At 36.5% G+C, this 64,502-nt stretch overlaps 1 protein-coding gene, 1 long non-coding RNA gene and 4 other non-coding genes across 6 annotated transcripts; 3 read left to right on the top strand and 3 right to left on the bottom strand.

The window, feature by feature from the left end:
* Positions 1-16,381: 16,381 nt before the first annotated feature.
* kif7 (kinesin family member 7) lies at positions 16,382-34,197 on the top strand. Its single transcript, XM_060884576.1, has 19 exons — positions 16,382-16,477; positions 17,241-17,642; positions 18,900-19,100; positions 20,335-20,722; positions 21,728-22,268; positions 22,993-23,133; positions 23,239-23,433; positions 24,054-24,184; positions 24,853-24,980; positions 25,835-25,996; positions 26,153-26,355; positions 29,797-29,994; positions 30,133-30,258; positions 30,576-30,752; positions 31,007-31,222; positions 31,532-31,738; positions 31,919-32,117; positions 33,147-33,296; positions 33,486-34,197. Exons 2-19 carry the CDS (start codon positions 17,312-17,314, stop codon positions 33,860-33,862), a joined length of 4,071 nt encoding a protein of 1,356 aa, XP_060740559.1. The 5' UTR covers positions 16,382-16,477; positions 17,241-17,311; the 3' UTR covers positions 33,863-34,197.
* trnar-acg (transfer RNA arginine (anticodon ACG)) lies at positions 34,191-34,263 on the bottom strand. The gene has a single exon. It is a non-coding gene; the product is annotated as a tRNA-Arg (tRNA).
* Positions 34,264-34,524: 261 nt separating this feature from the next.
* Positions 34,525-34,597, bottom strand: trnar-acg (transfer RNA arginine (anticodon ACG)). The gene has a single exon. It is a non-coding gene; the product is annotated as a tRNA-Arg (tRNA).
* A 1,965-nt stretch (positions 34,598-36,562) lies between these two features.
* trnar-ucg (transfer RNA arginine (anticodon UCG)) lies at positions 36,563-36,635 on the top strand. Its single transcript has one exon. It is a non-coding gene; the product is annotated as a tRNA-Arg (tRNA).
* Positions 36,636-37,164: 529 nt separating this feature from the next.
* trnar-acg (transfer RNA arginine (anticodon ACG)) lies at positions 37,165-37,237 on the bottom strand. The gene has a single exon. It is a non-coding gene; the product is annotated as a tRNA-Arg (tRNA).
* Positions 37,238-42,144: 4,907 nt separating this feature from the next.
* Positions 42,145-57,414, top strand: LOC132842473 (uncharacterized). Its single transcript, XR_009648032.1, has 5 exons — positions 42,145-42,198; positions 43,847-44,050; positions 46,055-46,119; positions 47,700-47,945; positions 56,662-57,414. It is a non-coding gene; the product is annotated as an uncharacterized LOC132842473 (long non-coding RNA).
* The last annotated feature ends 7,088 nt before the right edge of the window (positions 57,415-64,502 follow it).

Raw genomic sequence — 64,502 nt, 5'->3', positions numbered from 1 at the left:
ACTATTTAGTATACAAAAACATTATTTGAACATATTTATAGCCTACAAATCCTACATCTAGCATTAGTTCCACCCATTGCTGGCAGAATATCAGTATTGTTATTAAGCAGAAGGCAGTTATGTTCTGCTGCTCATGAAGCATTCGACACTTAATGTCACTGTATTCTTCATTGTGATTCATTGTAAGCAGAAGTGTATCAGCACAGCTGCTATGTCCTCATCCTCATAATTACAGCTTTCAAACACACACGCACACACACACACACACACACACACACACACACACACACTAGTCTCTTTTTCACGCAACATGTAATGACCTTTTTTGCTCTTAAAAAATCCTCACTTCTCAGCAGAACGCTACATGACCTTATAATGTTTCACGCTTTCACATCAGTGCAGAGTGAAAATCACAAAAGTCAATTTATGAAAATTTATTATATATTAGTTGTGCTTGTTGGATCTATGATTGAGACGTCTGGGATAAGACTTTTGAATTTGAGCACAGTTTGGGGTAAAAATTGATATAATAATGCTCTTGGATAAGTAGGGAGAGATTGATCACAGAGTATGCAGCATCCTGGTGTTCTGGAAAGGGAAATCAGTGCAGACAATACTATTTCAGTGTATTTCAGATTATCTTTTAGAATATACACAGTGATTACTAAATAAGTCATTAAGTCATTCATAGTAACCATGACGACAATGACAGAAAATATATATTCAGAATGGAGGCAGAAAAGCTGCACGAACAATGTGCTGCTGGTTCCATGCATTCTAGCACAAAGAAATTAAATTAATTAATGAGAATTACCCAGGAGGAAAACCTTCTCCAAACTAAATTTCAGGCTGATGGGGTCACTGATTCCCAGTCACTGTTCTAAGGTCAGACTCTTTATAACCTCGTCTATTCGGTCAGAAAAAACAGAGCCGCTGTTCGATCAGCATCCAGGAGCATTGAGTGTTTCACCCAGATGGCCAGGCATCTCGAATGTCCTCAGTTAGCCTTTTACATGCAGAGGCAGAATACAAGAGGAACCTGAGAATACCTGCTGGGGTTTTGTGCTCTGTTTGATTAGAAAAATCCTTAAAAATAGACCCAAAAGACTGAAAGTAAACTTTCATTTATAAGTCCATGCTTTTGATAGATAGAAACTGACCTCAGTACGGTATATGTTCATATTATCTATGATCATATGAATTTATGAAATAATGCTTTGAGTGCTTTCTCAGTTCTTTTTCTATATGCTATACCCTTCTTGGTGATACATGTAAAATTGATTACCAATAAACCAATGTAAGAAAAAAATAATTTATATGTAATGGCTTGAGGTAGAAAACAAATTTAAAATGCTGAGAAAGACAATTCTGAAAATGGCAGAAACTTTTTGAAAGGCTATTTATGTAATTACAACTCAAATTCTACTTTCCTGTTGAAATTCTGTGTGCACTGTGTCTTGAGCAAGGAAAAAAGAAAATTTATGTGTAATGGCTTGAGGTAGAAAAACAAATTTAAAATGTTGAGAAAGACAATTCTGAAAATGGCATAAACTTTTTGAAAGGCTATTTATGTAATTACAACTCAAATTCTACTTTCCTGTTGAAATTCTGTGTGCACTGTGTCTTGAGCAAGGAAAAAAGGCTTAAGTGCACTGAAATTATAACTTTTTCAGCCTTTTATTTCATTTTTGACATATTTAGTGGAATGGGTAAATCAATGTGACTAAGATGTTATTTATCCAGATGTCCAGATTTCATGCAAACATGCCAGATTGTTTTCCCGTCAAATGATCAGTACACATCAGTACAACACACATAATCATTCCACATCTTGTTTTCTTTTCATTTTGGAACCATGCAGTGTGACATTTCATTACAGGTTCACGGCCCTGTGTCTGGGCTCATGCTTGTCGTTCTTGATGGCTTGCTGGAGAAGTCAAGGTTCCAAATGATTGCTGTAAATAGTACCGTTGCTCTGACTCTGGTAAGGACATCGAAACATGTTTTGACCTCAGACCTCAGTAATCCTTGGAGATATAATGAGAGGTGTTCAGGAATCCATTTGCACTATTATAATCAAACATATTCATACCACTAAGTGCACCCTGCAGTGTTGAATATGGATTTTGCAACCATTATGAGCATTTTCTGTTTAATTGCATCTGCTTACTTGAAGGAGGTCATCATATGGAAGGCACATATTTTACCCCCAAACAAAATTCAGAATTGCAAGTAATTCTTTAAGCAATTATGTGTTCTGTTTCTTCCCCGTTATGACATTTTGTTATTAATGCCACATCCTTGTTCTCTGGTTCAGCTGAGTTTGTGTAGTGGTGAGGCAGAGGGCAGGGAAGGGGGGGATCCGACTGATTGGTGTTTCTCTCATGAGACATGCTGCATGTTCTGGAAAAGCCTAAATGAAACTAACAAGCAATGATTGAGAGGTGGCTTTGGGGTGGCTGGAGCTGTTTCTGTAGCCTTTTTGCACATCATATGGGTTCTTTTTTTTGTTTTGTTTTGTTTTTTGTTTTTTTACAGCAAGCATGTTTTTTTTTCCTTTAAATCTAAAAAATAAAGGTAAAGAGCACAGAACTAACACATTAAAAGCAGGAAAGAAAGCTCTATGTTTGGCCATGAGTGCTGGATAATGGCCTTCCAATTATCCCTGTTCGAAGAATCTAGACTTAGTTGTAATTTACTGTAATAGCAGGCTTGGAACATGGACGGGGTGCTGTAGTTTTACAAAAATGTGTGAGAAGACTAACAGTTGTGCTAAGTGGATTCAGAAAATGTTTTCTGGTTGTTGGTTTTTGAGCAGCAGCTGCTTGGTCCTTAATGCGCTATCCTTTTGAAATCTGCCTATACCTGTCTCAACCAGGAGGATCCTAAAGACAACAGCTTTATCTTTTTTTTTGTTGCCTAATATTCCTCCTACTCCACTCCCAAGCTTTTAGCAGCTGCCCACGATGGTACATTTTTAAAATGTAATGGGGCAGAGATAGACAGACCAAGGGAGAGAATGAATGGAGAGGTTTGAATGCTCATTGGCTATTCAGTCAAGAAGGCCAGAACCCACTTGAGCTCCATTTGGGTGCTCTTAACTGCCCTAGTGCATTCAATAGTACCTTTGTTCTAAACTAAGAGAAACTGGAAGGACTCGGTTCTGCATTGGCCAGCATGCCCGAGGGTTTTGAAATACAGTATAAGATGTTCAGAAGGCATACAATGGCTTTATTAAACCCAGGAGAATAGACTGCAAATTGGTCGTGCCCTTAGCTTGGCATTACTGGGCACTTTGTTTACCTGCATACTCTTAGTTCACAATGAATCAGATTCAGGTTTTGATATATGCTCTAGTCATTGATAGCTGTCTAAAACATTTTTGATTTTTTTTCATTTTCATTTTTTTTTTCATTTTTGATTTTATTCCAGTGAATATTCCCTGAGATTTATAATAATTGCTAAGACTTTTAATCAATTCATAATATTAATAAGAATTATTAACCGATTTGGAAACATATTTTACGGGGTTCTTGGGCTGTAGCTGAGTTGATAATCGGAGATTGGGTGTTGAGTATTGTTTGTTTGTTTATTTGGGGTTTTTTTTTTGACATTGTTAATTTCTTATATCCAGTGATAATGTGACGCTCGATGGCATGACAGATAGTGCTCTGTTATATATTTGATGACAGGTACTTGATAACAGATTGGGCTTTAAATATGTGACACTGTAAATGTACTAGCATCATGACAGCTATATTTTGTCATACCAATGACCTGAAACTGTTACATGACATTGTTATTTCACTGGATATGGATAGTACTGACTGCTTACGGTCACATCTGACACAGATACAACAAAGAGTTCTGTTGTCAATTTTTAGAGGAACTCTGATGTTTCATGAATCATCACAAAACCTCTTTTTTTAAAAAACAAAACACATAGAAAAAGAGACGCAACATGCGTCACCTAATATGCGGAGAATCCTGGGTATGAAAGACATGGACAGAAACAAACAAACCTCTCTACAGAGGCATTTGCTTTGACTAAAAAGTCCAACAAGGGATTGCTTGGATGATTAGCTGTCAATGTGACAGGCCTCTGTTGCTTAGGAACATGACTATTCTGCCTTAATTGTCGCTTCACTTGGTCTGCACTGCACGGCTTCAAATTGACAGCAGTTGTAATTTCCTTCTAAATATGAACGTTTAACACGCCTCATCTTCTGTTGTCTCAGATTTCATACCTGCAGTAATGTTAACCATGGACTAATAAATGTTTGCTGTTTGTTTCATTTTCTTTAATTTTCTGTTTTTTAGGACACAGCTCGCATCACTGGTTGCTTTCACGGGATATCCTGACAGCCTTAGACAAAACATTTCTCTGTACTTATGGCTCCCTGATACTCGTTGTCATGGTTACCGCACACTGCCAAAGGAGAGGAAGAAACAGGAAGTGGGGTGGGGGTGGGTGGTTCGAGGGGTGGCAGACGCCCACATCAAGCAGGTGATTGTGTGTGCTAGCTGTGTGTAATTTAGTTAGTGAGTCAATGTAAATAGGGGGTTTTAGTCAAGGCTGGTATATATGTGTGTGTGGGAGGGGGTGACGGGTGGTTGGGGTTGTGTGTGCGCTATGAGTGTGAGTTGTGTGAGGCCAAAGCGGTTAGGACACAGGTTAGAGCTACACACAATGCATAAATGTAATGTATTTTGGGTCCACAAGAGGGCAACAATTTGCCCCCAGCTGTGTACCACCCTCCATCAGTAACAAAGGGCATTAAATAGCTCTGCTCCAGTCCCTGATTAAACTTGGCAAAAACCTTTTGCACTTCAAATGCTGTTTCCTCAAGATTATGACCTATGAGGATAACTACTATAGTGGGCAGTGGTGGCTCCATGCTTAAATGATCCTTTTATCTAAAGGGATGGGTTTCATGCCCCAGTCCTGCCATAGCTTTTAATGTTCTCTGCTCCAGGGGTTTTATGTCATGGCTGACCCTGTGCTCTGACCCCTGCTTCCTAGCAAGCTGGGAAATTCTAAGAAAAGAATTTTACTGTGCTGTAATGTGCATGTGACAAACAAAGGCTTCTTCTTTTACTATTACATAATCAGATGCACATGAAAATAATTATTCAGGCACCTACTGCTCTACCTCTTATGTCTTAACTGGTAGAGAAATGTATTACCAAAAAGTCACAGGTTGAATTATGAAACCTGTTTGTTTAGAAGAGTGTTTATATTTCTGCCGAAGTGTAGTACTCAGTTTTGTATGACCTTTAGAATATAAGCCGTTCATTACGTGCCACTGTGTTTTCCTGAATGATACAGTAAATCGGGTTTTTGGGGCTATACATTTTTTAACATAAAATTAACTGCTGTACATTTACAGTATGTCTGTAACATTTTGAGGAGGGGTGAGAATTTTAAAAACATCTTTTTTTGTGCACAAATCTTCTGTGCTTTTAGAATTAAAAAAACATAGTAACATTAAGCATTGAGTTTTCATTTAGTGGCAGATAAAGTTAAAGGGAAGTCAGAGTGGCTCCGGGATTAAGGTTCTGAGCAATAATTTAACAAGTTTTGAGTTAAAATCCCAGTGTCGCTGAGCTGCCAGGGTCTGTGAGCAACACCCTTAAACTTCAATTGCTCACTTGTATTCTGTCTCAGTTGTTAGTCACTTTGGGTAAAATCTTCAGCCAAATGTAATGGGAAAATGTTTTTATTATTATTTTATTTATTTATTTTTTCTACAGTATATTACAGTATTACAGTATATTTTACAGTAATATTATATAATTTACAGTTTATGACTGGACACATGCAGAGATACATTTAAAAAGTACAGTAATTATCTCTAAATATGTTACTCAGATCAATGAAGTACTCTCTCATTACAGCAAATAATTATAAAACATATATGTTAATATGTTTTATAATTTTTTGCTGTAATGAGAGAGTACTTCATTGATCTGCCAATAAAATACTGTAAATTGTACATAAATATTTTAACAGTGAAGGTTTTGGAAGATTTCACTTAAAATTCAGTGAAGGACAGAGAGTCACTGCATTGCCACATGTTTTCATTTCAGTTCAAATTGTTTGGCAGATTTACAAGACATTGTCACAAAACACCTTTGAAGAAATATGATCATTTTGATTTATACACATAAACGAGTGGTAGTGGAAAGGAAAATGTACCTCATATAACAGGTTGAATAAACATTGAGAGGAACCAATCTCAACAGAGACTGAATCTGCTTTTCTTAAAGATGTTGAATGGGTGTTTATCATAATTGTTACGATTACAGAAGCAGTCCTAAGGTACAGGTTTTATTTGCAGATGTAGGAAAGGGTGAGACTTGGGTATAAACTGTGTTTATTATTATTTTATTTATATATATATATATATATATATATATATATATATATATATATATATATATATATATATATATATATATTTTTTTTTTTTTTTTTTTTTTTTTTTCTTTTTTTTATTTGTGTTTGGGGAGTAAAAACAGTACAGTTTTTAAGCAGTGGTGAAATCATATTGTCTTTTATGAATTGTGACTGGGTTTAAGTTTGAATCCCGTGAGAGATTTTAATGAACCCCTTATCCCTTTTTCCTGTCTTTCAAACTTGCAAACCCCAGGCCCCCACCTCCACCCTGCAGGGTCTCTTGTTATGAAGGTGCGCGAAGGTTTTATTTCATTTATTTGTTTATTTTAATGGCGCTTGCGTCGTGATGACGTCACGCGGGGTGAAATTGCCGGGCCTTTAAGAAGCGGCGCTGGCGTGAAAGCCGGAGCGTTTTCATCTCACATGGTGCAGAAGGAGCGGCTTGTGCAAACGCAAGCGAGATTATCACTGCTATCAGATATGGCCGATATGCGAAGAGCAAAAAAAAAAGATTTTGCCTTTTAATTCAGCGAATATACATAAGATGACGTGTGAACACCAGGAAAGGCAAATACCTGGGAAAATGGGACCTCGATCAGACGTGTGTATCCCACCTTCTTCCTTCCTACATGACGGGTTTGCTGACGGTTCCTTGTGTGGTTCTGTGCTCGTGTGTGTGTGTGTGTGTGTGTGTGTGTGTGTGTGTGTGTGTGTGTGTGTGTGTGTGTGTGTGTGTGCGCTTCAGCGGCATCGATGCAACAGGTAGATTTTTCTTTTTCAAGCACGTTTTCAACCGAATATCCGCGATATTATTTAATATTTTTGGTACGCTAATATTATTATTACTACTACTACTACTACTACTACTACTACTACTATTATTATTATTATTATTATTATTATTATTATTATTATTATTATTATTATATTCCCCTATAAAGCGATTCTGAACATTAATCTTCATATAGACAGTTTTTCGAATGTGCTCAACGCTATGTATTTCTTTTTAAGGATATTTTTATGACTCTTTTAATCTCACATTCACATGGATTGTTGTTGTTTTGGTATTGTTTGCTCTTCCTTTTTCTGCGTGCATTATTTTATATAATTTATGTGATTTATGTTTATATTCTTTATAACATCTTTTATCTATTTATCTCCCTTAGCTTAGAGGTGATCTATGTATATAAAATACAACACTTTAGGCCAATGGAACAAATTCTATTTTAAATATCATGCGTGTATTTTACAGGGAAATTTCCGTTCCTCCACCAGAATTCATTTAGTCAGATCCTTTTGTGCATTTATCATTATTGGTTTAGGGTTATGTGGGGGTCAAAAATGCAGCCCTTCATGGAAGACCCACAGTCTAAGGGAGTTTCAGCACCGAGCGATGGACAGCTCCCATAACCAAAATTCATGCACTCTATAGGATCTCCTAGTAAATCTACTAATGCTGATTAGGTTTACTTTATTTTATTGTCGCTAATTTATGTAAGTGATGGTTTACAGTTCATCTGACCTGCAGAATGTACAGTAAATTGTCTGGTTTACAGATATTTACAAATATTCCCTTTAAATATTTCAGTTGATGAACTAGTGAATTAATCCCTAATTGACAAATTATGATGTGCACTATTTATGCATGCAATAGTTTTGGAAATGTTTGCTGTATTCCAAACCACCTAACCACAGCTGCACAAAAAAAAAACCCTGCAGGTTGTGAAAGGTCAGGGTAAGGAGCAGATTCACCTGATTAAATCAAATCGGCAGTAAATAAGCCAGAAATTCTTGCTTGATTTGTGCGTGTGCTAACCTTTACTTTGAAAGGTTACATTAACAAATTGCATTAAATTAACAGATTGTGATTTGGTAATTGTACAGTTTAATCCAGTTGTAAGCTACTGAAATATTCTTTCAAGTCTCCCCTTGAGAATATACAGTATTGTACACATCATGCACAGACAATATTAAAGAGACTTACCTAGGATTTATTTAGGTTTATTTAGTGCTGTCTCTTGCATACATTGTATTGAACCCACTGCTGTATGTTTATTTTTGGGTATTTCCTGGTATACTGTAATTATACATGCATGACACACAGTCATACACCACTTATAGATTCAGCCTGCTGCCAAAGTGCACAATGAACATAGCTTGTGAGGATGGATGACTTTAGACATGGAAACGTTACAGTTTTGCAGCCATCTTTGAAGAGGCCTATGGGCTTTTGAAGGAGATGACTGGCTCTTTTGAAGCACCAGGACACTGGGGAAAAACTGAGATCAAAACATGAGAGAATGTGTGCAAAGGGACTCCATTTAAGAACACATTTAATGCACTATTACAGTCTGTGGTGGAGCACTAGACCGGCAGGGCTTGTGGTCCCTAGAGGCTGTGGGGGTCACAGACTGTTTTTGATGTGGTATTATAAGGGAAGGGGGTGGGGTAGCTCTACAGAGATCTATATAAAGACACCTCATGAGAAAATATAAATGTGACAGAATCAGGAAAAACTGAGAATGTTAGGAAGAAATATGATCACTAAAATGAGAGGACACCAAAAGACTCTATCCACACTGGCTTTGTGCCCTGAGTGGGAGGCCAGCTCCTCTCCTTGCTTTGAGTCAAGGTCTCACTCAATTTGATTCAATACAACCGAACAAAATATAGTGCTGTGTTTAAGGTGAATGAAAGCTATTGGAAACAAGCTAGCATGGCCTAGACTTCCTGGCTTTCAGTCATTACTAATAAGAAAAGAAAATACAAAAATAATGTCTTAAACTGCATTGTTGGGATGCAGCACTTACATTTATTTTGCTATTCGAAAAAATCAGCAATTAATCTTCAAGGAATTTTCTTAAATAAACATTTGTGTTGTGTTTTTCTCTGCTTTAATGATTATTGATTTTCACTGCAAATTGACATGGGTGTCCAACTAATCCAGTTTTCAGATGAAGCTCTGTGTAATTTGTAGACAGAAAGTCTATGCAAAAATATATTTTGTGTGTTTGTGTTTGATTGTGTTTGTAGTTATCAAAACCATTAAGAAGCTTTGATCGGAAACCTATACAGATACACCAGCCAGGCACCACATTACCCTTAACAAATGGTTCCATGGCACCAGCTAAACTGATAAGAAATGTCACCATTATTTTTTATTGTCATCTTTTATTAGAGTTAATATGGACCCTGCTTGGTGCATCTGATGCTGTCCGCATGGTGCTGCATCTTTCTCTTTCTGCCCATACACACACACAGAGGGAAGGAATGCTGCGGGTTGTCTGGGCTGATTGGTTTCTTCTAAACCTAATCTACCTCCTGTGTGTGAGGGGAAGCATTCAGAGGGAGAACAAGAGAGAGAAAGCGAGGTCAAAAGAGAAACAGATTGAGTGAGGTGCCATTGCTTATTTCCATAAATCCATCTGCACACCAGAAACAAGAATGAAAAAAAGAATGAAAGATGCATTGAATAAAAAAAGTAGTGTAAAATATTTCTGTCACATTCTCCGAATAGCAGGCTTGTTTGATATGTCAGCATAATCAAATCATGGCATAAAGGGAGGATAATGTTCTGCCTTAAAGGCACAATTTTTCAAAGTAAATGCTATTACATTATTTTGCCTTTCCACCAAAATATTAATTTCACTTCATTATGTGTACTGTTATCAATCTGAACCATATGTCTTTTTTGCATTGTATTAACATTCCAATAACACTTCAATTTATATGATGCATAATTAGAGCTAAGTGTAGAATTTTGGACACATTTGCATGGAATGCAGTGTGTAATAATATTACACAATTTAGGAAATTTTTTTGCCATATTGTTAATCAGGATTATTAATGCTGTAAATTAAACCTGTATGAGAACTGAGTTTACTAATCAGGTTCCATTAAAACATGCATGCCATAAGTTTGTTAGGTATCTGTTCACATATTTATATTTATTGCTGAATACTGTATATGAATATTTGCCTGCATCTAAGACAATGTCGGCATTGTCATTTTAATATAAGCCTCTGACGCAGGTTAATCCATGTTTACTGAATGAATATGAAAACTTGAAAATAATAAATCTCTTTTGGTTTTCTTCTTTTGAGGAAAGATTGTGATTAAAAAACACCTATGACATTGCCACTCATCTTGACATTTCATTTCATTCAAATCCCTTGTGGCCCAATTGCTTTTCTTAAAATAATTTCTTTCAATTTTAGCTTTTGGATTTTTTTTTTCTTTCAGTGCTCTGTAGCTTGCATTGTACTTCCCCTCTTATGAGAAGTGGTCATATGAAAGATTGCCTGTGCTTTATAAGTCATACGTCGGCTAAACTGCATGGGCACTTATCGTGATCATTAGTTTCCATTCAGATGCTGGAGGGATGGAAGTACGTGCTGCTGTGCTTGGCCGTCTCTCCTTGCTGAGCCACATCAGCAGTCAAGCAGAATGTAAGGCTTTCATCGCAACCAGGGATATAATTTCTCAGCTTTTAATAATGCAGTACTGTTCAGCATGGTAGTCATTATATTCCCCTAGGACCTTGGTTGTATAGTCTCAAGAGAACTATAGTTTAAATCAGCAAGGCATATACCAGGATTTGAAGGTGAAATAAATTTCAAAGCTGCCTTACTTTGGCATGGTGTTTTTCATTCCCTAGACTTTGAACACTTCAGTCATTCTTATAAGTTCTCAATTGTGTACATTTTTTCTTTTCACAGGGCTCTTAAGAGTTCATGTAAATGATATTCATACAGCTGAATAGCTGTGGATGAACACATGCCCAGAAGGCCACAAGGATCCAAGAAAAATGAGGTAAGCAATGAGACAAAGAGACATCCATCCTTCTGAATTTGATTACAATTGTTCTGTGCTCTTATCATGTTGTTTGCCGAGCCACAGACATAATTACACAGTTGCTGGAATTAGAAAGGCTTGACACAAACCAATAAATGCATTTCATACACAATAATTACCTTTAGCAAAATGAGTCAGTGGGCTGAAAAATGCATAACAGATGAGGGACAGAGACGGAACATTGACATAAAGGCGAATATGGGACTGGACTATATGGTCTGTGGAAAGGGCATGTGGCTCAGTAGCATGACATTATTAACTGGGGCTATTTTCACAGGGCTACATAAGTCACTTTATATTACAAAAGGCTTCCTCAGATCATTCGTTTAAAGGTCTTTCAATTCTGGGAAACATTGCAAGGAGCACGTGACTGGTATTGCCCTGAATATAAATCCATGTGTAATTGTGGAAATATATAAATATATTGTCATATAAAATGTATGCAGTTTTACAGTTTTTTGGGAATTCTATGAAAAATTAATGGCATGCCTCCTGAACTTCAGTATGGGACTATTTTCAAAAGACAATAAAATATAGTTTTTATACTCAGGAGCCATGCAAGGATTCATATATTTGCTTTAGGGATTTTTTTAAACAGACAGTTTATTCAGTAGTTATCAGTGTGTGTCACATTTCAAGTGATATATTGGACGAGGAAATATATTTGTGATGTCAATATCTAGAGTGGTATAGATATTCCATACCACACTTGATGATAGTTATTTCATGTATAATTATCGTGCTTCAACACTAATAAATACTAATACATAAACTAATATATAATCACACCACTAGTTATTGGTAGTAATTTTCTTCAAAATTGTTTTAATTCTCCCCCAGTCTAGGAGGTCAAAGCCTTCAAGACACTGCAAACCTTTGCATAATTTCAAACTGTTGCTTATGTAATGTCAAAGGACTGCTGGATGAATGTGAAGGAGATGGTAACTGCACAATTCTGTATGCCCGAGCTAACATATTTTAACTTTGATCGATAATTTCTCTCATCGATAATAGGTAGACAGAGGCTGTTCTTTCCACACAGTGAGCAGACCAATTATTTATAATGATTAAAAATTACTTGTCACTTGATATTTTGTTTCCAGCAAATATGCACAATACATCAGGATATGCATATAAATGTGATCTACGTAATGATTGAATTTAGTTCTGGATATTGTGGAAGACTAGTGATTTTGTTGTTGAAAGTATATCATTGGCAACAACAAGTCATAGTCTACCTCAGTGTCCAGGACACACTCACATGATAGTGTTGCATTCACAACGAGTATTACCACTTCATATATTTTGATTTCATTCTTAACTCGTATAAAGGTTCATTAGCAAGACCTGTCAGAACTAAAAAATTTGAAATATTCTTTATAGCATGCTGTTACGAGACAATGAAATACTTGACTTTTTCCCTGTCATTATAGGTAATTATTCTTTCCTCCTTTTTTTCATTGGCAACTTCTTTTATGTGCAAGCTGAAAATGCTTTTTCCTCAACCTGTCCAATAAAGACAATTCACTGAGGTTTCTGTCTCATTCTTGACCAAACAAATAAGGAGTGATTATAAATCAAAATAATTTCACACACAATAGAACGGATCGTATAATTTCCTTTGTCAACCGCTATCACAATTCAAGCACAAAGCCTTCAAGACATTAAAACATAAATGTCTCTTGCATGGCTGTAACAATGCTTGATAGGATGGCTGCACACAATACAATATCAGTCAGCATCCATCAGCTTTAAGATTGGCCATAAAATGGCAGTGTAGTTTTATAAAGATGAAGCATTTATCATGAGAAAAAAGGAGAGGTTATAAAACATATTCACATCACGTATAGTAATGGCTACCACTCTGACTGGTTTGGTGTACAAAGAAACACGAGCGTGTCGTTGGGAATTTTTGAGAATCCGTTAATTTTTTACACTTGATGTTAGTAGGCTACAGTTTAAATAATATTAACAGTGATGAAGGGGGCACGGTGGCTTAGTGGTTAGCACGTTCGCCTCACACCTCCAGGGTCGGGGTTCGATTCCCGCCTCCGCCTTGTGTGTGTGTGTGTGGAGTTTGCATGTTCTCCCCGTGCCTCTGGGTACTCCGGTTTCCTCCCCTGGTCCAAAGACATGCATGGTAGGTTGTTGATTGGCATCTCTGGAAAATGGTCTGTAGTGCGTGAGTGAATGAGAGTGTGTGTTTGTGTGTGCCCTGCGATGGGTTGGCATTCCTTCCAAGGTATATCCTGCCTTGATGCCCAATCACGCCTGAGATAGGCACAGGCTCCCCATGACCCAAGAGTAGTTTGGATAAGCGGTAGAAGATGAATGAATGAATGAACAGTGATGAAGATAAGGCAAGGTGCCTATACATGCCATATCGGAAAAATCAACAAACTAAACTTTTCAAGTTTAAATAAAAAATAAGGAACATTTCATATGCATTTCATTTACATTTTATAATTACACCAGGTTCAGCAAGTTCATTGTTGACAAATAACAAAAAAGTTATTGTTTCATTTCATGGTGTTAGACAATTACATTTCTGCCTCTAGTTTTTAAGTATGATGATAAGACTCACAATGAGAAAAGTGTGTATACAGTCCAAGGCCTTGCTCTATACAAATAATCATGTGTGAGGTTAGCGTATTAAAATCGGACATTCTTCCATTGTGAAAGAGATTATTTTTTTTAAACATTTTAAATGTTTAATTAAGTTGGGCAAACAGATTCAGAAACATTCAGGAGATGGGGCTATATTATTATTGTTTCAGCATTTATACATCAGTTGAAAATTGAAATTTAAAATTTCGATACCTGCATTGACATCAGCTTTGTCTGTTCAGTACATTTCATTAACATTCCTAGAATATTAATGTTATATCTTTTTCATTTTTATTTAATGGTGTATATTGGGGTCACATAGCAACAGTATAACCATTACAATTGGCCCAAATGTGTATTGAAGTAATGATGATCTGGCAACCAGGTCTTTGCATATTGCTTTGGTTAATATCTGTTTTCAAACTCTCTGTACATCTCCCCATCACTAAAATGTGACTGTTACATTTTATTTTGAAGTTGGAACTTACAAAGCACATACCTATTTCTTGTGCATATGTGTCTGTTAAAGCTGCATCATTCTCACTTTCTTCCATTACTGCTCCACTCTTCACTAAACTGTGGTCTAATACATCTGTAGCAATAGCCAATGCCTCTTTATGGCCAACACATAGCCCATTTATGCGTCCATGTTTTAAATTAAATAAATTTTACATTATGCTAAATATGAAAGCCGATAATACATACACTGAATGAGAAATATGTACATTTACAAAGACTGTAAAAGCAATTATAGTCTTATGACATTCATGTGAAAGCAGGTTATGTAAAAAATACAGTTTAATAACAATTTTAAAACAATAAAACAAAATATGACAAAATATGTATATATTATCTAATAATAATTTTAGATAATATTTAATGACAAATTACTCATGAGTAACAGAAATTTGCAGAAATTTTATATGGGTGGCTCAAAAGATGTTCATCATGCAAAAGATGAATACTGTTTCAATGTCATGTCTTCATTGAAGTACATAATTGGTACAACTGGAGCCCACCTACTATAAACAGCTGAATCAAAAGACAAATAAATGGTAAATTGCTGTATGGCAACAACATGCAGTAGATATACAGTATATAGAGTACGTACTTTGGTCGGTGTATTTTGTCTGATTTTGTGTATTGTCCATTGTGTAATGTCTTTTATTGTTCTGTCTTTTGTCTTGCACTGTTTGCACTAGGTTGCACAGATGCACTTAATGTGGCTAGGACTAACTTACTTTCAGTCCTTAGCTCTGTGTTGTTCTATGTAGCTGTCTTTGTTCTATGTAGCACCATGGTCTTTGAGAAACGTTGTCTCATTTCACTATGTACTGCGTCAGCTATATATGGTTGAAATGACAGTAAAAGCTTCTTCACTTGACTTCTAGATAATTCAACTAATACTAAATACTATTATATAACATGTTATTTTATTTCATTCAGATTCATTTGTTTATGAGCAAAAAGGGGTCTTTGAAATATAGTCAAAGAGTACATACAGTATAATCTTTTAGTAAAATAATTGTTGTGTGTTACCCTGTATAATGGGGCTCTCAGCAAACTGAAAGAAAATACACCTGGAATAATATAAGACATTGGGTTGAAGATGACATAATTGGTTATTTGTGATAAATACTATTGTCATATAGTCATCTCCCCTTTTATCTTCTCACCTCATAAACATCAGACCACCATTTGGATCTACAGTTTGAGCTACAGATATCGTCACGTCCAAAGCCGATGATAGACGTCTATAAAATCCTCTCTTCTCTTCTCCCGCATTGTGTGTATTTTTTTTATTTATTTATTTTTACATTTCTTCAGCCTGTTCTGGGGAGCTCTACTGATTCAAGGCTTAATGTATCTATTGACAAGTAGAAATATGTTCTTATTTCTAAGGTTAGAACTGAAACTTTAAGGTTATAATCGTAACTTTAAGGAATAAAATACAATGTTAAGGATATAATTGTAACTGTAAGGTTATAAATGCAACTATAAAGTAGAAAAGAAACTATAGGGTTATAACACTAACTGTAAGGTTATAAAAGAAAGGCTACACCTGCCAGTATACAATATACAGTTTTGTGTGTGTGTATTTATTTATTGTTGTATATATAATTTATATATATAAATTATTACAAAAAACAACGACAAAAAAACAACACGCTTTTTTTTTTTTTACCCTTTTTGCATCCAAGGTAACATTTACTTGGCTCACACTTTTATTATTCAAATTCCATCACGAAGGCTGTTTTATTTAATTCAACAGGTCACTAACCTTATCCCTGTTTGCCACAAATGAAATTCTTGATGAAAATGATCATGTTATATGGAAACCACAGATAATTCTGTCTAGCAGAAACGCCTGACACAGATTTCGGAAATTCACAAAGGAACCAAAATACCGTATGTTATTTCCCCCACTCGTATTCTATTTACTCTCGTGTCCTGGGCTAGGATTGGCTAATAAATCATAGATTATAGGCATTCCACCAATAGTAGAAAAGAACTCTGGAAACTATCCAATTATATCATAGGAGGCGGGATTTTTAGAATACGGGTGTGAAGAAAACGCGTTTGTTCCTTTTAGGAAAAAACATGGAGTCGGAAACAGTAAGTTTATAAATTTATGATAGATTATCAGAAGTAACAGTTTGCCACAATTTACGATTTATTAGGTAAATTGTAACTCCAGTTATCAGGCAGTCAGAATTGTGTTTGTATTAAAAACTGAATGTTTTAAACAAACAGTAAAAATGATTTACAGTTAACTTTTAGGTTTTGTGTCTAACTTAGCTGGCTAGCGGGTCGTTTTTGTTTCTAGCTAACGCTTGTAGCATCAGAGCTAAAGTTATACGTTACACTGCAAGTCGACAAAACTTAAAAACAGCAAACCTTTTTATTGTTACTCGTCCATAAGTCAAAAAAATCTCTCATTGCTGTGCTGTTCTAGTGCTTCTAAATGTAAACATGTTGCAATGTTTTCTTACAACGTAAAACATCAATAAAAATAAACTTAGCAGAAAATATTCTAGATAACAGCAAACAGACTTAAAAGCTGCAGCATGCCAACTACAACAGCATTTCTTATAACATACTACTACTACTAATAATAATCAATAAGTCTACTGTTAGGGCTTTACAAAATACCCAAAGCACAAAACTGGTTTTATAGCCAAAAATAGACATAAAATGTTGATCAAATGATCAAAATGGTCAGACAAATGTTTTCAGTTGAACATACCTTTATTTTGTTCAGTGTTTAATGTTGTACTGATGAATCAATGTCTCATGTGTAATGAAAAAATAACCAATTATTAGCTTCTAAAGAAATGTATTTGCTGTGAATGTGATCGCTTAAGTTTTTGTCTTTCAGTGATATTTTGGAGGAGAAGCAAAACGGATGCAGGATCTTGAGCACTGTTGTGCCATAGCTTTACAGAGGTCATGTCTCCCAAAGTGGCACATCAGCAGGGCAGGGCCGAGGACACAGCGGTGCAGGTGGCAGTGCGAGTACGTCCTCTGCTCCCTAAAGAAATACTGCACAACCATGAGAGCTGCATTACTGCACTGCCTGAGGATAAAAGGGTTACTCTCGGTCATGATCGCCACTTTCACTTTGACTTTGTTTTTGAGGAAAGTGCTGTCCAAGAGGATGTATATGCAGCCTGCGTCCAACCACTTATTGAAGCCTTTTTTCAGGGTTTTAATGCCACAGTCTTTGCTTACGGTCAGACAGGCTCAGGCAAAACCTACACAATTGGAGAGGCTAATATATGTAAGTACTTTTTTCTACATTTCCTCTGTGGTGTATCTTAGTGTCTCATAATGTCAGTATTCGGTAGATTTAGATGATGCATAATCTAACATATCACATGCTGCATGGCCTGTTTTAAGTCTTGCAACATACTGTGACTGTGTTGAACTCTTTGATTCTGACTGATGAAAGTGTTGTTTAATTTTCTATAACACCTAGGCTTGAATAGTAGGCAGAACTCAGGTTTATATTCATTTTGTGGAAGGAGTCTCCAGAGTCAGTGTTTCCAAATATTCAGAGATAAAGCTGTTCTGACATGGCCTTTCTGGGCAACACGATGGGCTCTTGATAGCTTCAAGAAAGGAAAATAAGTCTGGTGAAGAAAAGTCTCTTTATAACTTATGCGTGCCTTTTCCTGTTTTTGTTACTTAATATCTAATATAAATATATATATATCTGCTTCACTAGTTATCACATAGGTGCAAATTTAGGCTTTTACAATTTGCAGCCTGTCCAGTAGCTCCGCTTGAATTTCCTCTTCGAACAATAAAGTATCTAGCTAGCTAGCTTTACATTTACTGTCTGTAGATAGGTCACCAATCTAAAAAGACCACTATTGTATAGAGTAGAATAATTCTTAGGGTGGTGAATTATTCTTAGCACAGTCCAGTCTGTCCACTTTGTCACACCTTCCATGTACATTCTAGGAGTCCAAAAACCCAGTTCTTAACTGTTGTTGGGAGGATAATTCGGTTGATTATTCTCAGCACAGGATTGAAACTGGTTGAGAATCTTTGGTTAATAGTGGTCCTGTAGGAGTCCCTTTTACTGATGGATTAGATCCAGGTGGACTGATGCACTATATATTAAGATCAGTTACAGTACTACCTATGACTGTACGTATATTTTTGGTGCACTTGATCAAATGGCAAGCCTGTATACTTACAAATATAAAATGTAATTTTACCATTTCATATTTCCTGAAAGAATTCATGACACACTGATATGTTACTGTTTTAGTTGGATATTAAAAAGTGTTTCTCATGACTATAGAGTTTTTGTGTTCTATCAAGGCCAGCGATTTTCTGTGTTTGAAGATGCTTACTTCTTGTTAAAATCTTCTTATGAGTTCACACACATTTGGGATGCCAACAACACTTCCCCCGGCGCAGCTGTCACTGCTCGAAAGCACAGCCCCTCTTGCCATCTGAGATCTTGATTTTTGGCATTTGGCTGTGAAGAGCGATTACGAACCCACTGCTGTTTTTTTGGCTGCAGCTTCCTTCGGTGATGACGAGCAAGGAATCATTCCCAGAGCAGTAGCTGAGATCTTCAAGCTCCTGGATGAGAATGACCTCAGCGACTTCTCTGTCAGAGTGTCCTACCTTGAGGTTTACAAGGAAATCTTCAGAGACCTTTTGGAGGTGGAGACAGCTAGCAAGGACATTCATATCCGGGAAGATGACAAGGGCAGTATAGGTGAGAAGCTTAAGTTAGCTCAGGGTTTGCTGTGGACTTTGTGAAATGCTAAGCGAAATGTCATGTTCTTCAATGCCATGTTGCACAGCTATTCAAATATCAGTTTATCTGCAGTTAATTCTTGTATTTAAGTATCTACTTAATAAATATAAAACCAGGCAGACATTCTAGTTGATAAATAAACAATATTGACATTACAAGTTTAAACCTTTATTGTTCCATTTCTTAGCAACTGTATTTTAGTTTGTATAAAATGTTAAATTTTGAAATTGGTAGTAACAGATGTCAGTCACTCAGAAGCAGTGGATAAACATCCTTAATGCTGAAATTCTAATAGATTTGCCTAGATACTTATGTTTAGTTCAAGAGGAGAGTTCAAAAGCTCTTGGAATAAATGAAGCTTAAATAGACAGTTTACGGATGCATTTGTGGGCTTGTTTGTGAATACAGTGTGCCCACGGTTGTCGCTGAGAACTCTGCAGGCAGTTCCTATTTCTTGATGTATGTCCAATAAATGGATCTCAAATTAGCCTGCCTCTTTAGATAGGAAAAGGCAGCACTGAATACATTTTACTCATGATTTCATGTGATTTAAAAGCCTTTTATTTGTCTTATTGTATATTAGAGGAAGTCACTTATGCCTATTATGTCCTCCATAAAATATAAATGCTCAGTCATGAAAAATATTATGCTAGACATATAATTAGCAGTGTATTAGTAGCACCCTGTTTTTCCAGTTTACCATGTCATACAGTTGAAGGTGGGTTAATCTGAAATAATTTTAGTCATGCTGTGGCCCCATTAATAACATTTTCAACGCATGTCACAGGTCTGAGTGACAAAATGTGTTTGTAGAAGAGTAAGTGCTTGTTTATTGCTGTGTATGAGTGGCTATATAATTAATACTTAGGCCCACATGACATTATTCTTATTTCATTGAAATATATTTGTAGGAGAATACTAAATACTATTAGAATAATTTATTGCTCTGGTTGAAAGAATCTTGTGCAGATCAATGCAATTCTGCAACAAAGAGCAAAAAAACGATTATATGTAACCCATATTACATTTACACATTTAAAGTAATTACAACAACTTGTGTGAATTTATTAGTGGCCAGTGGTGGTATTCTGTGACTCTCCCATGTAGATGCAGGCAATTTTATTCCCTCTAGATTTCTAATCACAAGTCTGCATTGAAGTTACAAGAGTTTTTTTTCTGCTGTTTTCCACAGTTCTTTGTGGAGTAAAAGAATGTGAAGTGGAGGGGATTGATGAGGTCTTGAGTCTTTTAGAATCTGGAAACACGGCCCGCCACACAGGAGCCACTCAGATGAACCCTCACTCCAGCCGCTCTCACACTATCTTCACCATGTTGATGGAGCAGAGGCGTGGTGGCTCTCGGGCTGCTAGCAAGAATTCACAGATTCTGTCCTCTAAATTTCACTTTGTGGATCTGGCTGGATCCGAGCGAATTCTTAAGACTGGCAATACTGGCGAGCGACTCAAGGAGAGTATTCAGATCAACAGTGGACTTCTTGCTCTGGGAAATGTGATTGGGGCACTAGGGGACCCAAAAAGGAAAGGCAGTCATATTCCTTACAGGGACTCCAAAATCACAAGGTATGAAGCTTAGCTTAAATCTTAGTTTAAATTTCAGTACACCCCAGAGAATAATTACTTTTACAGCCTTTTTTATATTGACAATTACTTTTTGGATTTGTAACATAAAGTAATTCTAAAATAAAAAGTGATTGTGAAAGAATGACATTAGGGATCACTGGTGGTGGAATATATTATATGGCCAAAGGTTTGTGGACACCTGTCCATCAAACTTGTGTTTTTTCTCCAACATTTGAATTAAGAGGCCCAGACCTGTTACAGCATTATTATGCCCCTGTACACATAATGATGTCCGTAAAGAAATGGTTTGCCAAGATTTGAGCGGAAGAACTCAAGGGGCCTGCACAGAGACCTGAACTCAACTCCACTGAACACCTGTGGGATGAACTGGAGCTGACTGCAGCCTAACATCAGTGCCTGACCCCAATGAAGCTCTCGTGGCTGAATGGACAATCATCACAGCCGTTCTCCGAGATTTAGTGAAAAGCCTTCCTTAGAAGACTTGAGGTTAATATAATTATTAAGGGGAACTAAATCTAGAATTGGATCAGAAAGCAAATATGGGTGTGATGATCAGGTGTTCACAAACCTTTGGCCTTATTTTGTATATGCTGCTTAACAAAGTTTCAATATTTATGATGTAAAAATGGTTAGTGTAGATAGTATTGATTGATCTGTAGCATGTACATGAATACATTTTATAATTAAGGGAGAAATAAAAATAATTATGGATGCAAATGTATATATTAACATCCAGTGATCTACTTGTTAACTGACTATCATTCAAGTAATATATTGAATATAAGTGTTACAACAGTATTGAAGATACTTGCAGTACTGTAATAAAATTGTACTGTGATATTTTGATATTGTTATTATATTGTCATATTGGACCAGTTAGCATGATTTATTTGCTACTTAGTAACACATTCTATTGTTAGTTTTTTTGGTGTTCCTTAAAAGAATGATGAAATACAGAATTGTATATTTTTCCCTTTTCCTCAGAATCTTAAAAGACTCTCTTGGAGGCAATGCCAAAACACTTATGATTGCATGCATCAGTCCCTCATCCTCTGACTTTGACGAAAGTCTTAACACCCTCAATTATGCTAAACGAGCTCGCAACATTCAAAACAGAGCCATGGTGAACTGTCATGGGGAGCCAGATCGAGTGGAAAGCCTGGAATTCCAGATCAAAGCTTTAAAGCGAGCACTAGAGAACCGGCAGCGCTCTGAGACCCGTATCCTTGCTCGCTCAGAGCCCGAACGCCGGATGCGTTCACTGGAACCAGATGTAAGCAAGTTGCAGGCGGAGAGCACCCACTATAGGACATGCACAGACTCAGCCTACAGGCTGCTGATGGAGCTGCAGGGGGAGGGAACCCTAAACCCGAGCCAGCTGTTGCGTGTGAAGGAGTGGCTTTGTGCGGTGGAGGAGGAGCGCAGCGGGTTGAGCACAGCCTCAGGGCTGGACAGTGGCATTGAAAGCAGTTCCACTGAGGACTCCGCTGCATTGAAAAAGGGACGGGAGATTCTAAAATGTCAGGTGGGCAGTCTGTCAGTACACTTTTATTCGTATATTGATCATAAATACACCCAGAGGCCTAAATTCAGTACTGTACCTGCTCTAGTAATTTGGGGAATAAGTTTAATTTAGGTGTCATTCATTTTATGTCTGACACTAAGCAAAGTGTGGAGCAATGCTAATCTTCTTGGTTGTTTTAAGGGGTTTTCACATGGAAAGTGACAATCACCATGTATTCAGTTCCTGTGATAGACAACAGACAGGCAAAGCGACACAGACGGAGTGGCAGGCGGTGTGGCTTGCATGTTAGACCCTGAGAAATCATTGCGCATGTGGTGCCTGTCAGAATCTCAAGTTCAAGTCATGGTGCACAAATCATACCACCGTTGGCCAACAATTTCAGTTTGTCTAGCAAACCTAAGATGTTAATCTTTTTCAGATTATAATGAATCACCATGAAGGATGTACAGTAAAATGATATCTAGAATGCATGAGTGATATAATTTCTGTATAAATCAAGTAGCGAGTCATTTATCTCTCTAAAAATCTTCATCCAAATAGACATGTTTATATTTTGCTAACTATGGTTATCAGTTAATATATGCAAGCAATTTTTCTTTTCCATCTTTGGGACGTACTATGAGGCAAACAGAGATGTGACCAGTTTGTTGCCTTGAGCTTCCATTTCAATTAACTCTTATTCCATACCTTATGTTGTAATTTGTTTAAATGTTTTGTTGCCCAGGAGCCAGATATGAAAGGAGAGTGGAACAGAGAAAAGGAGAACTATATTTCCCAGCTGCAAGCACAGACCCAGCGATTAGAGCAGGAAAACACAGACTTCCTTGCTGCATTGGAAGATGCAATGGAACAATACAAACAGCAGGTTAGAGAATTCATGTAAATTTGTCACCTTCATCAGAGGTGAAATATATTTTTATGTTTTTATGTCAATAGAGCTCAAATTTGTGCCTTGTATTTTGCCTCCCAGAGTGATAAGCTTCAGGAGCAGCAAGACCTCATAGAGGAGCTGCACTGTCTTCTGGCTCATCCAGGGATGGGAGTGTTGCAGCTGACACAGAGACCCCACACTGCACCTATTAACTCATCACAGCAAGCAAATCTTGGCCCAAGCCATTTAACACCTTTTTGCAATGGAGAGGCCGGAGGAACCCCTGCACAACAAGTAAATACTTTTTCCCTTCTTTGTAAGTTAAAAACAGGAAAGACAGCAAAAACGTCTTACTTGGCACAGATGGTGCACTTATATACTGTACCTTAGTGTTTGTCTGTGGCTCTAGTGTATGTGTGGCTCCATATTGCTGTTTATAATATGCAATTGTCATCTATTTGGGTCTCTAATATATTGTGCATTTGTGCAAAAAAGTTAAAGTTTTCAGTATCTCACAATATGAACACCATGCAAACACAGAGGAGTATGTTAGATAACAAGTGAGGACAATATTGCATATGAATTACATTTCACTATGCTGCCTACATATTACATTTACTCTTCATACTAATTTGCTGCCTCCTTTTTTCCTCCTGAGTTCAAACTGACAGCGATTTTATTTATTTTTTTTGTATTGTTGTTTATACTGTAACACAATGTTAAAGGTGAAGAATCTATGTTATATTCCCACATCATTGTATAGCATCTTGTCGGAATATGCTCCTGCACCCACTTAGTTTTGAATGCAATATCAATTATGCAAAGATGCACCATGATAATCTTATCTAAATGTCTGCCTTATCTAAGTGTCTTTTGCAATGAAATTAATGTTCTCTTTTTTTCTGTTCTTTCAGACGGGTTTGAGTGTTTCTATAGACAGTCATTACTTTTCTGAACAGGCCCAGTGGGACAAGGAGTGTGAGTCTTGTGGAGACGATGGAGAAGGCGATAATTCTCCCAACAGAGGAGTCAAAGACAAACACAAGTATGGATAGTAAGATTTATCTTGCGACTTTTTGCAGATAAGCAGGGTCACTCAGAAGGAGGAGTAATGTTTACCCTCTGTGAAATATAGCACATTAGAGCTTGCTCCTAATCAGGGTGGCATTGTAACATTGTGTCTAATATAAGTGCACAGCAACAGAACGTATGCAAGTCCTTCTTTTTCGAGGTACGGCCAACTGAATTGAGTGGAGTTTAACTTTTTGGAAAGTAACTAGTAATGAGGGATAGTGATAACACGATTATGGCCATGTTCCACTACCAGGGGCAAACACAGAAACCATAACAACTGGCAGAATATCAAGATAGGACTGCCCACATAAAAGCGTTCAGTGACTTGAGTGAAGTGAGGCGAATGATCACTGCTAGTGTGAACGCAGGGGGAAAAAAGGAGGAGGCAGCAAATTAGCATGAAGAGTGCCCTGAACCGAAATATAATATGTAGGCAGTGTAGTGAAATGTTGTTCTAGAGTTGTTATTTAGAGTTGGTGGGTGTGAAAAACACTTGCACACACTCCACTCCAATCTAACGATCGCTTGAACGATTACAAGATATATTATTTGCTTTGCCAAATAGTGCAGTTGCTGATCTAAATATAACTTTGGTTCTTTGTAAGTAGTTCCATTCTGTATTCATGCCTTTTTCTACAGATGTATGAATATTACCTGGTCAAAGAGGTTTGTACCATTTCAAGGATCACCCAGAAGAACTAGGGGAACTCTGTCTCAGGTCTTGGGGCTTTGCCACCCTCCAGGATTTCACTACAGCAGACGTACTTGTGAGTTCAGAAATGAAATAGTTTACAGTACCATCAAATAAGTTAATTCGCTCAAGCTCTTACTGAAAATATAAGACAAGAAATGAATACATTTTATACTTAACGAAATTATTTTTACCTTTGTCGCATTTATTTCCACTCTTAGAAATTCTTACGAACAATCTCTAACTGTACTGTTTTTTAAAGCAGTCATCCATTATGAGGGGATACAGAAGCCACATTTCTAGAATACACAATTAAATTGAGCCAAAAACATGCTGACCTTCATAAATCAGACCTCTATTGGGTCTAAAAATCAGACCACAGAATGCAGATTCTCTAGCATTTCTAATTACAGATATGTCCAGTTGAAAAGGCTACTCTATAATCTCAGATTTCATTACCTTAATGAACAAAAAAATGACATTTTCATCTTTATTAACTGCTTTATCTTGGTTACCCATTCATACACACAGTTCATACAGTTATTTTTTTTGCCTACACTTTGACGTGTCAGCTAATTACAGCAGTAATGACAGTGACTGAGTATAAAAAAAAAACCCTTGGAAGTAATTATTACTGTGCAAAATAAGTAAATATCCTGCATTGCTGTAAATAAACTGTATTTATAGCATTGTGATGTGTAAATTATTTTGCATCCTATGATGAAACCGTGTCTGAATGGTCCATTTTTTCCATAAAACATGCTCCATGTATGTCCTTGTATCACTGTTATGCTTCCCTAAACATTTCTTTAAAATTTCCACAAAATTGCAAAATGGTACAGTACAATTTTATGGTGAAGTATGAAGTTTCAATACAGTATAGTCAGTGAACAGATAGTCTAAATATGTTGTCTTTTTTTTTTTCTATAGCAAACAGCAGTATAGGGGAGAGCTCAGTGCCAGAAAGTCTAAGAGGCTGCAGGTGGGAGATGGGCTCAGAGAACGGGTTGCTCCTGGCCCAGCAGAAGATCAGAGAGCTCTCTGTAACCATTCGGATGAAGGAGGATCTCATCAAGGAGCTGGTCAAGACAGGTAATTTTGATCATCCAGATATAAGGGTGGGTGATATTTAAATTCTAGACAACAAAGCTGAATCATAATCCCCTGGAATGAAGTAAAAGATGTATAGTTTTAGAAGGAATAAAATAGTACATTTCTGTGGCATAAGCATTAATTGTGTGTTTACAGGGAAAGATGCCCAAGCCATGAACAGGCAGTACAGCAGAAAGGTAGCCGAGCTGGAGCAGGAGGCTGAGCAGGCACGAGCTGAGCTCACCGAGGCTCACAAACAGCTGCAGGAGCTGGAGGTGCAAGGCAGCCGTGATGCCGCTGACCGCTCGAAAGCACAGGAGTGCAGGAGAAAGATTGCAGCTGCACAAAGCAAAGTGCAGGTCAGCCTGTTACATGCATATTTGTGTTGTAAAACTAGCATGTTGTGTGTAAGTGAATGTTAAACAGGAATTCTTGCTTAAATGGTTTTTAATCACATTTGTCATGTTAATTACATGTATTACGTCTAATTTATACCTGCTTTAAATGGGCTTCTGACACCTACAGTAAACATTATGTGGTCATTAAAATACTATAACCCAGTGCTGTTGAAACCTTGATAGTGATTGTTCAGAAATTGTGAGGGAACTGGATGTTCCACATCATTACATGTTACTATAAACAGATAAAAACTACAATGTTTTATTGTTTAATAATTACTTACTTTTATTCAGTGGAAAACGGCTGTAGAATAAGAAGAATGAAATGCTTTGGGCAAGGTGTTGGAGGAAAATCAGTCAGCTTGTGTTTTCCTCTAACAGCCGAACATCAGAATATCTTTCCTTGCTTTCCAAATTGATTTGGTGGAGCAGTCTTTCCATTTCAGGTTCTTTCCATTTTCTAACACAAAGTGAAGCTTGTGAGTGAAGATTCTGATTATATTCTTGTCGTTGTTAAACAACACATTTTATAGTGTTTGTCACTAGCTTTTTTCTAGCGTGTGTGTTGTTACTACAGAAATTATTATGCATTTGAACAAGTGCATTAATATAAGCATGTCATTTTAGTCGTGTTTAAAGTACTGTCAGATCTGTGATGTCATAGAAATAAATAATAATAATAATAATAATAATAATAATAATACATTTATTTTGTATAGCGCCTTTAAAAGTAGCTTCTCAAAGCGCTTGACATAAAAGATTAAATTAAAAGATACACATAACAGTACAGACACTAAAACTAACCATACAAAAAATAAAAAGCCAATAAATAACAAACAAAGAAATCACATAAAAGCTACCCTAAAAAAGTAAGTTTTAAGGTGGGATTTAAAAACACCTAGGGATTCAGCATTCCTAATCTCTGAGGGCAGGAAATTCCACAATTTGGGAGCCAAAGAAAAAAAGCCCGATCACCCATAGATTTTAGCCGTGTTGTTTGTACAGTCAAAAGACCAGCTTCAGAAGAGCCTAGAGCATGTGTAGGCATGTAGGGGGTTAACAGCTCACACAAATAAATGAACGAAATTAATTAAGATCAAGACACATTTTTCTATTAAATGAATAATGTTAAAAGCCACATGGCTTAATGGCTTAAAATTTCAGCAGATCCATTGCAGAACAATCCGTTTTTTTTTTTTGTAGAAACAAAACTTTCCTCCGTTTCTTGGTTTAGTGACTTTTTTTAAATAGATTAATTTATATAATAAAAGGCAACTACATTTTAATTTAGACTTTTTTTTTTAAATAGACTTCAAAAAAATTATGTTGAATGTTAAAATGTTTAAATTAAATGTTTCTGTTAGGCTGTGCAAGCCTTTTTTTTTTGTTGTGCAAGCCTTTTTTTGTGTGAGGCTACAGAACAAATAGCAGTAACATTAATTCATCTTATTTGAAATTTTCCTGCAAGTTACTAGAAGTTTACAAAAGATGTTTCCATAGTGTTGCTTTCAGCACATGCTGGATTTATTCAATGAAATCATACTGTAATTTTATCCCTGACTCTTAATTTGTGGGCTTTGTCACCCATGTAATCTATTTACCAACATAACAGCATGTAATGCTGAACAAAAGATCACATGGTTTTTATCTTGGTAATTAGATTTGAAGGGAGCAGAGGCTCTATGCTTTTTACTAGAGGGTTGAAGAGTTGATTTCCCAGTAGAGCTTTAAGACACTGGTACAAAGCATGTTGGCCTGCAGCTATAACCATTCTTTTACCATTGTTCTTTTCCTGAGGCACTTGAAATAGGAGTGTACCTTCAGGAACACTAATATCACATGGAAAAATAAATCCTGTTAGTTTGTTATTAATTAGTTTGTTAATAATTTGTTTATATGCATACATCATATGTAATTTATTGATTGCATCATTTATTGTGATCTGGCGTGGAAGTGTCCTGTCTTGGGGGATCATGGAACTAAAAAGTTCTGAAATTTTCTTATTTATTCAGCTTAATTTAACACCCTTGATGAGGTCTTCATGGGGTGAATCTGGTGGGCTGGGATGTTATTTTGACATACCGGCTATAGTACAGATTTTACAGTATTAAGACACACAATGTATGTAGATACATTATGTTGTACACTTTGTTTTCATTGTTATTAACTCTATTCCTTAATTTCTTTTTTACTTGATTTATTCCACCTTAATAGGTCGCTCAGGATGAGTGTCTGTGAAATGGCAGAAATCTAACATTTTTTTGTCTACATGAATATGTCTATCAATCCTCAATCCCTGAAAGCTAATACTTACTGATCGATTACAAGTAAATAATTTGTTGTTGTATTGCATCATATTACACTGGACCCAATATAAACCATGATAACTATAAACCATTGGCAGATTTAAAGGTCTGTCATAGAATATATCATATTGTTCTGACTGGAAAACACAATGATAGCGGATGGAGACAAAAGTTTTTTTTTCTTTTTGTTTTTTTTTTCTGTAAAGTTTTTGCAGAAGTCTTAACATCTACCCATAGCATTTTTTAAAACTTATGCAGTAGGCAGACAAATTAAATGTGAATTTTTAAATGGCAGCTCTCTGAAAGGAAGTGGTACAACAGCCAAAAAGAATTCTCTTGGGCTAGTTTAAAAAACAAGCCATTATTTATTAAGAAGCAAGCACACCAGATTTTTTGCTTAGTTATTTATTTACTGTTGCTTGGAGTATATCTAGGGGGTCGGGATTAATTAGCTAACCAACATCCTCTCCAACATCCCACCCTTTTAGAAGACCATTTCTATAGCAACAGGCAGGTTCAACAATTAAAACCGCAATGTGGAATGTGCTGTACATTGGAATAAAGTATTCTCTTTCATTACATGCATGATTTTTGGATAATAGCATGTCCTGTTGTGTGTTTAATACAATTTTTTATTATGACAGACTGACCAGACATGCACTTGTGTTCATTTTATAACAATTATATAAAGTAAGCTTATAATCACAGCTGGAGTCTTACCAATCCAAACATGACTACAGATTGCAGTAAAATATCATTTATGCTGTTAGCATATGCTGTACCATCCCCTGGCATACGCTGGGGTTTTTGTGGTAAGATCCTGTTTTTCCTCTCTTCCTGCCAGGATTTTCCTCTTAGCAATGTTGGCCCCTCTGGTTTTTGTCTGTAACGGTGACAGAACGTCTGTGCCTTAGATACTGTGACATTGTTTAATGTGTTCTCTTAAATGGCTGTCAAGTGTGATTTAATGTTTTGTAGCCAAAGAGTATCTGCATGGTAATATTTCCAAAAACATTCCCATCAAGAGCACAACTTTAAATTTTTCATCAAAAATCCAAGCTCTGAGTGTTATGTCTTTTGTATTTCATGGTTGCAGGTGCTGAAGCAGAGGCAGCGGGACACTGCAAAGTTGGCCTCTCTTTCAGTGCAGAGTGAGCGCCGTGTACAGGAGCTGGAGAGGAGTGTGCAGAATCTGCGGCAACAGCAGGACCAGTTACAGCGGCGCCTCCGGGAGGAGAGTCAACAGAAGAGAAGGCTGGAGAGTGAGATGCAAAGAGGCAAACATCGTGTAAAGGTGAACACATTAGCCATGGTATTTTCAGCCTTACCATTGCCAACTGTGTTTATGTCCACTCAACAGCTAGTTCTGAGCCTTTTTGTGAAGTGAAAGAAGTAGTGTGATGAAAGAATGTGCCACCTGTCTTTTATTCAGGAGCTGGAAATAAAGAACGAGCAGCAGCAGAAGATTCTGCGGATAAAGACGGAAGAAATTGCTGCCTTCCAAAGGCAAAGGAGGAGCGGCAGTAACGGCTCAGTTGTCTCACTAGAGGAACAGCAGGTACAGACCTGGGGAAGCCTAACCACAGTGTTGTGCCTTCATCTTTCGTGTTTGTTAATGTGGTTTTGTTATTATAGGCAAACTTGGTGACTGTCTCAGGGCTTGTTTCAGCATGTTCAAAGTTTACCCTCTAGGATTTTACTTACTCTTGGACTGGTATTTGAACTTGTGTTTTGATAAGTGTTATTTATGTCTGCAGTAAACTTGCTTCGTCATGTCTTAAAGTTCAGCTGTCCACTAAGAGTAACAGCATTTTTTATAAAAATGTAGCAGAGTTCAGACGCATTATTTTTGACTGGTGTTGATATTCTGAGCAGAAGATAGAAGAACAGAAGCGATGGCTAGATGAGGAGATGGAGAAGGTTCTGGATCAGAGGAGGGGTCTGGAAGACCTGGAGGGGGAGTTGACCAAACGAGAGGAGATCCTGGCCAAGAAGGAGGCGTTACTCTTAGAGCGTAGCGGCCTAGAGACCAAACGACTCCGGTCCAGCCAAGTACGTCAGACACTTTTTCATCCAATGTGTCTATCATTTAATACAAAACATTTCTTGCAATCTCTACAATCTCCCTGACAAAATTTCTAACCCAGTTAAGACACTATAGCTACATAATCTTAAATATATACAATACAAAACCTGAACACTGTTTATTCACAAATTACCAGTATCAAGAACACTCTTACTGCTAAAGCATATAATAATGCATATGGTACTGTCTGAAAGTCCAACATGCTCATTTCACCTGGCAGGCTTTGAGTAAGGACCTGGCAACACTGTCGAATCGTATTGAATCACTGGAAAGAGAGCTGAGTGAGCGGAACGGACAGCTACGAAGTAGCAGTGCGCAGGACTCACAACATATCCGCCAGGAGATCTCAAACCTGCGTCAGGAGAAAGAGCAGCTCCTCAAACAGAGAGTAGAGTTGGATGACAAGCTTCGCCAGGGTAACCTGCTGTCTCCTGAGGTGGGGCATAAACACTGCTTTAGTAGCTATGCTAATTGAACATATTTAGTGACCTCATTACACATTGCATCCTTCTCTCTCAATTCCACAATTACTTAAACTGACATCATATGGAAAGAAGAGAAGCGTATGTGTAAGAGGGTTGGTATTGTTTGTATTTGACCAATCATTGTATATAGAACAGTAAGCCTGTTTTCAGGACTGCTAAAAGGACCTCAAATAAGTCCCTGAAAAGGCTTTGTGGTTTCTGAAGATGTTCCTGTAGGTTTACCACTTGTAAATATTTACTGATTTCTAATTGACCTGTAGGAGGAGCGCACCCTCTTCCAGCTAGATGAGGCTATAGAGGCGTTGGACGCTGCCATTGAATACAAGAACGAGGCCATCACACAGAGACAGAGGCAGTTGAGGGAATCAGGAAGCATGCTCACTCAGTGGGAGATGAACCTAATGGCCAAACTCACCTACCTGTCTGCCTCTGAGACACGTGCTTTGCTCTGCAAATACTTTGATAAGGTCTGCAGGTTCTTTTTATCAATGTCTACTATTATCTACTTTCAAAGGGATTGAATTATTAGTGTGTTTATTTTTAGCTTTCATGAAATTTTCATGTGTGTTATTAATATGAGTGTTACACTTTACCTTTTTGTTTGTTTTTTTTTCTTTCTCCCATGTTCTCTGTGAATTATTGTAAAGGTGGTGTCACTGCGAGAAGAAGAGCGGAGGTTACAGGTGGCCTTGGCTGAGCTGGAGATGCGTGTGGAGGAGCAGCAGCACCTGGTTGGATGGTTGGAAGCAGCTCTAGAGCGCCAGCAACTGGACACCGATCGCCGGCTAACACAGCAACAAAAAGAGCATGAAAGAAACGTACAGCTCCTGTTGCACCAGTGCCGAGGTGACTGTCAGGCTCATCAGAAGACTAAGTGCTTACTCAGAGACTTATATGTTTATTTATTCCTTTTTTTATTAAAACTAAGTTTCTTTCTTGATTTTATTTCTTGAAGGTTATTTAAGTAGTGAAAATCTGGGTTTTATGAGCAGTACTTATTTTATATTTCTTTTGAATTTATGTTGTAGGTTATGTATCTCAGAGCACAAAATATCATCTTCTTTCTTTATTTTATTTTTTTTTTAATTTACAGGAGATACTGTTATATTATATGTTGCATGAATTTCCTCCGGGTATAATTGTCTTTCTGTCAGTCTGTCTGTCTATAAGGGCAATGATGGAAACATGAAAACAGCTGAAGTTGATCTTGAAGTTTGGCTAATTATCATTAAGGCAGAACCTATTACACTTATTTGATATCTTGCTGTCCAATTAGTTTGCTTTGAAAAATGAACCAATTGTTCATGCTTTCTTTACTCATCCTTTGAGCTGCGTATTGTGTGCTATAAAACCAACATAATTGGAAAGTTCTAAACATAATTGAGAAATAATCACTTTTATTTTCTATTGGGCTTTGAATGTACAGTAGCACAGAGATCATCTTTAAAGATTATAGGTACAACAGTATTAAACAAAAAGAAATGTCTGAAAATGGTACAAGATTCTGGTCCAGGGTTAGAGGCAGTGGCCTGGCTTTTAAGAACGCAGTTGTTCCTGTGAATATGTAAGAGCTGCAAAGAAAGCAGGGAAATGACATGCATACATTAGGCAAAACAAAATACCTGGTAGGTCAGCTTAAAGCATATTCAATATCACTTGTCTCCTTTATTATTATTATTATTATTATTATTATATTTCTTTATTTATTTATTTTACATCTGACAATATGCTTTAATGAAAAGGTTTGATGCCTTGAGTTTCTTAAAACATTGTACATATTTTTTGCTCTGTTTCATGAATCAGCTGCCAGGTCATTATTTGGAATGTATATACTTACATACAAGTGAAACAAGTCTAACACGGCTGTTTACACAGATCAAATGGACGAAGGTCTGGCTGGTAGGCAGCGGCAGTACGAGGGATTGATCCACAACCTAAGCAAAGAACTGAACTTGTGCAAAGCAGCCAATCAGGAACTCAACAACAAAATAAGAGACATGTGTGGACTGGGAGATCAGAACAAAAGTGAGCCTTTAGTGAAATGTCATGATGACTGCAATGTACTAGTTCATTGTGCCATTATCAGCAACATCTAGTTATCTTTAGTATTAAATTATAATTATGTACACATTTATAAACGTATTATAGTTATACATTTCTAAAATATTAGTTGTCATCATCATAAACAGGTAAAATGTCTGATTTTCATTGCAGGTGGAGTAGACAGGGTGCAGTGCAAGGCAGGTGGAGACAGTACCAGGTACACTCCTGAACCTGAGAGTTCCAGAGTTCACAAGTCAAGAGAGGAAATGCGGGAGTTGGTAAATGCCCCGCTGCCCCCCACATGGAGGCGTTCTTCCCTCCCCACTGAAGACCAGCATGTAATGGAGGAGTTAAGGCAGAGCGTAGCTTGTGAGCTGCCAACCAACAGGATTGTCCAGCCTAATATAAATGTGAACACTGCATATTGGAGTGGCACAGGCTCATTGTCCCTCACCAAATCTCGGAGAGAGAGCCGGAGGTCGAGTCTGAACCAGGGACTCCTTTGTTCAAACTCTACAATCATTGACGTTCGGAAAAATCCATTATAGCTGACTGTTTATTTTTAGTTCTATTGTGCATTTATTTTTTCATTAAACGGCATCTCTGTCTTGTGTACAAATTCAGTGGTAAATTTATACTATGGACTGTTTTTAAACCATTGAATTATATCACATTGTTGTGTACAGTACAAAAGCACTTTATGTAATAGCAGATTCTGTGCTTGGTGGCTATTGTACAGAAATATTACATGATTGGTAGCCTAAAAAAACCGTATGCCATTTTTATACATTTAAAAACTTTATAGATAATAATTGCGTTGATTAACTGTGTGCCTAAATAATCTTTTTTTTTTTAAATAAATTTACAGAAAAATATCGAGCCAGCCAGGAGTCGAACCTAGAATCTTCTGATCCGTAGTCAGACGCGTTATCCATTGCGCCACTGGCCCATTAGTGGGAGCCGCTGACACGACTTCTTTTGACAAGGACTCTGACGTGATATCAACGCATTAATACTGTTTGGGCTTATTCTAGCCTGTCATTTTGCCTTAAGCTTTTGCATAGCTCCGTCTCGATTGATTCTGAGCTGCTAACAAAGCTGCAGTAATCTGGTTTGTACACAATTAAAGTTTACGTCTTTGTTTTAAATACAATTCAAATGTCCGTTTCAAATCGTGTGTAAAATCGCTGCATTTGATTAAAAAGAATCACGAGCCAGCCAGGAGTCGAACCTAGAATCTTCTGATCCGTAGTCAGACGCGTTATCCATTGCGCCACTGGCCCGATGACGTAAAATGCTTCGAACAGTTCTTTATGAATCGGCAAACATGATCTAAATAAAGCAATCTCCGAGCGACTCAGGAGTCGAATCTAGAAGCTTCTGCCCCCTAGACCCGTTATCCATTGCGCCAAAGGCCACATGACAGTGGGGGTTCTATGAGTCGACTCCAGGGACTCGGATTCAGATTGTACACACATTTAAACTTAGCTTAAAACATACACATGGGTTGGACAACGAACCCGAAACGCTGGACAATATAGTGTTGTAGGATCACCAATCTTCACTAATTTCACATTCCATAAGTAAGAGCAAAGTGTTGATTTCACTCAGCATAGCAAGATCTACAAGACATATCAGAGTTCAGTAGTGGACAAATTGTTGTTGTGAGTCTATTAGCATACTATCACAAAGGACGAACCATTTTTACCAGGAGTAATTGTCGACTCAAGATGAACCTGTCTGAAAGGGCAGTCTTTGTTTTAATCCAGATTGTATTCAATAAACATTCCAGAATTCAATTCACTGCACATCAACTCTCCCATTTCCACAAACAATCCTGTTTCAATATTCATGGTCGGCCTCCTATAGCCAAATCTTTGGTCATTCATACCTATGCCAAATGTCAGTTACAGTGGTACCAACAGCAGAAATCTTGAAATGTGGACAACATCAAACCTACATCATTCTCTGATGAGTCCATTTTCACTGTCTTTCCCACATCTGGGAGAGTTATGGTGTGGAGAAGCCCCAAATAATCTATGTGCCCAGAGTGATGAACAGCCATGGATCAGTGATGGTTTTGGCTGCAGTATCATAGTATTAACTAAGCCTACTACTTGTTTTTAGTGGGTGTTTCCGCTTGCTGTACGCATCAGATTCAAAACACTGATGTTTGCATACAAAGCCAAAATGGACCAGCTCCCTCTTCCTCAAAGCCCTCATCACTCCTCGCACCCTCAGATCTACCAGATCTAACACACCGTTTTTGTATATTGTCTTTTGTCTTTCATTGTTTTTTTTTATTTTTGGCACTGTTTGCACCAGGTTGCACAGTTGCACTTTATGTCCTTAGCTCTGTCTTTGTTTTATGTAGCACCATGATCCTGGAGAAATGCTGTCTCATTTCACTGTGTACTGTAAAAGCTATATATGTTTGAAATGACAATAAAAGCTTATTGACTTGACATGACTTCCTCGACTGGCCCCACCATCTTTCAGGGTTAGAGGTAAGTCTACTACAAGACTCTTTTCTGTTCTAGCACCAAGGTGGTGGAATGAACTTCCCCTAGGGGTCCGGACAACTGAGTCACTGGCTATTTTCAAACAACGGTTGAAGACCTACTTAGGTATTCATGAAACACTTCAACTAGCACTTCCTTCCCTGTTGGTTGTATGCGTGTATTTAATAAGTAAATAAATAAATCTTTGAACAGTGATTTAGGCTCATGGTATCTTAAGTCTGTAAACTAGTGAACCAGAGTTAATGTATTAAATGATAAAGACTTGAAAGCACTTTTGTACGTCGCTCCGGATAAGGGCGTCTGTCAAATGCTGTAAATGTAACTGTGTCACTGCCAAAGACTACTAAAAGGTTCTGGAGGACTATGTGCACCCAGTGATTCAACCATTTTATCCTAAAGGTGTTGCTGTGTATTGCATATGCCGATGATAATGCACCAATACACAAGAAGTCTGGTGGCAGAGCTGTTTGATAAACATGAACGTGAAGGTCATGTTCAGTGGCCTACACACTGATCTGAATATTATTGAGCCAATTTGGAGAAGGAAACATTTTCCTCCATCAGCATCACATAATGACCTACAATGTTCTTCAAGACGACTCAAAATCCCTATGGCCACAATGCAGTACTTAATGCTATTTTACTTAAAACTTAAAAAAATGCTATTTTACTTTAGTTAAGTGTATACTGTTGTCACTGCATATACATCTTTACGGTACCGGGTGTGGCCTCGTGGCCTAATGGATAAGGCGTCTGACTTCGGATCAGAAGATTGCAGGTTCGAGTCCTGCCGGGGTCGTGGTTTTGACCACAGTACACATAGAATAATGTAAACAGTGATCTTATACACATATATATACTGTATATATGATCATATAATCATTGAGCAAGCGTTGCCTCACACACACCCACTTCCTGCTCCATAAAGGCTGTAATCTATTTACATATGCAAATCAACAATAAAACATGACCATCGTTTGATAAAAAGTCCCTTAGATACATCGGTGAGTACTTGGAACTTGGACTTTGCAACAAAGTCAAATATAATAATAATAATAATAATAATAATAATAATAATAATCATGTCTCCTCTGGTCCATGTTGAACCATATCTCACACATCTTTTTCTGCAATGGCGTTACAGCTGAAAGACTTCCAAACACACCTCTTACATTTTTAAAAATGTATCTCAAGAAATAAAAATTCCCACTTCCCACTAGACGAGTAAATCAGTGCAAGTAATATTACATTTTAAATACATTTAATGAAATGTTTACATGTTACAATAACGTAACATGGCTAAAAGGGTATTTGATTAAAAAGAATCACGAGCCAGCCAGGAGTCGAACCTGGAATCTTCTGATCCGTAGTCAGACGCGTTATCCATTGCGCCACTGGCCCGGTGACGTAACGGGCTTCGGGAGTCAAGTCGAGTTTGTTTCATATAATCCAGAACTATATAGGTTTAACGCTTTTTTTTTCTTGTTTCATGGATAAAATAACAATGTAAGATTGGGGTTAGCCCAAATAGACGGTATGGTTATTTTATGAACATGTTCATTAGCTAACTTTAGTTCGTTGTTGTGGTCTTGTTTTAAAATACGTAATATCATATTATATACGTATATGTCATATTATATCTCAATACATAGCTCACAGTCAGCAATCCAATCCGTTTTAGACAATTTCCGATTAAAACTTTCTAATCCGACCCAAAAGTGATGTAGAATCCGGACCGAAAGTGAACTAACTATATGATTCAGGGAAAGAACAAATCTGTCATTCCACTAGGGGGCAGAATAGAGCAACAAACTTAATCTCAATTCCCATGTAATGATGCCTTTTTCCAAAAGTTTGCTTTGAATTTTAATCTGTACATCATTTTGGTAGGTGATATATACCACATATGTAATCTGTTCATGCATTCAAAATTGACCTTTAGAGAGATTGCAGATAAAATTCCACATTTAAGATAAATTTGTCGTGTTTATTTGACACTGATTATGTAATGAAGCTAACCTTTGCTCTACGTTATAAATGCACCTCCCTAATTAAGAAAGTCAAACTCATCTGCAAAGGTTTATGGTTAAATCTACAGAGACTTATGTTTTCATGGACTCCAAGAGAACAAACAAAGCATTACAATGATAACAGATCATTTTTTTCTCAAAATGAAGTCAAAGTTGCTCTGTGTATCGAATGTCTCCATGGTAACCATCTGATTTCCAAATAGTAAGAGTGTAATCGTTATTGCAGTTACACAATCTGTCCGCAAGGTGTCACCATTCACTTACTTACAAAATAGCCAATCGCCGGGCTTTTAAATCCGAATCCAGAATTTGTTCAAATGTTTTTTTAAAAACATTGCTATATAGTCACAAAACAATTAACTGCAATAGGCTTCCTGCAAAAAAGAGCAACACGAGGCTTTTATGCTTTTTATATTAACGTTAAAAAATTAATGAAATAATAATAAAAAAAAATCACAAATCTAATTTCCATGGTGTTTATCAAGGGAGATTTTTATTTATTTTTGAACAACAAGAACAATAATAAATGTATGTACATTTCATGGTGCATTTTTTGGATCTAACCCAGAAGAAATCAAAACTAAAAAAATTTCAGTGATTTCGTTTGACTTGTTACATTTTGCGCGGTATCTCGTCAGTCTGCGGTCATTAAGAAGGTGTGATCAACTGTGTGTGTCTGTGCTTATATGACTGAGAGAAGACGGAAAATAGTGAAGAGCGGGACACAACCTAACCCTTTTTCCTTCTTCTCTAGTTTATCTAAAAGTGGTTAGATTCAAAGCATTTTTCCCCACATTTATTTATTATTTATGCATATATTTATTTTATTATTATTATGATGGTTATGATGGTTATTATTATTATTATTATTATTATTATTATTATTATTATTATTATTATTATTTGTATAGGTCTTGTTTTATAAATAAATTATACTTCTTTCATAATTTACCTGGAAAAAAGTTAAGTAAAAGTTTCGAATGTTGTAATGTGAGGGGTACATTGTAGCTTGAAAATATGAAAATCTGATTTAATTAAAATCAGAAAAAAGATATGTTAGTAAAAACATCCATTAACTTATAAATGAGTGACAAAAAATAAATAAGTATAAATAAGAATATTTGTATATTATATTATATTAAATAATCTTCTGCAATCTGATATATCTGTGTAATGTAACATGACAGCTATTGATTTCTCTTAGTCACGGATCTTATTGACTTGTCCTTTGACCTGTACACACCCCTGTCTGTTTATCTTTGGTTAAAACATAGTGAAGTTACATGGTATAGCATAGTTACTTTTAATAGCGGAGAAGATTCTAACACAGTGTTACACAGATAAGACATAACACACCGTTGCAACATGCCCCATATGCTCAATTCAGATTCAGGCTACTCAATTCTACAGTCTATATAACATATTAAGTCTATGTATGATTACAGCTAAAAGGTCGCAAATTTAAATATTAAAATTCCCTTGTTTTAAATTTAACACTAAACACAGAGCTGAAAATTAACTTTGGTTTGAAATATTACTTAAACTATTGTAAAATGGTCTTCCCTTAATATCTTCTAGAGTTGTTTAAATATTGTTAAACATTATTGTTTTATTAATTAATTAATCAATTAATTAACATGAATTTATTTGTTTAATTGATTGTTAGTTGGTTAGTTATTTAGTTGGTTAGATTGTTTGTTTGTTTGTTTGTTTGTTTTACACTCAGTGTTGGTATAACAAGGCAGTCATAGTCAAAGTTTCATCGTACCAGTGAAACTACTAAACAACGTGACCCGGGTTAGATTGTACCCCACTCGCACCTAGCAGATTATTTAAATTATTACAGGGATTAAGCTTTCTAACTCATATACCGTGTTTTTTGTAACCTATATACCCCGGTTAGACTTTATATATAATTGTATTGAACTGTACTACATTATCATAGCACGAGTCTGAGAAACAGGCACCATTATGAACCCATTTAAATGTAATTTCGAGTCGTTTTTAAAACACCAGCGTTTGAAGCAGTCAGATGTTATAGCACGCTCTTGCCGCTTGAGGTCAGTGTTCGTACAGAAAACCTCGTATTAACACAGTTATCTGATAATGAATGTATTTGTAGGTCTGGATAATGTATAGGCTCGTCAAAAAAGGCTTGCAATCATTTTCATTTTCATTCAACTTGGTAAAAAATTACGTTTTTTTTTTTTAACTCGAATTCAAAGTCAATTAAAACAAACCGGACGTGAAAATTCCATTCACAGTTCTGCTTCTATTATGTGTGTAAGTTTTTCAACAGAGGATCTGCTAAAGTAAAAGATTAATATGATAAAGGTTATATTGAAGATTCAAATAAAAAACGAGTCTGGATATCCTGCAATATTACCTGAGAGTACAGTATTGGCTTATTTTCTATTTCTCACAGAGCTTCTCGCTTTCACAGCAAATTATTCCAGGACCCCATCAACACTCCCACCCCAAATAATGTGCGTATATTTAATGTACACTTAAAAATGTGTCCAAAAAGGAAAAAGTAAAATGATCGTTTTCTTCCGAATTAAATAGGGAAGAATTAAAAAAACACTTTTTAACTGGTGAATTTAGACAATGTATTGTTCTTTCCAATAGCACATAAATAATAACTAATGTTCCTATGATAATTTCCATGTAAATATTGAAGATACCTTTTTTGTGTTTGGGGAGAAAATCCAGAGGAAATATACCATGTCTCTTTTACTCTCCATAAAATATTGACTATATCCTGCGTTGTGTGCGACTGATTATAAGCAGTTCGAGGGTCAAAGGACAACCAGTGTCTTTTCTACTGACCTGCACTATACCGAGAGTGTGGACTCTTAAAGTGTGCACTTGATAAATACCAAAAAGGAAAGGCAGGGGTCAAGGACTTCCATCAGACTTGCCAGTCAGTCTCTTGTATTTTATCTAGTGATTAAATCCATCTTGTGAATAGTTAAGTGAGATTACAGGCGTCTGCGTACGTGCGTGTGTGTGATGGGAGATTTAAATTATTTACAAGTTTGTGAAAAATAAAAATAATTATAATTAATTATTCTTTGGTATTGTAGGCTACATGACTACACTGTAGTCTGTTAAAGGCCTATATTATACTCCTGAAGGACAAGTAGGCCAATGATGGGTGTAATTTGTGATTCAATTCAAAAATGGATAAGAATAAAACGAAATTCGAAGACGGTTCAGAAAGGTGCATTCAGAGATGAACACTAGGTGTTAATTCAGTACCAGAAACTGTGTTTTTCTAACTCTTGTTATTTTACTGTGTAAATATGCTACATTTGGGTTGATCGCCATCGCAAAATCGGCCTTTAGTAAGAAACTTAATATCGCAAAAACCTGATATTTCCAGATTATTAAATGTAGTCAAATGATTCCAGTCTTTAAACAACACATAAACCAGTTAGTATTTTTTTAAAAAGCGTATTGGAAGCATATCGTGATAGAAGTTAATCGCATTTTTTTTTTCCTATTTTACCATTTTATATGTAACACAGTGTGTAACATTATAGTTAAATAGTAGGGTTACACACTTAGGAATTAGGTTATCAATTTTTAAAGTTTATTGACTATAAAAATGCCTCGGTGACAGCAGAGATCTTACAGATATCTTACAGAGAGAGAGAGAGAGAGAGAGAGAGAGAGAGAGAGAGAGAGAGAGAGAGAGAGAGCGAGAGAGAGACTCAGAGAGAGAGAGAGAGAGAGAGAGAGAGAGAGAGAGAGAGAGAGAGAGAGATGCATCTTCTCTCATCTTTGAAAAGCTTGTCTCTGATTGGCCCGTGGCCTGCTGCTTCTTGACGTCACTGCGGGAAAGAAGCGACTGTGCAGGCTTTTAGACCCGAAAACTAAAGACTCCAGAGCCAGAGAGAGAGCATCGCACCACACACACGGAAGAGCCCGCTACAAGCTGAAGCTTAGATCGGCCTGTGAAAGGTCAGACAAAGCCACGTGTATCTTAAATAAAACAGAAAAGCACGACTGTGCTGGTTTCATGGGTGGAAATCCCCCATGTTGGAAATAAACTGCCCAGCTCACTGGATCTTAAAGAAACGCCATCCCAGGCTTCGCGGACTTACAGAGGAAAACGCACCATGGCTGGTGCCATTGACGATCACGGTTTATTTTATTTTTGCAAGTGAATGTTTCAGAAGTACACACAGTGCTGGTAACGCATCTTGCGTGGCAGTGCTCTTGCTTGGCAGACATAGTGACGATCACTTAGATGTGCCCAACACTCAGGGCACTTAACACTTTGCATCCTGAGCACGACAGAAAGGAATACGCACGGCATCGTAAAAAGTAAGTCTTCGGATTTCATTGTCAGGAATTGCACTTGATCTCTGGATCATATGAACTCGTTCATTTTTAAATGATCATAGTATTGAATGTGCTTCTAGTTATTTTTTTAAGTTTATTAATGAAGAAACTTGAATGTTTGTATAGTTTTATGCTGTAAAGTGCTAACAGTTCCTTTCCACGTTCCTTCTTTGCACTTTGAAACAGTGAAAACAGCTAAACAATACTTTATTACAAATTTATGTAATATCATTACATTACATACATTTGAATAAAGTATGAACTTTTAGTAACAAACATTATTAACAAGGTGTAACAACCTATAAAACTGTTGATGCCAAAATCCTTCCAAGTTAAATGTGCGTAATATGCATAAGGATGCAACCCAATAAGAGATTTACAGAAATACAGTTTGTGTAATAATTCTTTAAATGTATATTTCAGAATTTTTGAATACTATAAATTGTGAATCTTTGAACTCTGTTACATTAAAGAAAAAAAGAAAAAACTAAAATAAAAAAGTCTACATTGTTGCATGCGAAACTAAAATATTATATGATTGCAATTATATAAGTGTATTAATATGAAATGAAGGTGGGCATGTTTGTTGTCATTGTGTCTCTCATTATATATATATATATATATATATATATATATATATATATATATATATATATATATATATATATATATATATATATATATTATTTAAGATGCAACATAACAGGTAAGCAAACCAGTGACAAAGAAATCAAACGCCATGACGTCATACTCCGCGCAAGATCCAGAGAATTGTAGGGTCATCATTAAGGGGTGGTGTCTAAATTTAGAGTAGCTACAGCTAACTAATAAAACTTTTTTGAAATAACTCATGAAACTCATAAAACTCATGAGATTTCCAGTATCTTATTTAAAAGAAGAAGAGTACATATTTTTTTCTTTTATTATTAGTCCCAAATAATTTTAATTTTGTCACCAGTTATATTAAGATAACAATAATGCAGTTTCCGTTTATTATTATTATTGTTTTTTTTTAAAGTCTTTTAGATACTAAAGTGAAGTTACGAATAGCTCATAGCAATGCCATCTAAGCAATAGATGTAAATTGTAAACCCTGTTCATAGTTATGCGTTGTAGTCTCACTTTTGGTCCATTTGGTCCAATATAGTTCAGGATTGATTAATTAAAAAAAAAAAGTCACAAAATGTCAATAATAATGTCCATCAATAAACACAATAAAGTAAAATACTTCTTCTTGCAGTGAGATGTCCATTCAGATTACAGTGTTCATTTTTAGTTAAAAAAAAAAATTAACACACGCCTGTTCCATTTTGTGCGAACACAGAAACGGACCGCTCAAAGTGCCAAAGGGATCATGAGGACTGAAGCCTAACGGGACAGATAAAATGATCTATTTTTGGAATATTAATCTTGTGCTGGCTGTTATAAGACGACAGGGACTATTCGTGTCTAACGGAAATAAATGAATGACAACCCTACAGAACGACAGCACCGGCAACTCTGATGATCACATGCGCTCAGGCCTCGTTAATAAAGACGTGCACAGCTATGATCCAGAGTGCGTTAAAATCCAAACTGCATTTCTTTGTTCGTTTGCTAACATGTTAACCTCTCCTTTGTTCGTTATCAGGTCTGCTCATACAAGATGCTCCTCGTTACTTGTTTCGTGAGTGAAGGGGTCGGTTGCTATCTTTGGTTATCTAGCTGTATGAGTGTTTCTCCTCCGTCATAAAGCTAGATAACCGAAAGTAGGAGCGGTCTCCTGTACTGCGCACTGCTCCTGCACTAGAGCATGAGCAGGAAAAATACTGCGTGAAGAAGTATCTTGGGGAAGGTAAGCAACTGTGCGCGCCAGACTTTTTTGGATGTTTTTTATTCTAGAGTACTAAAACATTAGCAATTATATACCGAAAATATGACTTATATTAAATTCCGAAACTTGATTGACTTTTGTACTGACATCCTCCAGTTCTAAATCATTAAGCCTTCATCAATACTTTTCTATTTACTCATTATGGTTTAGAGCAGAAGTCTGCAGCCTTATTTTTCTTTTGCTTGTGGTAAATAAGTGCACAACAGTTCGTGTGAAAAGTTACAACCTTTTAAACTTAATGTGAGGCTTGTACTTAGCTGTACGATTTAACGTACTCGCTATTGTTTTTAAAGTTTAAGTCATTTCCGTGAGAATCGGAAATATAGACAAAGTCATTTCCGAGAATCGGAATATAGACAAAGCATATACATTATACAGCATTTTAGAAAAGTTGGTTTTATCATTAAATTTGGTTTAAAACTCTAAGAATACTACCTTTTCTCCATCATCAGTTTATTGTTTTCATTTTAAAAGTAAACTTAAAAAATTTTAATTATTTGTATTGGTTTGAACAATTATGATTACATTTTTACAAAATTACTTATAGTCATATATAATCTAGTTGCTATTAATTAGGAAATCCTATTTATAAAACACACGCACACAGGATTCTCTGGCTGATTTTTCTTAGCTATGCAAGGTAAAATCTTAAGACACACTGCTGAGAAGTGGCAGATGCAAACTAGCCTATGCACTGTGATCATTTTAAAAAAATACTTTCATTCCTATTTAAACCATAAACAGCAAAATGGCTAATGTTGAATTTATACCTAGAGTTTGGATTAACACCCACTTTACACTGGGCAATTTTGTTCAGCTAAATTCAACACTGGGGATTTTTGCAGGATAAGGCTTTGCTAAAGCCCTATACCACATTCACAAGTCAATTCAGCCTAACCCAACCTCTTCATCCTGATTGCCTATGTATATAGGACTCTGTCACTGTCGCTGGCTCACAAATGTGATGAACCACTTTCTTTCACCCAACTGGGCTACATTACAGCCTATAGCACTCTTAGCCGTGAGGCCTACAGTGGTGCTCAATAGGCGTGTAGTGGTGCTCAATGGCTTGAGCACGGTCCTTACTAATTGGTTTGATTTGGAGGGACTTGTGAAAGGCCTGTGCAGGGTTTTCCCACGATGGCACAGATTTCTGCCCGAAGTGGTTCAGGGGCCAGTGTGGATTTTCTCCCCCAACACAAAGACAGTAGATGATGAGGCAGCTTATGGGTTGGCTCTCTCTCATTTGAATAATTACGCACACACACACACACACACACACACACACACACACACACACGCACGCACACACACAGTTATAGAATTTTAGCACTCTATTACTACAAATTAATCAGTTATAGTTTTCATTTATGCGAAGCAAAATGTGTGTTAATGCCAGGAACACTTGCATAGGTAGTTACTATGTTTGCACTACATGAGACATGCAATGCATTTGTGGAGGCCACCTGTTTCGTGTGGCCACAAGGGAACTGCTATTACATAAAGCTTTGACAGTGCGTCTCTTGTCACTATGCCATATTGATGTGGCTTCGTTAGTGGTTTAGTCACAGTGAGGGCCTTAACCACAATATCACCATGAGTCTCATTACAAGAAAAACAACATCCATTTGTAACTACAAAGACAAAACATACAGCTGAACAGGTTTATTAGATATGTCACCATAAGGTGTAACTACAATACTCATTCATTTCATATACCCCAAAAAGCTTGCTTAAATTTTGCATATGACAGAATGAAATGAATGATTCATAAGTAGACTGGTAAAATTCCCAGTTCATCACTAATGAAAAATAAAAGCAAAAAATAAGTTAATAATAAAATGTGTCCTTTTATGTAAACCTGCTCCCATTTAGGGAATATATAAATTCGATCTTATACATATTTTAGTGTCATGATTAAAAATACTGTGAACAATCAAAGATGTTTTTTATTTAAACCTCTAGCTCCTTCCAGACCGCAGCATTTACTTGAGAGACCGGACCAACATACACCAGCACAACACCATGTGGTAAGAAAAAACAAGATCTCCCATGATATTCAGATTAGGATTGTTTTTTGTTTAGCAGGAGTGAAGCGCATTGCATACATGACACAGAAAATGATCACTACTAAATTTTGAACTAGAACTGCGCCATACTATTGACATGCATATTTAATTTGAAAGAAAATATAACCAGAATCTTCCAAGGAAGAAGCTGAAAATGCCGAAGAAGCAAATTGCTTTGCTTTTTCTAGTTTTTAATCTGTGGTTCAGGAAGTGTCACATGTAGTATGAGATTCATCTTCAAGTTTTAACCATCTGCTCCAGAAACAGAACATGGAGGATAGATGAAGAAGAAAGCAGAAATGTCAGCACTTGTACCAGCCTCTTTGCCCTCTGGCATTTGTTTTGTTTACTCTCATTTTTTTGTCATCTCTTTGTGTCTGTGTGTTGCCTCTCAAGTGTCCACACACCCATCACCTGGCTCTCAATATTCACAAATCCTTTGACACATACTGTCGAAATAAATGGTAGCATTCTCCAGAAATGAAAAATCGGTTTCCAATCTTGCTCTGGCACTCTGAGATTTGACTGTTTTTTTTCTGTATAAAACAGATTTCTATTAAAAAAAGCCCAAGATGTTCTTGTTTCGTGCTAGTGGTTACATAATATTTTGTGCAGTAATATGCTATTTTTAGTTTTACATAAAACAAAGGATGTTAGTTATCATCACCTATTAAAAGGAGCACTTGGAATATCTTTCAGTTGAGACTAGCCGAAGCTGGAAGTGGAATTGCACAGAACTCAATGATGCCATGTAAAAGCCACAAAATATATTTTGTATGAATCCTAGATAAGATCAAACAGTGAGACTAAATTTGAATGTCTTTTGGCATGCTTCAGAATATGTAGTAAGAATGACTCAAGGACATTAGGCTGGGGGCTTCAGTTCAATAAATGAGCAGAGAGAGGAAATTATATGTCTGTCTCTATCTCAATAATGATAAAAATGTATGGCTAGCTATCACATTACATATTACTGTTATGTAAAATTAATGCAAGCAAAGAAATTGTGTCATCATTCATTAACAATGATCTTTTCCAGCTAAACTGGTTACCCAGCTAAATTGAATAAGGGTTATGCGATGAAATTACGAGTAGACAGCAATTGATGGTGAAGCTGATATAGTACACCTACTTTGCAACCACACAACTATAAGAATCCAAATAGCCAAAGGTTACACAAACCGCAATACCGCATTTAGTATTCCACTTGAGACAATCTGAAAAAAAATTAGATATGGTAACTCAAACAACTGTCAAGTTCTTTATTGTGGACTTGCTTTGCAAAGAACACAAAGAAATTACAGTTATTTCATTCCTTGATATTTTTTCTCTATCTAAAGACAAATTATATGGTGGTTGCCATGACATCTGCTTTGGCAGTGATTAAAAGGGGCTTTTTCTTTAATTGTGCTTTACACTTGTCCCCCCATAGCGGCTGCCAGGCCATTCACACTGTCTTGATGGAGGATAATAGTAAAAAAAAAAGCCATCTAAATGAAAGACCAAAAAATAATGGTCAACTTTCATCCTCTTTCTACCAGCCTCCTCCCTTCATCAACGGAAGCTTTCGGTGCCATGTGTGCCCCCGGAGTAGAGGGCGGGAGAAAAGAAAAATTATGTGCAAGAGGCTACAGTTCGTGTGCCAGTGGAGACAAAGAGGCTGCCAGTCGCTACGATCCCCACAGATGCTGAAGATTGGATCTCTGAATGAGGGGCTGTGCTTTGAGGAAGCCATCTTGATGGAAAGGCTGGCTGCCTGCTTCCTAAAATGGCTGTGTTGGCATGAGGTACGTTTGCATCATTGCCTCTGTTTGACCAAGTGCTCAACATTAGTCCTAGTTCACAGCAAAGCTCTGAGCTCCCTCTAATCTCTCCACTGGCCAATCTCCTCAATTACCTCGGTCATTGTACAGAACCTGCTTATTGTCAAAATGTTAACAACATATTCTCTTTGTTTTTATCATCTGTTATTGATTCACCAGGCTCTTATTTGTATTGTAAAATTATGCTATAAAAAAGAGCAACAGTGACATGAATTCAGTTTAGTTCAGTTCAGTTTATCAACAGAATACATTACCAAGGTTACATATATAACAACAAATATACAGTATGAAGGTGATCACATTTTAAAATAAACTTGATTATTTATTCATTTCATGCCGTCTAAGTCACAGTGTTTCTTTAATTAAAATATGTAGTATCAGCCTGCACAACGAGTGAAGTGTAAATGAATATTCTGAAGCATTAAAAATCACTTTACCAGTATATACAGAAAAATACTTACTTGTGCTTGTATACATTCACATGTTTTTGACCAGTAAACGGAAGCTGACCCATAGTGCCTTCAGGCTCTTTATTGAGTAGTTTTTATAAAATTCATTTTCACTGTTCAACTGCAATATAGAGATGTTTAACTGCTGACTCTATTTAGCACATCATCTACCCTAGATCTCATATTGAGGTGTCAAAGCTGCTCTTAGTATGTTCAAACTCTGTTGTGTTGTAAAATGACACAGGCAAATTCAAGTAGGCTATATAATTTCAACTGCTAATTTACAATGGAGTCATGTAGTGTACATTAAATGTTGTGTGGTGTACCTCAGGCAAACCATTTGCAAAGGAAAAAAATAATTCCTTACTAAGGTTCAACAGCTCATGACAGATTTCCACTAGTTTCCACAAATTTCAATTTGACATTATTTACAGGCCTAGAGATATTCAGTTTCGGACCTCAATTGACCAGTAAAATAGATGAATAATTCTAAGACCCTATTAATAAACCAATACATTTGATAACTTCAGGTTGTAAAGTCATGGGCCCCTAGATGTCCCCAGACCCCACTCTGAGAACCTGAATCGGAGAAGTATAAGACAATTTGGTATAAGATTTTAAGGTTATGGAGGTTGTATATAGAAATAACACAATCCTGCCAAAATGCGACTCTAGAAAGATTAGTATAATATATAAAACGACATTAATTAGCATATACAATATGAAAATAGCATGTCTCAACCCCAGATGAGTTTGCCAAAGCTTAGTGGTAATGCAATTGTAGTCATTTTAGTCTTTGTCTATAAATTGATATACTATGTTTATATAGTACAAGTATCAAACATGTCAGACACGCGCGTGCCAATGTATCACGTGCCAAAATGCTGTTACTGTAAGACTATATATCCAGAAGGTTGCTAGAAACATAATTTGTCACTAATTACATTTTTACGTATGAAATGAATGAAATGATTTCGGCCACGTGATACGTTACAGCTGCGTGTCTGTAACGTATTTCCTGAGGCAGGACACAGCTTACCTGAAGGAGAAAGGTTTAACAGTCTGTCGTCAATAAAGGTTGATTTTCTGTCCTAATTGTTATATACAATGACGCCGTTCACCGACAGGATGTTTATACGCTTCGTGTGGAAGCTCAAAGAAACAAATAAAGTGGAATTAAAATTTGAAGACGCAGGAAACGCTTTTGCAACGTTCTTGTGTCTTGGAAAAAGAAAGAAAAAAACAACAACAACAACGCAGACGCAGTGTGTTAATGAAAAAGAGGACACGCGCCCGTATTAGCATAATTGCATATGCGCAAGAGCTCACAATTAAAGGCGCAGTGCTTTAATGCAGCCTCAATTTCTGAAAAGCATCGACCTGTCTTCAAGTTAGGTATTTTGAAACGTTTTCATTATGTATTGTTTGTTTGTGTGTGTGGGTGTGTTTGTGTGTGTGTGGAGGTCACAATGTCGGCTCCTCAATTCAGGTGATGAGTCCCTCTGTAAAAAATGACACCCACAGGAGCCAACATGTGTATTTTATTCCTTTTGGTAGATTTTGTTAAAAATCAAGCCAGGTCAATGCGTTCAGTTGAGGGCTTGAATATCAGAAGACCCCCCCAAACAAAATGACAGTTCTTAAACAGCAGTGATAGCACAAACATGATGCATTTGAAGGAGAGCACATATTCAGTAAGCCTAAATGTCATGCACATTAATGGATAGTGTGGGAGAACTGTCGCATCCATAATGCACATAAATGCACAGGAAACTATTAGAATGCCTGCTAAATGCATCTTCACAATGGCTATTGACAAACGTGTGATGATGGTTATTCAGGTTTAAGGTTATGCAATGGATAAAATCAGTAGTACAAGATCCCAAATTCAGAAGTGCATTGTTGAGTGTTACACATTTTAAGCTATTTTCCTATATTAACAAAAAAAAAGAATAACAGACTGCATCATCTTTTTATATGTGTGATATTTGCCATGTCAATCTAGGTTACATTCTTGGTCAGAATTGTCTGTGGCTGAAATGAGAGCGCTTCGCCTTTAATAGCTGTTTTCTAATTAGGCGGTGTATTACAGAAGCGAGGGGAGGGGGGAGGTTCCCTTTCCTGCTTTGCATCTCTTAGACCTAATGTACAAGATCTACACTGCCTATGTGTATAAGATAGATTCACAGAAATATACAGGTGACTACATTAAGATAAGATATGGCTGCAAACAGCAGAGTGTAATTGCACTAAAATGTCATTAATTATTTAATTACGTTATTTTACTATTATTATTTTTTGTATTAGAGGAGAAGTGCGTGTGTGTGTGTGTGTGTGTGTGTGAGAGAGAGAGAGAGAGAGAGAGCATAGTGTGACCGCTACAGAGCATTGCCGTTAAGTGTTAATTATGCCACCTGGCACAATGCCAATCCTGTACCAGATTTTTCCAGTTTTCAGCATGCAAATTGAAATGAGCTTTGTTATTGAGGTTCAGCACTAACAACTATGTTTCTGCAGTGTAGAATAAATGTATACCTTGTGGTTAATGATGTAGTTTTGAGAAATAGTACCTACCTGTTTATGACAAGGAATCAGGATAATTACTGTATTGTTGCACAACACAAACTGCATGCTTGCCTTTTTCTGGGAATTTTAATTGTATGTGCAGAAGGTTTAATCTACATTTGAGGTGTAGATTAAGCTGTGTAATTAAACTGTAAATTAAATCATGATCATTTGTAGGATACCGAAGCTCACTGCTGAATACATAACTACATCGAAATGTGTGTAAAAACTGGATGACGTTAGATTGACCTGCTTTGCTTCTCGGCATGTAATAATCTGGGTAGTGTACTGAGTTGGTTTTCGTTGTCTTTAATAGACAGATCTTGAAAGTCACTTAGGCATTTAGTTGTTTATATTATGGCAAGGGTATGTGTCTCTGTGTAGAGGGGCATGTTTTTTACTTCTTTGTGTGAATGCAATGGGGTCACAAGGATAGGAATATCAGGTGTGGGTGCATATGCATAGTATTACTTAGCTTCATTAATAAGGTCTACACAAGGGTGTGTGTGTGTGCGCTCGCATTTAGGAGAGACCATTACATTCTATATAATAAACAATAAAATGCTTATTGTTAAAAAAGAAGTGCATTTATGACTTTCTAAAGATTATAAAGCAAATGAGATATGCTGGTTCCCAAAATAATCATAAAATCATGTAAAAAAAAAAACTTAAAGAAAAGCTTCAGTGTTAATTTTACTGTAGATGACTGGCTTGTAAATACTCTGACACATATGGATGAAGTTCTCATCTATAGGGTATATGTTGGTAAACAGTCAGACATTACTGCATTATTATTCTGATCCTCGTCTGCCCTCTACAATAGCAGCATTGTGAATGTAGCTCTTGACGTGATTCTGTGGTGCCCCTGTTTCCCACCATTGTCAGTGTGGATGGGGAGTGAGAGACACAGGAGGCACTAGACTGGGAAAGATGCTCAGTCCCAGACGGAGCCAGATGCCTAAATTAGTCCCCAAACCCTGAGAGACAATCTGCTGAAAAAACAACAGAGAGAACCCTGATTTTACTGTGGATAAACTGGTGCCTATTCTGGTTCACATATATAAAGATCTAATATCAACCATCTGCAAGTGATGTTTGTGTGTTCAGTTTATAATTTTGTCATGCTTTTTATTTACTATTTATCTCTGTTCTCTATGCTGCAGCACACAAAATTTAGAAATTTGACAAACACTTGAGGCAATTTTTTTTGCTTTATCAAAGACACAAAACAATGGGTCTGAATGTGAAGTACAGGGAAAATAACAGTGTAGACCTGGCAGACAGCCTGAATCTCCTTTTCCTTCTGCCAGGGCAAAGCAGTTGGGAGAGCAATCAATTAACATGCCATTATAATATATTGCCCAGAAGAATTGAGCCAGGCGTAAAGAAAGCCACAGAGAAAAAGAGAAAAAGTTTACATCAGGGACTGATACAGTAAATGTGAAAAGCCTGAAGTACTAGAGACAAAACGCGAATAATATATTCGACCAGATTAGATAAGAACACAATTAAGAACAAATCTCCCATAACTATTTGTTGGGACTGGTGTTTGTATGGTGAGTACCTTTGGGTCCACAGTGTGTGTGAGGACTGAAGGGTGATATCTGTTGTATGGGGAGGGGCAGGAGGGCCTTACTCCCTGACTCTGCTTGTGGCCCCATGTGGCAGATGCTGCAGCTGGCATGCTAATAGCAAAGGCCTATGGGATCCGAGTATCTGGGAATATTTGTCTGGCATACTAACAGTATTTCCAGCAGACCCCTTTCAAAATCTCCTCATCTCCCCCTGCACCCAAGCCCCAAATTTCGTATGTCATATTTCATGTCCCATATCATGAAGACATAGTGGAAATGACACACTTGCAACAATACATTAACTTACACATGCCTGTTATTGCATCAATGAAGGTCTCAAAACTACTCCATTCCTCTACGTTTGTAATATGTCTTTAAATGTGATCATTTGCATAGTATTTGCTCTATATACAGATCACATAATCTTGTCAAGACTTAAATATACATGCAACTACCATAGCCATCAGTCAACACAGTAAGAAGCACATGAATCCACCTCTGGGATTTCTCTGTGAGGATGCTTTACATTGAAATCCCTTTTTCATCTATTATGCCTACCTCAGCTGCCGATCCTGTTTTAATCCCAGCATAAAAGTGATTATCCAGAGAATGCTTGTTCTCAGCTTTGTATCAGCTACAGGGGCCCTTTCAAATGGTCTGTTCATCTTTCTTAGCCGTCACTGGCCAATTGCCTGTGAAAATTTTGGCATGGGAATTCCTGCATTACTAAAAATCACCTCTTAGCAAGTGAAAATATTTCAAGTATATATATATACAAATATACAATAATATATACAAAATAAAAAATATATACAAATGTATCCAATATTTCATATTGTAAGATTACAATATACCAAATATAAGATTGTTAATCCTAATTGTAGACATTTGGACTAATTTCAGTCCTGAAACACTTGTTCTTTGACAGATAATTTTTGCTAATTCTAAGACGTTATTATCAGAAAAAAGCAAATTATCTGCTAATAGAATACAAAAAAGTAATGAATTAAAAGTAAATATCCAGTTACAGGTTTAATATTTATTGTGAAAGATATTTTCATTAGCAAAGAAGCCATTTTTAGTGTGAGAGCTTCTCTTCTGGTCATCCCAGGTCATTCCTTGCATTGTGAGACAGTCTTTGATGGTCAAATTTGTTAGAACATACAGGAACATGGATAAAGAACTTAGTTTGGAGGCTCGTGGTTTTGAGTTCAGCATAGTGAACTCAATTAACAGTGATGTTCTTTATCCTGTCATGATTTTGTTGAGTCCATATGCCATATGATGTTCTAATTTTTCCATTGCTGCAAATTATATTACTTATAATATTTACAGAAATATCACAGATGTTACTCCTTTGCCCAGACTCCAGTTTTTTTGGTAACACTACTATAAATATGCTTCTACTTTGCAGGAAAATTTATAATCTAATAAAATAACATAAATGTCTTTTTCTCTGCTAACCAGTTTTTTCTAAGCTTTTTGTACCCATTACCATAAATGTGTTTTCTGTACATGTCCATCTTAACAGACATTTAAGTGGTCTGTCTGGAAACTGATTGAGAGTTCTACTGTGTTACACACTGTTAAAGCTGCAGAAATTCAAGTCAGTCTCTAACTTCAGCTCAAATCCTAAAAAGAATGGGACAGATTTAAAAATCAATTACTGCATTCTGAGAGAATATGTATTACAGAATGATTAATGTAAGGTATATGTTTATTAATTTTAAATAAATATTCAATATTGTTTCTTTGAGCTTCGGCACCAGAGTCAAGTTCAAGTTTACTGGGAGGGATGTCTAGCCATGGCCAGACAGACTGAGTACTTCTTCATCCAGTTCTGTCAACTTTGTCTCCTCGACCACCCCTGACTGAAGGGAGGGGGCTCACAGCACAGGGCAGTTGCCTAGGGAGAGGGGGCAGACGGGCCCAGAAATGTGTTACTGAAAAGGCCGGCCTGTCAAAGTGTCTGAGGGAAGTCAGGCTAGTTGCCCCCCGCACCCACATACACACTCCACACGCCATCCCTAGCAGCTGGGCACAACTACAGTGTGAGTGTGGGTGCATTTCCAGGGCCTGGGAAAGTCAGCTTTCCAATGAGCACTTTATATTCATCAGGCCCTCCCTCTACCCCCTTACTCAGTGACTTTGGTAAACACCCCCCCCTCGTCTTAAGTGTCTAGTCTATCCCATGTACTAACCCCAACCCCCCTGAATGGGAACTTCTTTTTAAAAAAAAGAAAAATTAGTGAGCCCTAGATAATATTTCATTTGCTGTTGCCTGCAACTGCTATCCGGTTTTGTTTTTCTTTTTCCACTTTCATCCACATTGTGATTTTTTTTAACAAGAACATGTCTTCTTTTCTGTTCAAATTAATTAAGCAGTCTTGTTAAAAGGTAGTCTTTCATGATGGCTGATGAAGGTTACACACTGATAAAACTACAAAAATTGCATCTGATTTCAGACTCCACCAAGAACACACCACAAACTAAACTGGACATCAATTACCAAATTACATAAAAATTATGAGAGAAGCATTTTTCAGGACAAAGAAGAACAGGAACTGTTCAGAGTTAAAGACGATGAGCTATTTTTTGAGAATATTGTAATATTTTCCTCAGTGTGAATGTTTCATTCTGTCCTTTGTAGTTCCATAGAGCATTGTAATGTGGGCTTATGGGCAATTACAGTAAATGTGTTAATTTATTGGTAGTATAACAAAAATAATGCTGAGCTCTGTGTGTGTGTGTGTGTGTGTGTGTGTGTGTGTGTGTGTGTGTGTGTGTGTGTGTGTGTGTGTGTGTGTGTGTGTGTGTGCGAGCTCATGTGCGTGTGCGTGTGAGGTTGTGTTTTCTTGAGGTCTCATTGAAGTCGGAGGACGAGTATAGAGAATAAAAGGCCAATGATTTGCATAAGCTGCATGCTGTCTGAGGGCTTGGGGGTGGAAGCTGTGGAGGGAAAAAACGATATAAGGGAACATAAAAAAGGAAAGAAAGAAACCCCACATTGTTTAGGAAGAGAAAGAGAGAGAGTGCTTGAATGAGGGAGAGGGTGAAAATTAACAGAGAAAGAGGTCTCACCAAGTCTCCTGGAGGGATTAAATTGTCCAGAAGCCTCTCTACATATAATTTGGTCAAATTGGTAATGGCACCACTACATAGTACTCATGCATGATGAGGAACAGCAGTGATTTTTATGGCTTGGTGAAAAACAGCACAAGGGTACTGTCAAGAAATGGGGGAAAGGACATGTTGCCAGTTGATCATATAAAGAAGCTTGAATTTGTAACACATTTATCAAGCTTCTCAAAATTCATGTTTGACAATTTATCAAATGGCACAAATTCATTCATTCATTTTCTACCACTTTATCTGAACTACCTCGGGCCACGGGGAGCCTGGCGTCATCGGGCATCAAGGCAGGATACACCCTGGACGGAGTGCCAACCCATCACAGGACACACACACTCTCATTCTCTCACGCAATCACACACTACGGACAATTTTCCAGAGATGCCAATCAACCTACCATGCATGTCTTTGGACCAGGGGAGGATACCGGAGTACCCGGAGGAAACCCCCGAGGCACGGGGAGAACATGCAAACTCCACACACACCAGGCAGAGGTGGGAATCGAACCCCCAACCCTGGAGGTGTGAGGCGAACGTGCTAACCACTAAGCCACCGATGGCACAAATTAACACCGCAATATGTTTTAGTGCTTGGTATAAATGCATCAATTACAAAATCAATTTCTTATTTTTTTATGTGAGTCCAGAATATTTAGAATATGACTGGACATTTAGCCACAGTTCTTTAGTTGAGTTCGAGAGAGTGCATTACATATATAACATGCTTCCTGGAATTCTGTAAACATCAGAACAGTTCTGACTCAATGTGGAACAGAACAGCATAAAACTGTTTAAAGAGTTGTTTCACTTCTGAGACATTTTGGGGTAGCAATTGTTATATGAAAGTAGTAGATTATAAAATGCTACTGTTTCAATTGTCTGTATACGTTGTGATTGACAATGATGTAGACGTGTAACTTTAATAGCTGTTTTTTTGTGTGTTTTTTTTTCTTTTTCCTAGGGACTCTGTTGAGGACAACATCAAGCCAAATCAGCGAGTACATTCTATTTCCTGGGCCATTTTCATATAGATCAGACACTCTGGTTCCTGATATCATACATTTACAGCATTTGGCAGACACCCGTATCCAGAGCAACTTACATTTATTGCTCATTTATACAACTTTGTGGGTTAAGGGCCTTGCTCAAGGGCCCAGCAGCAGGAGCTTCAAGGCCAATCAGTATTCCAAGGCCTTAACCGCTGAGCTTCCACTTACTTACATAACATAGATAATATAGTATCTATATCTAAAACATATCCAATTACTGTTTCTGGTTATCTTGTAGTGGACATTCAATGCAATTAGTACAGCATATGTTGTTAGAAACTGATGTAAAAAAAAAAAAAAAGCTTTTTTTGCTTCTCGAATAAACAATATGTATAAAACTCAACAGTTTTCTAACCAGCAAAGGGCAAAGAATATATGTATGTATTTAAAGTCATTAAGCCTTTAATGATCATTTTAGCAGAAAATTTGAAATTCAGAATGCTGGCTAATAAATATATGCCTTACCGTGTGAACTGTTTACAGTAAAAATGTAGTTTACTACTGACATTTAATCAACAATTAGTTATATAGTATATAGTTTATGAACTATTTTAACTGTGCCTTCAGCCCCTTTGTCTCTCTGTTAAATGAATTGTATTTCTTTTCATGATGAAAATATATCTATTAAAACTTGTGATTAAGTTTTACTTAAAATTTCTGTTGAACAGCAAGGCATTATTCATTTTTTGAATAATAATTAGCATTTTTGTATTGCCTGTGCTGCAACATTTTCATTGTTTCTATTGTGTAATATCTATTTTACTTTTTTCAATGTTTATTAGGAATCAATAAATATGTGCAATAGTTATGCTATTTATGAGTTTATTTTTTATTCCAAAGCTAGTAGGGTAAAAAGATTTTTGGTAACTAATATGACAGATAGTAATATGACAGGTAACTAATATTGCGGATCAGATTTACACCAAATCACTTTCTAATTCAAACAGTAGTCATCTGTTTAAAACCCCTGCATCATTAAATCATGATTAAATCAAAAATAAATGGACAGTACTGTAGCAACAATGATGTCTAAATGTGTATTTGAGAATTAGTTCTTCATTTGGTATCACAGCTTGCTTTTAAATCGACATATCATGTAGAAATTAACTGATACTGAAGTAAGTATATCAAAAACAAACAAAAAAAAATTCTTAAGTGATATGTTTAATGATTTTTTTTAAATGTGCTCAAATAAAACTGAATAATAATTTGAATAAGAAAAACAGGAAGTCTAATTAAGTAGCCACATTATCTCAGGTAGATTTAATTCAATTCTCAGCATGTTATACATTCATTTACAGCCTTTTGAGGAAGGCTGAAAATATGTCATCAACAAAAAAGACATCACATTGATGCAAGCCTAAGCAAACATACACTCTCTTACATATATGGTTTCATAAAAACATTGCAAGAATATGCATACTGATGCAACAAGCAAATTAACTACACTAGAAACAGCTCTTGTTTTCACTGGTGGAGTTACAGCACACTGAAATCAGACTTGCACTACAGCTCCTGCAAGTAGATAAATAAATCTAATCTGGGGGAAAAATTAAAAGGTGAAACCTGCAATGGCGATTGGAGCAAACATTTAAGACATCTGAGTGCTTTTTGTGATTTATTTTTTTTTTTACCTTGAGCATCTGAGAAGTAATTATGTACTATTAACACTATGTCTTTAATTAAACATTGTGGCTTATACATGTATTTATTCAGAGGTCAGTATGAAATAACCTTTTTAGAAAGAAAATTTAGGGAAAAAAGGTAGAAATGTCATTTTTATAAACACTTCCAACAAGTATATACGTACAGGTTTGTATACTTTTTGAACATATAATTGCAAACATTACCCACTGACTATTTAATCTTAATGTCAACTTTTAAAATCGGAGATCAGTTTGATGTACGCGATTTATGACGGTTGCTATGGTCACCCGAGCATCAGACCACGCCCCCTGACAACGCTGGCATTTTCACTATTATTAAAATTCATTTCAATATTCATTACAGTTAGTTCTCCACATCGATAATGTTTTTATTAAAACAAGAAATAAAGTTCATAATAAAAAAACATCCTTTACTCGATAATGACGAGAATCAAATATCATAAATTGACCAGTTTCTTCTAGAAGGTTCAGTAGATTTTAATTAATGTTTGTAAAATATTTTCTAGGTTTTTCCTATTATCACCAAATATCAAATGGTTTAGATTAAATAAACACGCTACATCGGATAGTATGAAATGCGGTGATCAAATGCAGTTAATTATTCCAATTGTGCTGTTAAATAACTGAAGCATGCTTTTCCAGATCTCTATTGTAGGCAGAAATAACACGATATGAATGAATATTAATTGGAATAAGATGCAGTCAGAGGAAGCTGGCGGTGTGTAAGTTTGGTCTTGATCGCCAGTCTCTGGAGGGTCGTCAAGGGTCAGGGGTGTTGACCAGGGTTCAAGTGGGTTGACCGGCTATTCCCTCATGGCTAATCTGACGAGGTGCGTTAACAGGAAGTGACACGGATGTCCTCATGATGCCATAACATTTTGTGTTAAAATCGACGCGTGCAACAAACAAGGGTTATAGACATAATCTTCATATATCATGGGCCTATAGATATAAATCCATTTTTAATCCAAAAGCGAACCGTAACGCTTTATTTGATGTAAAAACTTTCACATATCTTGTATTCCTAATTTGATTCTTATGTATTTATTTGTCGGATAAGCGGTAGAAAATGAGTGAGTGAGAGTGTATGTATTTTGTTTTGGTTTGTATATTTTACTTATTTGTTGGCAGCTAAAGATTTTAAGTGAAATTCATAGAGCCCGAATGTGTGAATATTATAGGGTTGTGCAGCTGAATATATATATATGAGAACTGCTCTGCGTGTGGCACTGAGACATCATTTGTATTCATTCTCAGATTCTGGTCAGATTTTCTGCTTGTCATAAAAGAGATAAATAGGTAAAGCTTCTATTGTACTAAGAAGCATTCAGGGCCCATTTATTAAAAATAGTACACAGAAATTAATCGCCTCGGAAGGTCCAAACATTATTCTGTTCTGTTTTATGTTATGATGAGGTTCTGATTGTCAGAGAGGACTAAATGTACAAGTCTAAAATCAACAGCTAGTTTTTTCCAGATTGAAACATTGGAAACATTGCTGTACCTCATCTCTGATGGAACAAGAGACCCTCCTTCTGAAATCAACAAAAATGTTAATCTTGTAAAATATTCGTGAAGCTTTGAAGCTTGAGTGTTTATGGAGATAGGCCTTTATAATTTTTATTTATTTATTTTTTTTTTGCACCAACATTTATTTTTGACTATAATGACTACAACCTGTCAGAAAATTAAGAAAAAAAGAACTGGCACCAGGCGGTTGGTAATAAATCTCCGAGTGAATGTGATTCAGGGTGCAAATTAGCTACAGAGGTACTCGTCTAGCCTTGGAAAACCAAGGCATCATTGTGCCATCATTTATATCTTCCAAATCAGTAAGCATTAGAGGTTGTGCTATATGTTTGCATAAGAATAGAAACGGGTCCTGTGAACTTCCGCGACCTCCTGACTCTCTTTTCCCTACGATGAATAGCACTACTTTGAGAATCCCCAGCCTCTTTCCAACCTAGCTTGATCCATGTCTAAATTCTTAATTATGGCAAATCAATATATCTGAATCCCCCAATCACTTGTATTCTCGTCCATCCACAGTTTATTTTCATGTCTACAGGCATTCATGTCACCTTGGAGCATCATTAAAGCCTCTTATTTGGCATAACCCAATAAACCGTGCTTCTAGATTCCTATAAAAATGGAACAATGTAAATAATAAATATGATGATGACCCTTAAATATAATAAATTAGGTTTAGAGTTTTAAAACAACAACAAAAAAAAAACACTTTTTTTTTTGCGAATTCGTTAAAAAACATAACATTGATCATAATTATTTCGTTGGTATGACGGTTGATTTTTCCTGAATTTCGAAATCGTTCATATTAATCAGGAGAGAAGGCTTTTTAGTTATTACGTCGAATACGTACAGGATATAATATATTTGATTTAGATGTCAAATAAATAAGATAATGAAAAGGAAAAAAGAGAGAAAAGATTAGAATGTGCCTGTGCAATATTCCCAGACATGTTGATCACAAAAAAAAAATTACATATAGAATTTAGGCTAAAAACAAAATATCAAAATAAATAACATTCCACACTTGTGCATGAAGAGGACGGATCATTCAGCAACGACGAAACTGCATTATCCTAACGCAAAGACAAAAAAATGTCTTACACCTAATCCATATATTCATAATGCAAAAACAGCGTGACTATCAATATTTTTAGGATTGTGTAGAATTTCGTTACTCAGATGTCACTGCATGTTAGGTTGAACGATTAAGCGACACGATTTCTATGCATGTATAATTTTTATGTGGCTCATCAAGGCAAACCACATTTGTGCACCTGTACAAGCGCATTATACATCTGCACACTGCACAGTACAATCAAAAGCAACCCCTCCTCTGCCCAATATTGCGCGCTTACAACACAGACTTTAGGGAAAAAGGCGACATCTCTGGGCAGAAACACGAAGCAAATTCACACAGAGCTTTAGTAACACCCGAAGTTCCGTGTCACAAAACAAAACGATTAATGATACACATTAACAGGCTTAACAAAAGGGAAAACGCCGCCATATTTAAACGGCTCTCTACCGCACTAAATAGTGGAGGCCTATTTCAAAACACTACATTTGCTATTTGAAATCATATTTACTACAATATAAGTCAAAGTCCAAATATAACCCCGTTTTTAGTAATTTTCCTACCCCATGACTGATGTACGCCTCCATCTAGGGCGCATTCGTTGGTGTGCAGACTGAAACTGAGCACATCAAAGCATTAAACAACATTAATTATGGCGGCGAGATAATTTATGCATAAGCTAATTGAGGGTGATGTAACATTGCGCGCTGTATCGCGAGAGCAAAGAGACGAACGCCGCCGTTCCGTTTCAGTTCAATTGCCCTTAAAGACACACATACACGCAATCACACACCCGTGCGTATATATGTTAATAAGGCACGTTTGCGATATTCTGGCCATCATTTCGTGAATTCCAATAAACCTTTGATTTAAATATTTAACAATAATATCTCATGCTTGCTTAAATCACCTTACAGTGGAATCTAAGCCTATGGGCCTATTTGTGCACAATCGGACCCTTTGTTGTTTATATAAATTTTTCTATTAAACGTAAATGACTGCTTAACTTTATAACCTATCATACAGTATAAATAAGCCTTAACATTTAACCCAGAGTTCATGCGGTCTTGTAATTTCATCTTAACCCAAGGCACATTTTCCCTCTTTAATAAAAATAATTACCCCATCAGCCCTGCTGCAGATAATGACAATGCAAATAACACATGGCAAACGAATGTCTAAGGTAGGCCTACTAACAATAGGACACATCGAGCAAAAATGCTTAAAAGTGCTCAACCTTTTAGCCAAAATGGTCATGGAGATGTATATATAACGGTCATGGATATATATATATATATTATGGCAATTTTTTCTAAAGGTCTAAACTATAAATGGTTTTCTTTTATTATATAAACTAACCTGTCACTAATTAACATGGGAATCTCTTCTTTTCTTCATGACTATAGTAATGAATACATTCGTGATCCATAAGGTGATTTTAAACCAAAATTATTCGTATTCTACATTCTAAAATAAAGATAAAGAAAGGGCCTGGGCATATCTGTACAAAAAATATTTTTCCTAAAGAATTAGCACAATTAATTGGCACATTATTGCTGAGCAGATATTATTATCTTAATGTTATACTATATAACCAGTCTAAAATAATACAATATGACGAAATTTAAACTGATTTCGTAAAGCTGCTTTTGACTTTAGGAGAAAAAAAAATTGTACAGGTTACAGATTATAGGTTATATAGGTTAATCTGTTAAGCATTCGAAATTTTAACATAGGATTATATATACAGCACGAACAGCAATCTCCGCTGCTGAGTCAGATAAACGAGAGCATTTCGTAGGCTATTAGGAACTGAATTGTGAGGGTGTTTTTTCTTTTACTTTCATTTTAATGAATGAAATTCTGTCGTGAAAAATAATGACACATGATCCAGGCCCTGGACTCCACATTTTTTGTATAAAATAAATTGCAAGTTATATCAACGGGTCACTTTTATGTACCAGAAACGTTTCTTTTTATATACGTTATATTTTTAAAATTATGCATCCACAGAAGTAGCCAATTGTCAGCACGTGTGATACTTTCAGTAATTATGTTCATCAGCCTCAGCTTCAATTTTACGCTTTACAAAAGAAGGATATCTATACGAATCTAAGTTTTCATTTCCAATGATTTTTTGTATCATGCATACATACATACATACATGCATACATACATACATACATACATACATACATACATACATACATACATACATACATACATACATACATACATACATACATACATACATACATACATACATACAAAACAGATACTCAAAAAAGAATGAAAGATGCTAAAAACGTTTCAAAGCATGGTCACTGCTTTAGGCTTAAAAAGAGGTCTCTTATTAGCTCAGAAAGTAAGATTAAGGGATAAATAAATCTGAAATGTGACCTGGGGTTATAGAACCACAAAAGCCAAATTAGCGCCTTCCCTTCGTACTTAATTTTATGCATGCGTTATGTACCTGGGTCTTTGTTTCCTAAGCTCTCTCTCTCTCTCTCTCTCTCTCTCTCTCTCTCTCTCTCTCTCTCTCTCTCACACACACACACACACACACACACACACACACACACACACACACACACACACACACACACACACACACACACACCGCCGCTATTTTATAGCTTCTAAAAAGTCCTGACTTTTTTAAATGATGAATTGCATAATATATTTAATAGGAAGAATGATTATAGTCTCAATTTAATCTTACACTATACTTTTCTAAGAATTATTCATTCAAAGGAAGACAGGAATAAAATCGACGCACATACAAAATATCAGTTTAACTTTCTGAATCTGATCTCTCTCTCTCTCTCTCTCTCTCTCTCTCTCTCTCTCTCTCTCTCTCTCTCTCTCTCTCTCTCTCTCTCACACACACACACACACACACACACACACACACACACACACACACACAAATAAAGACCGTGACATGGGTTGGAAAGTTGGAACTGACAACGGCTCAATCAGAAAATTAAAAAATATTAAAATCCAAAAGCAACACCTACCGTAATAGTCAACAAAATATCATATGATTTTTTTACATCGCCAAACCATAAGTATTAGTATCCAACTGATACATGGAAAATTATGCTAATGAGGATTGGAGTATTGAAGGTAGAAGGTATAATATCTATATTCATTTATAACACAGGGCTGATGACGGATCTGTAACGTTATGAACCTAAGAGTAGTTCAGACTGTAATTCAAATGTTGTTATTTACACAAGAAAATAATATGAGTTGATACAGCTAGGTTTTCTGTACATAGACATATATTTAACGCTGACTGAAGAAGTCAATCACATAGGTGCTTTTTAATTTTAATGGCAAGTTTTCATGACAGTCGAGTTTGCATTTGCAGTTTGCAGGTAACATTTAATTTTTTGGTCTTATAAAATAATGTAATGTCATGTAAAAGGAAAATATTGTTTCACACACATTCCACAGTTAAACCAATCATTAATTT

Source organism: Tachysurus vachellii, chromosome 1, assembly GCF_030014155.1.
Source record: "Tachysurus vachellii isolate PV-2020 chromosome 1, HZAU_Pvac_v1, whole genome shotgun sequence".
Lineage (NCBI taxonomy): Eukaryota > Metazoa > Chordata > Actinopteri > Siluriformes > Bagridae > Tachysurus > Tachysurus vachellii.
The sequence above is the reverse complement of the archived record's forward strand: the minus strand, read 5'-3'. Positions and strand labels throughout refer to the sequence as shown.

Coding starts and splice junctions, on each gene's coding strand:
- kif7 (XM_060884576.1), top strand. CDS start 17,312: ATGTCTCCCAAAGTGGCACATCAGCAGGGCAGGGCCGAGGACACAGCG. Junction 29,995..30,132: donor GAGGCAAACATCGTGTAAAG/GTGAACACATTA, acceptor TCTTTTATTCAG/GAGCTGGAAATAAAGAACGA. Junction 31,223..31,531: donor GTAACCTGCTGTCTCCTGAG/GTGGGGCATAAA, acceptor ATTGACCTGTAG/GAGGAGCGCACCCTCTTCCA.